This window comes from Setaria viridis, chromosome 6 (assembly GCF_005286985.2).
Source record: "Setaria viridis chromosome 6, Setaria_viridis_v4.0, whole genome shotgun sequence".
Classification (NCBI taxonomy): Eukaryota; Viridiplantae; Streptophyta; class Magnoliopsida; order Poales; family Poaceae; genus Setaria; species Setaria viridis.
In genome coordinates this window covers 15817188-15888884 of record NC_048268.2, presented here as the reverse complement: position 1 = coordinate 15888884, position 71697 = coordinate 15817188, and the positions used below count along the sequence as shown (strand labels likewise).

The 71697-nt window shown below is 47.9% G+C and overlaps 2 protein-coding genes and 1 pseudogene across 2 annotated transcripts; 2 read left to right on the top strand and 1 right to left on the bottom strand.

Annotated features, from left to right (window-relative positions):
- The first annotated feature begins 23895 nt into the window (after positions 1 to 23895).
- Positions 23896 to 27628, top strand: LOC117859664 (DNA damage-binding protein cmr1). The gene is made up of 4 exons (XM_034742826.2): positions 23896 to 24654; positions 25368 to 25771; positions 26915 to 27013; positions 27104 to 27628. The coding sequence occupies exons 1-4, from the start codon at positions 23995 to 23997 to the stop codon at positions 27333 to 27335; spliced, it is 1395 nt and encodes a 464-aa protein (XP_034598717.1). The 5' UTR covers positions 23896 to 23994; the 3' UTR covers positions 27336 to 27628.
- A 1815-nt stretch (positions 27629 to 29443) lies between these two features.
- Positions 29444 to 34802, bottom strand: LOC117861091 (alpha-soluble NSF attachment protein 2). Its single transcript, XM_034744576.2, has 9 exons — positions 34489 to 34802; positions 33694 to 33743; positions 33520 to 33592; positions 32318 to 32397; positions 31941 to 32092; positions 30848 to 31007; positions 30716 to 30763; positions 30461 to 30541; positions 29444 to 29705 (listed from the first exon to the last, which is right to left on the bottom strand). Exons 1-9 carry the CDS (start codon positions 34631 to 34633, stop codon positions 29625 to 29627), a joined length of 870 nt encoding a protein of 289 aa, XP_034600467.1. The 5' UTR covers positions 34634 to 34802; the 3' UTR covers positions 29444 to 29624.
- Positions 34803 to 36914: 2112 nt separating this feature from the next.
- LOC117860455 (auxin-responsive protein IAA16-like) lies at positions 36915 to 38582 on the top strand (annotated as a pseudogene).
- Positions 38583 to 71697: the final 33115 nt, after the last annotated feature.

Sequence of the window (71697 nt, the reverse complement as noted above, 5' to 3'; positions counted from 1 at the left end):
CAAGTTCAAGGAGTTGACTATGATGAAAACCTTCTCGCCCGTAGTGATGCTTAAGTCCATTCGGATTATTCTAGGTATAGCTGCATATTTCAATTATGAGATATGGCAGATGGATGTCAAGACAGCTTTCCTGAATCAAAACCTAACTGAGGACGTGTATATGATATAGACCGAGGGTTTTGTCGATCCGAAAAATGTTGGAAAAGTATGCAAGCTTCAGAGATCCATTTATGGATTGAAGCAAGCATCTAGGAGTTGGAATATTCGTTTTGATGAAGTGGTCAAAGGGTTTGGCTTCACCAAGAATGAAGAAGAGTCTTGTGTTTACAAGAAGGTTAGTGGGAGCTCTGTAGTATTTCTAATCTTATATGTGGATGACATATTGCTGATTAGAAATAACATTCTTATGCTTCAGTCCGTAAAGACTTCACTAAATAAAAGTTTTTTGATGAAGGACTTAGGGGAAACGGCATATATTCTGGGCATTAAGATCTATAGAGATAGATCGAGAAGGCTTATAGGATTAAGCCATGATACTTACATTGACAAAGTGTTGAAGCAGTTCAGCATGGAAGAGGCGAAGAAAGGGTTCTTGCCTATGTCACATGGCATACATCTCAGCAAGACTCAGTGTCCTTCGACTGTTGACGAGCGAGATCGCATGAGTAGAGTGCCATATGCCTCGGCTATTAGATCTATCATGTATGTAATGATAAGTACTCGCCCAGATGTTTCATATGCGCTAAGTATGACAAGCACACACCAGTCTGATCCGGGTGAGAGTCAAGGACAGCGGTGAAAAACATTCTTAAGTACTTAAGAAGGACTAAAGATATGTTCCTCATCTATGGAGGTAAGGAGGAGCTCGTTCTAACAGGTTACACCGATGCTAGTTTCCAAACCGACAGAGATGACTTAAAGTCACAATTAGGATTTGTGTTCACGCTAAATGGTGGTGTTGTTAGTTGGAAGAGTTTCAAGCAGGAGACGGTGGCCGATTCTACAATAGAAGCCGAGTACATCGCGGCTTCGGAAGCCGCGAAGGAGGGTGTTTCGATAACGAATTTCCTTATTGAGCTTGGTGTGTTCCCAAATGCGTCCAGCCCATTGAATCTCTACTGTGATAACAATGGGGCAATTGCGCAAGCAAAGGATCCAAGGAATCACCAGAAGAACAAACACGTTATGCGGCGATTTCATCTCATTAGAGACTTCGTTAATCGGGGTGAGATCAAGATATGCAAAATACAGACGGATTTGAATATTTCTGATTCGTTGACAAAGCCTCTCCCGCTGTCTAAGCATGATGCGCACATAAGAGCAATGGGTATTAGATATATTCTAGATTGACTCTAGTGCAAGTGGGAGACTGTTGGAGGTATGCCCTAGAGGCAATCATAGAGATGATGATATCAGATTGTATCCATGATTTGTATATTGTGTTCATTGAATATCCATTAAAGGCTACTTGAATTGATCTGCAATTATGTGAATTGTATGTGGAACTCTTTACTTGTATGGTTATTCTAAAAGTTGTCCCTAGTCGGAGTTCATGTGTGGACACACATGAATATTAGACAAGTACATGTAGTAGTTGATGACTATGTTTCACAAGTCATGGACATGGAGATGTCAAACTAATAATGTAGGCATATGTAGAGACATGTGCTAGGACTAACCCAACACGACTAGTAGTTCTCTCTTTAGACAACATGTACGCTTTGTCCTTAGACCTGAGATTGTCGCATGTACTCAAGATGTGGATCGACTTACTTCGGGGCAATCAAACGCTACACCGTAACGGGGTAGTTAAAAAGGTAGCTTTCAGGTTTGTCAGGAAGCATGCTGTGAGGCATGGTCAATCAAGATGGGATTTGCCCCTCTCTGATTGAGAGTTATATCTCTGGGCCCCTCGAGTGATCGAATCCGGAAATGCATGGTCATGCTACGTACGGTTAAGAGTTAACCTACAAAGGGATTCCAAATCATAGGATCGAGAAAGAGCGGTCGGCTTGAAGCTAGACCAAATATCATGAGGCAAAGGGAATAGCATGTACATGATGTTGTGACGGTTTGTCTGATATGATTTTCGTGTGCGTATTGGAGTTAGCACATCTTGCTAGAGGCCCGCTACCGAATATTGGGCTGGGTAGGAGTACTCGGGCTATGTCTATGCGTATCCGAACCCATAGGGTCACACACATAAGGGTTTAGAAGTACTAATGGGACGTGGACCCAGAGGCCCGTCAGGAACCTCTATAAATAGAAGGGTGGGGCGCCCTAGGGTTTCATCCCTTTGGCTGAAAACACATCTGTCGTGCCTCCCACGCCCTCGCCCGGTTGCAACTCGTGGACCTAGCAGTCCGGCTTGCAACGCTTCCTCCCTGCACGTGTGGATACCTTGGAGGTGTTGCACCTGCAGCACTTGGACGAGCCACGACGAGCCGCGGCACGAGGACGACCTTGCTGCACGTGGACGAGCTGCTGAGGAGCTGCTCGACGTTGATGTGATCGACTACGTGTTCGACTACACTGATTGACTTTGTTGCCCCGATGCGATTCTACATTTTCCGCACCAGTGTGTCGATTGGTAATCCAGTGATCCATATACGACAGTTTTCCTGGTTTACGCGGTAGAAAAATTTTATTTTGCGCTAGCGTAGCCTACCTCGTATCCCAATACAATGTGCACATGATTGAGTAGTTAGCAAATCAAATTGGTAAAAATGATTTTTGATTGCCAATGTGCACATGAATAAGTAGTAAGCACACTCAATCAAAGTGAGATTTGTTTGGTTTCCAATGTTAACATGTAGGTAAGCACATGCAACCAAAGGGAGGGTTGTTTGATTTCCAATGTGCACATGATTAAGTAGTAAACACATCCAATGGAAGGCATGGTACAAGGATTTCCAATGTTGTCGGGATGGTACAAGGATTTCCAATCGTGGTAAGCACACCAAATAGACGGGAGGTTTCATTGGTTTCCTAATGTAAAACTCAATATGTATACTAGTTCTCCATCCTAAATACACCCTTCGATCTTGTATATAAGATGTCATATGATATGACATTTCTCCCTTATTACACTTATGCGCATACGCCTTATAAAAGGAGGGAGTAGTACCTAACAACGTACTTCAATATAAGTGGAGCAGTACATAAACGGAGGGAGTGGTACCAAATAACGAAATATCCAGCTTTTTGAAGGTGTTCTCATGATATAACAAAGATTTTGAATGATAATTTGTTGAATTTAGGTCCAATTCTCTTGATTCTACCCATAAAGTTTTGGTGTAGGTTACCCTGATTGTACCAAGAATAAGAAACATCCATGAATAGACTACTAGACATCCCACTATTCGGATTTTTGTCCGGCATTTTCTACTAAGCTGAACATCCTTTGGTCACCATTACCTAGCGTAGACCAGCCCCAAAATCTTTCCAGCGCACTATTGAAATATTCGGACGCCCGGGCCAAGCCGTGTGATAGATGTGAAATATCAATTCCCCCTCCCCCTCCAAACACACCCCGTTTCATCCACCACCATAGTAGAAGGGTATATTGGTAATGTGATATGGCCATCCACCCAATTGGCCAAATACCCCATCCCTTAGTTGGAGGTATGCCCTAGAGGCAATCATAGAGATGATGATATTCCATTTGTATCCATGATTTATATTGTGTTCCTTGAATATCCATTAAAGGCTACTTGAATTGATTTGCAATTATGTGAATTGTGTCTGAAACTCTTTACTTGTATGGTTATTCTAAAGTTGTCCCTAGTCGGAGTTCATGTGAGGACACACATGAATATTACACTAGCACATGTATTAGTTGATGACTATGTTTCACAAGTCATGGACATGGAGATGTTGAACTAATAATGTGGGGACATGTGGGAGACATGTGCTAGGACTGACCCAACACGAGAAGTAGTTCTCTCTTTAAACAACATATACGCTTTGTCCTTAGACCTGAGATTGTCGCATGTATTCAAGATGTGGATCGACCTACTTAGGGGCTATCAAACGCTACGCCGTAACAGGTTAGTTATAAAGGTAGCTTTCGGGTTTGTCAAGAAGCATGCTATGAGACATGGTCAATCAAGATGGGATTTGCCCCTCTCTGATTGAGAGTGATATCTCTGGGCCCTCGAGTGATCGGATCCGAAAATGCATGGCCATGCTACGTACGGTTAAGAGTTAACCTACAAAGGGATTCCGAATCACAGGATCGAGAAAGAGCGGTTGGCTTGAAGCTAGACCAAATATCGTGAGTCAAAGAGAATAGCATGTATATAATGTTGTGATGGTTCGTCTGAAATGATCTTCGTGTGCATATAGGAGTTGGCACGTCTTGCTAGAGGTCGCAACCGACTATTGGGCCGAGTAGGAGTACTCGGGCCATGTCTATACATATCCGAACCCATAGGGTCACACACTTAAGGGGCTGAAAGCCCAATTCGGATGTGATCCGAGTTGGATTAGGTTTAGAAGTACTAATGGGCCTTGCACCCAGAGGCCCGTTAGGAACCTCTATAAATAGAGGGGTGGGGGTGCCCTAGGGTTGACACCTTTTAGGTGAAACACATCTGCCGCGCAAACCACGCCCTCACCTGTTGCAACTCACGGATCTAGCAGTCCGGCTTGCGACGCTTCCTGCCTGCACGTGTGGATACCTTGGAGGTGTTGCGCCTGCAGCACTTGGACGAGCCGCCGACGAGCTGCCGACGAGCCACGACAAGCCGACGACGAGCCGCGACACGAGGGCGATCTTGCTGCACGTGGACGAGCTGCTGAGGAGCTGCTGGATGTCGACGTGATCAACTACGTACGACTACGCTGATCGACTTCGCTTCATCGACGCAAATCTACATCTTCCGCACCAGTGCGTCGAGTGGTAATCCCGTGATCCTTATACGGCAGTTTTCCTTGTTTACGCGGTAGAAAATTTTGTTTTGCGCTAATGTAGCCTACCTCATATCCCAACAGTGGTATCAGAGCCGTAGCTGTTTAGTTTTGGATTTGGGATGTGTGCATATGGAGATATGCGAGTTTTCAATTTGATCTTTGTCCTGGTTTTGTGTTCTTGCTGCAATGGTAGTGTAACGACATACTCCTACCGGTCGGGTTTCCGCCATCGGAGTAAAGTGATACACGTAATTCTAGTTGCAGTGAGCGAAGATCAATGTGATTGGTCGAATCAAAATCCAGGTTCATACGCCAGGCGCATGAGATGTGCAATAGTAGATGGGATCTACTACCGGGGTCGGGATTTTGCCGTGTGCGTATGCTTCGGTAAATCCGCCGTAACTTTTTGGTACGATCTCGAATCGGAGTGAATTTTATATGAAAATTGATCTACAAAAAAAGTTACACATGAAATTCAATAGTTTTGCCATTTTTGGCAAAATTAGATTTCCCAAATTTAGCTTGGAAGATGGAGTTTCGGGCCTCCGAAGTTTGGAACGTTAGGACGCTTAACTCTGTTTTGCAGGATGTATGTATCTTGTGATCAGTATGGCCCCTTTATGTATGTGATGCATGTGTGTAACTCATTCGTGACCTGCGTGTCGCGCGTATGGAAACATGGTTGGAGCCATATGTGTTGTCACTTTAATGTATATAATGGTCTGCGTACCAATCTGTGATGATCCAAGCAACTATGTAATCTTCATTACTAGCTATTAGGTGCAATAGCATGTTCTAGTTCTTGGAGGACTCATCACTAGGAGGATGGCGCACATGGAACATGGAGATGGAGATCACCATGGTGAACAGGTTCTATGGAGATGGAGATCACCATAAGAAAATGGGCCATACTGTGTCACAACTGTGTGAATGCTATTATATTTATGTTTTACTTTCTGCATGCTGTGATGTTAGAAGTAGAACAATCCCTCACAAAGTTTAAGTTAGTATGCCCTCCCAACTAAAACTTGCACCATCCCATATCTTGTACAATTAGTGGTAGGTCTATGAAATTAGGGTGCCACTAGTTTTCCTTGATTAGACGGGTTTGTGTCGGACACTTACACGCATAAGGGTTGGTTTGCTTAACAAGGTTAACTTAACGGTTAAGGACCTTGGGGCATAAAGGTTGGGCGCCAAGACATGGAGATATCACCCAACAACAGGAGTCATATGTGATATGATTCGCAAAAGTTGCTTACCGATCTACCTTGTTTGCTAGCGATAATGCTAAAGCTCACTAGTAGACTTGTTAGTTGTGGATCCTGAATCACTAAGTATCAACAGAAGGATATTGATTTTAGTGGGAGTAGATTCTGTTAAAATAGTTTAATGTGATTTTCTCTATCATGGATACGTTTGTCTTAGTGTATTTTGCATTACTTTTGTTGTAGATTAAGTGGCACCTAGCAGCACTACACCATTTGCTTTGCGTTCGGTCCTTGAGAAGGACAAGTTGAATGGAACAAATTATTCGGATTGGATCCGTAACCTGAGAATTGTTCTCAGGGCTGAGAAAAAGGAAAATGTTCTAGACAACCCACTACCAGAAGAACCTGCTAATGATGCACCTGCTGCTGCTAAGAATGCTTACAAGAAAGCATGTGATGCTAACCTCGAAGTAAGTTGCCTTATACTTGCTTGCATGGAACTCGAGCTGCAGATGCAGTTCGAAACAAACCATGAGGCACACGATATGATCATGGCGCTTAGAGACATGTTCCAAACACAGGCTAGGACTGAAAGGTTCAATGTGTCTAGGGCCTTTGTGGAGAGCAAGCTAGCAGAAGGCGTAGCAGTAGGACCACACGTAATCAAGATGGTTGGTTACACTCAACGGTTGGAGAAGCTGGGCTTCCCACTGGGCCAAGAGTTGGCCACTGATTTCATTCTTTCGTCTCTTCCGCCTAGCTATGGGACCTTCATCTGGAACTACCATATGCATGGGACACAGAAGGGTCTGAATGAGTTGTGTGGCATGCTTAAAACAGCTGAGGCTGACATCAAGAAAAGCGCTAGTAGCAGCCATGTGATGGCTATACAGAACAAGCCTAGCTTTAAGAACAAGGGCAATTCTTGGAAGAAGAAGGGCAAGGCTGGAACGTCCAAGCCAAACCCAGCGCCCAAGGTTAAAGCTGGACCTGGACCTGCTCTAGACAAAGAGTGCTTTTACTGTCATGAACTTGGTCACTGGAAGAGAAATTGCAAGCAGTGCCTAGCTTCGTTGAAGAATGACGGAAGTAAGAGTACTTCCACCTCAGGTACGCTTGTTATTAATGTTATAGACAACATATTTCTCGCTGATACAATTATTAATTCTTGGGTATTTGATACCGGTTCGGTTGCTCATATTTGCAATTCGATGCAGGGAATGAAAAGAAGTAGAAGCGTGGAAAATGGAGAAGTTGATTTCCGCATGGGCAATAACGCAAGAGTTGCTGCGTTGACCGTCGCGACAATGCAACTCCACCTCCCGTCAGGATTTATTATGGAGTTCAATAATTGTTTTTTCATTTCTAGTTTAAGTCGAAACATTTTGTCTCCTTCATGCTTGATGAAGGATGGTTATTCATTTGCGAGTGAAAACAATGGTTGTGTGATCTCTAAGAATGATATGTTTATGGCTTTTGCACCCATTATGAATGGATTATTTGTTTTAAATCTTGATGGTTCACCTGTCTGTAACGTAAGTGCTAAAAGGCCTCGGCCTAATGATTTAAGTCCTACCTACTTGTGGCATTGTCGTTTGGGTCATATAAGTGAAAAGCGCATGAAGAAGCTCCATTCTGATGGACTTCTAACTTCGTTTGATTTTGAATCATACGAGACATGTGAGGCTTGTTTGCTAGGCAAGATGACCAAGACGCCTTTCACAGGATTTCCTGAGAGAGCAGTAGACTTGTTGGAACTCGTACATAGCGATGTATGCAGACCAATGCGCACAACGGCTAGAGGAGGATTCCAATACTTCATAATTTTCACTGATGATTTTAGTAGATATGGCTATGTCTACTTGATGAGGCACAAGTCTGAAACCTTTGAAAAGTTCAAGGAATTTCAGAATGAAGTTGAAAATCAGCGTGGTAAGAAAATTAAGGTCTTATGATCTGATCGTGGAGGAAAGTATTTGAGCCACGAGTTTAGCAATCATCTAAAGAGTTGCGGAATTTTTCCATAACTTACGCCGCCTGGAACACCTCAGAGAAACGGTGTATCCGAGCGATGTAATCGAACTTTGTTAGACATGGTTTGATCAATAATGAGCCAGTCAGACCTACCATTGTCATTTTGGGGATACGCTCTAGAAACAGCAGCTTCCACACTTAATAGGGTACCATCTAAATTCGTAGTTAAGACACCATATGAGATGTGGACTGGAAATGTTCCCAGTTTATCTTTTCTAAAGATTTTTGGATGTGAAGTGTTTGTCAAGCGACCTCAGTCGGACAAGATCACATCCAAGTCGGATAAGTTCATTTTTGTGGGATATCGAAAGGAAACTTTGGGATATTATTTCTACAACCGGTCAGAGGGCAAAGTGTTTGTCGCTCGGAACGGAGTTTTCCTAGAGAAAGAGTTTCTCAAAGGAGAAAAGAGTGGAAAGACTGCATTTTGAAGAGGTTCAAGATGAGCCGATTGGGCAAGAATCAATGAGTGATGCTAACGTAGCAGAACAAGTTGAGATACCCATGGCAAGAGAAGCACCGCCACAACCACGAAGGTCGGCAAGGCTCCGCGAAATGCGGGAAATATTATTGTTGGACAATGATGAGCCTGCGACATATACAGAAGAAATGATGGACCCAAACTCCAAAAAATGGCAGAGTGCCATGCAATCCGAAATAGAGTCCATGGGAGAAAATCAAGTTTGGAACTTGGTTGACCCGCCTAATGGTGTTAAAGCCATGGAGTGCAAGTGGATCTATAAGAAGAAAAAGGACATGGATGGAAATGTTCACATCTATAAAGCACGACTTCTCGCAAAAGGTTTTCGACAAGTTCAAGGAGTTGACTACGATGAGACTTTCTCGCCCGTAGTGATGCTTAAGTCCATTCGGATTATTCTAGCTATAGCTGCATATTTCGATTATGAGATATGGCAGATGGATGTCAAGACAGCTTTTTCCTGCATGGAAGCCTAGCTGAGGACATGTATATGATACAGCCGGAGGGTTTTGTTGATCCGAAAAATGCTGGAAAGGTATGCAAGCTTCAAAGATCCATTTATGGATTGAAGCAAGCATCTACGAGTTGGAACATTCGTTTTGATGAAGTGGTCAAAGGGTTTGACTTCACCAAGAACGAAGAAGAGTCTTGTGTTTACAAGAAGGTTAGTGGGAGCTCTGTAGTATTTCTAATCTTATATGTGGATGACATATTGCTGATTGGAATTAACATTCCTATGCTTGAGTCTGTAAAGACTTCACTGAAAAATAGTTTTTCGATGAAGGACTTAGGGGAAGCGGCATATATTCTGGGCATTAAGATCTATAGAGATAGATCAAGAAGGCTTATAGGATTAAGCAAAGATACTTACATTGACAAAGTGTTGAAACAGTTCAGCATGGAAGAGGCAAAGTAAGGGTTCTTGCCTATGTCACATGGCGTACATCTCAGCAAGACTCAGTGTCCTTCGACTGCTGATAATCAGGATCGCATGAGTAGAGTGCCATATGCCTCGGCTATTGGATCTATCATGTATGCAATGATAAGTACTCGCCCAGATGTTTCATATGCGCTAAGTATGACAAGCAGACACCAGTCTGATCCAGGTGAGAGTCACTGGACAGCGGTGAAAAACATTCTTAAGTACATGAGAAGGACTAGAGATATGTTCCTCGTCTATGGAGGTGAGGAGGAGCTCGTTGTAACAGGTTACACCGATGCTAGTTTCCAAACCGACAGAGATGATTCAAAGTCACAATCAGGATTTGTGTTCACGCTAAATGGTGGTGCTGTTAGTTGGAAGAGTTCCAAGCAGGAGACGGTGGCCGATTCTACGACAGAAGCCGAGTACATCGCGGCTTCGGAAGCCGTGAAGGAGGGTGTTTGGATAAGGAATTTCTTCATTGAGCTTGGTGTGTTCCCGAATGCGTCCAGCCCATTGAATCTCTACTGTGATAACAATGGGGCAATTGCGCAAGCAAAGGAGCCAAGGAACCACCAGAAGAACAAACACGTAATGCGGCGATTTCATCTCATTCGAGATTTCGTTAACCGGGGTGAGATCAAGATATGCAAAATACACACGAATCTAAACATTCCTATCTGTTAACAAAACCACTCCCGCAGGCTAAGCATGATGCGCATGTAAGAGCTATGGGTATTAGGTACCTTCTAGATTGACTCTAGTGCAAGTGGGAGACTATTGGAGGTATGCCCTAGAGGCAATCATAGAGATGATGATATTCCATTTGTATCCATGATTTATATTGTGTTCATTGAATATCCATTAAAGGCTACTTGAATTGATTTGCAATTATGTGAATTGTGTGAGAAACTCTTTACTTGTATGGTTATTCTAAAGTTGTCCTTAGTCGGAGTTCATGTGAGGACACACATGAATATTAGACTAGCACATGTATTAGTTGATGACTATGTTTCACAAGTCATGGACATGGAGATGTTGAACTAATAATGTGGGCACATGTGGAGACATGTGCTAGGACTAACCCAACACGAGAAGTAGTTCTCTCTTTAAACAACATATACGCTTTGTCCTTAGACCTGAGATTGTCGCATGTATTCAAGATGTGGATCGACTTACTTAGGGGCTATCAAACGCTACACCGTAACAGGGTAGTTATAAAGGTAGCTTTCGGGTTTGTCAAGAAGCATGCTATGAGACATGGTCAATCAAGATGGGATTTGCCCCTCTCTGATTGAGAGTGATATCTCTAGGCCCCTCGAGTGATCAGATCCGAAAATGCATGGCCATGCTACGTACGGTTAAGAGTTAACCTACAAAGGGATTCCGAATCACAGGATCGAGAAAGAGCGGTCGGCTTGAAGCTAGACTAAATATCGTGAGGCAAAGGAAATAGCATGTATATAATGCTGCGACTAGTAGTTCTCTCTTTAGACAACATGTACGCTTTGTCCTTAGACCTGAGATTGTCGCATGTACTCAAGATGTGGATCGACTTACTTAGGGGCTATCAAACACTACACTGTAATGGGGTAGTTAAAAAGGTAGCTTTCAGGTTCTTCAGGAAGCATGCTGTGAGGCATGGTCAATCAAGATGGGATTTGCCCCTCTCTGATTGAGAGTGATATCTCTGGGCCCCTCGAGTGATCGAATCCGGAAATGCATGGCCATGCTACGTATGGTTAAGAGTTAACCTACAAAGGCATTCCGAATCACAGGATCGAGAAAGAGCGGTCGGCTTGAAGCTAGACCAAATATCGTGAGGCAAAGGGAATAGCATGTACATGATGTTGTGACGGTTCGTCTGATATGATCTTCGAGTGCGTATAGGAGTTGGCACGTCTTGCTAGAGGCCCGCTACCGAATATTGGGCTGGGTAGGAGTACTTGGGCTATGTCTATGCATATCCGAACCCATGGGGTCACACACTTAAGGGGCTGGAAGCCCAATTCGGATGTGATCCGACTTGGATTAGGTTTAGAAGTACTAACGGGCCTCGGACCCAGAGGCCCATTAGGAACCTCTATAAATAGAGGGGTGGGGGCGCCCTAGGGTTGACATCTTTTAGGCGAAACACATCTGCCGCGCCTCCCACGCCCTCGCTTGTTGCAACTCACGGATCTAGCAGTCCGGCTTGCGACGCTTCCTCCCTGCACGTGTGGATACCTTGGAGGTGTTTCGCCTGCAGCACTTGGACGAGCCGCCAACGAGCCACAACGAGCCACGGCACGAGGGCGATCTTGCTGCACATGGACGAGCTGCTGAGGAGCTGCTGGACATTGACATGATCAACTACGTACGACTACGCTGATTGACTTCACTGCATCGACGTGAATCTACATCTTCCGCACCAGTGCGTCGAGTGGTAATCCCGTGATCCTTATACGGCAGTTTTCCTGGTTTACGCGGTAGAAAATTTGTTTTACGCTAGTGTAGCCTACCTCGTATCCCAACACCCTTCCCTCCCTCCACCTAAATCTTCCGCATCCAAAAACCTTCCGCCATCAGTTCCCCTTCTCCTCTTTGCCCCCATCCCAAATCTTCACCTCCTCCTCACTGCCATCCCAAATCTTCACTTGCTAACCGCCATCCACAATCTTCCCCTCATAGCTACCGCCCATTTCCCTTCTCCCTCCATAGGACCAGCGGCGACACAATACCACCAGGTGGGAAGGTCGTACGAAAGAAAAATCAACAACTAGGTACAATGTTTTCCTCCAGAGTTAAGCATCCCTGGTGTTGCGATTAAAGTGTTTCCTTGTTTGGTTTTGTTACTGCTTTTACTTTGTTGTTTGTTTGTAGATCTGACAATTCCCATGTATACACTAGTTTGTTTCTTTTACTAGTTTGTCCTTTGGGCTAGTACAAGGTCGGGTAGGAACATCCTATCTTGGATCTTGTTTTGGGGGTAGTACCTTTATGATTTTACATTAATTTATTTCTTTTACAGTAGTTTGCCCTCTCGGCTCGTATAAGGTTGGGTAGGAACATCCTTTCCTAGATCTTATTTTGACTAGGAACATCCTATATTGGATCTTGTTTTGGTGTGCTCTACCTTTAGATTTTGCAGCAGTTTATTTCTTGTACAATAGTTTGTTTCATTTAAAGTGGTTGGACAATTTTATAGAAGTTTCTTTCTTTTCCTAACATAAAGAACCAGAGCTCACTCCTTACGAGCAAAAGAGGGCTGCATGTATCTTTAGGAACTAGAAGGTAATGTCTTCCCTCGGCATTGGAAAAGTCGCAAGCATCCTTAAAGAGGCTACAAAAGGAAAAAAGAAAGGATACCAATGAAACAAGAAGTGAAAAAAGAAGTGAATATCCAAATCAGGAGTATGACCCATCTAAGGAACGGCCTGAATCTGACCAAGAGACATGCCAACACGAGGTATTTGTTATTGCCTAAAAAATTTATTGTATCAGTTATGCAGGATTGCTTCTCATTATTTTTGTTAATGCAATTTGTCAGATTAGATCAGTGATAGCATACCTATCAGCGGGTGAAGAGGGTTGTCCAAGAAAATTCGAGCACCTAATGCCTCTGATAGTATGCCTCCTAGAGTGACTAGGACCAAGGCAAAGGAATTAGCTTTAGCTTAGACAGGAGTTTCGGATGGACGACTCCTGATTCACAAGAATTGCCAACCGAAGGCCAAGCAACATCCACCCACACTGAGGACATCATCGACATGATGACTAGCGAAGGCAAGTCATTTGATCTCTTTTTTCCAAAGCCAAAAAATTGGAACATCTTCATTACCAACCAAATCATTATTAACACACACCACATGTATGACCATAACAACATTGTGAGGTGATGCACGCACTTCCAGAAGAGCACAAAGGCCATGAGATTCAAGAAGGTTGGGTAGAGATCTAGACAAAATAAGCAGAGGGTTGCACACCAAGCTTCCAATCCATGTTCGAGAAGGGCTCAAACAGCCAGAGGCACCATTGCAAGCTGCAAAGTTTGCATCAGAGGCTGGGATCATACTGCATGGGCATATACCGATCCTTACTCGCTGGAAGGACTACAAGACCGATGATGAAAAACATCTCAAGAACTACATTGGCAAACTAGCGGTGTGTATATATCGACTCATCTACTACCATAGTTCTTTGTATCATTTGTTTTCATCCATTTTTCTGACTACTCTTGTGTTGTGCTTAATGTAGGGACAATTTGACATTGACACCACTAGTCAACCTGTCATAGAGGCATGCACTGACATGCTCAAGTCACAATAGAGACAAGGGAGGTATCGGCTCAAGGAAAAGTTCTTCAATGATATTCCAGCAAATGAAGTCCCAAAGCTCCTGTGACCAATCTGAGTGACGATTGGTGGAAAGCTTTGGTTACGAAGTGGTCTAGTCCACCACACAGGGTATGATAGAACATCAACTTGCCACTAATACATTTGCCTGTTTTCACATCATATTAGAGGGAGAAGCATGTTGAAGGAGACCCAACTCCAATAGATCTTTTCAAGAACTTCCATTGCAGCAAAAATGGCTACACTGCTCCAACACAGGTAGCAATTGTAAGTACTTGTTTACTATGCATTCTTCTTTGCAACAACAACACTAGAAACATTTGTGAGTACTTTTGTGAGACCTTTCATTTTATTTCTTTTATTAGGCTCGAAGGGAACAAAATAGTCACCCAACCTAGAGATGACCAACCAAAGATTGTTGCTGAAACAGTGGCTAAAGTTGTCCAATCTAGGACATTTCGGGAGGTTGTTGGCATTCACCCACCCTCAAAGAAAAGGACTAGGGTTGGTACTGCATTGCAGGTAGAAGAAATACAAGCTGATCTTGACAGTGAGAAACAAGAGGGGCACAACTTTGGTAAAAGATTGCTAAACAGGAATCTGAGATGGGTGCACTGAGATTGAGGGCTGAAACACAAGAAACAACATTGAAGTTTTAGATAGAAGAGCTCAAGCTTTGAAGAACATCACAAAGGTGTTGCACTCTTTGATTTCTAGCCTAATAAACTTCAGCACCAGTAAGAGCCAAGTGAATCCTCCCCTCAACTGAAGTGTGTTGCTGGTGAAGTTGTTGTTTGTTGATGATGAACTTTTATTGAATGTTGCATTGTTGATGCTTAACTTGTTGTATATTGCACTATTGTAGCTGGTGAACTATTCATTGATTGTGATGTGAACAATATGGAACTTGGAATGAGCTATTTTTATGTATGTGATTGTGATGGTGATCAGCAGCCAAAATTGAATATATTATTATGAAATGCAATAATACCTCTTCATTAGATGGGCTAGGGCCCACAAGAAAAGACCCAATATGGCATTCAACAAACATTTTTTGGCCCATAAAATAGCGCGGAAACCTAAAATAGGCTAAAAATGGCCCAACAAAATTGGGCACATAAAGTTTCTTACATGGACCGAGCTTCAATTTGTGACAAACCAAACTTATCATAATACCCCTGCCACGTTGGAGCCACGTTGGATTCTTGTCCAACGTGGTGCAACCTTCGAAATAGTTTTATGATGACATGTGGGATGAATTTTCATTCATCATTATCTTAGTGACGCACCAAAATAAGGAACGTCACAAGTCGCGGTTTATGACGCTCGACTACTGACGAACGGTTTTCGTCACTGCTGCATCATAAATCACAGCTTATGATGCAAAAACACGTTTATGACACTTTTTGGTTCATCACTAGTTGGAATATTTCTTGTAGTGTCCCCTTGCTTCACCTTTCATTCGGGACACTGCTAGGTGGGTCGCCAAGTGGGTACAGGGTGTTTGGCGGTAAGTTTAGGCGGTTTAGCCCATCATGTGGGCCCTCTAATCCATGTGCTTGCTCCTAATTGGTTAAGAGTGTGTTTCCTTGCTTCTTGGGTGTGTTTCCTCTTCCTTTCTAAGGATAAGCAACCTACATACAAATATTCACCAACACTTGTCGAATTGGTTAGTAATAAACCCTAACCACTAAGTTGATGTTCATCTTTCTGGTATTCATGCAGGAGTTGATGGCCTAGAATTAGCACTTAAGAGCCGCCAACATCCATGAGGGTGAGCGCTAGAGTCACTCCTCCCGCACGCTGTTCGAGAAGGCCTTCCAGCAGGGTTTCTGCTGGCCCACAACCCTCGAGGACGTAGCCGAACTGGTTAAGTACTGCAAGGCGAGTTAGTTACACGCAAAGCAGGTCCATCAATCATCAGAGGCACTCAACACCATCCACCTATCATGGCCATTCGTGGGCTGGGGCTGGACATCCGTGGACCGTTCCCGAAAGCGATCGAAGAGTACAAATGGCTGTACATCGCGGTGGACAAGTTTACCAAGTGTCCGAAGGTGGTACCGGTACTCAAAGCAAACAAGGGTTCAGCCTTGAAGTTCATCAAAGATCTTGTGGCCCGTTTCAGTGTGCCCAACTGCATAATCACCGACAATGGGACACAGTTCACCAGTGTCCTCTTTGGTGATTATTGCAAGGACATGAACATCAAGCTATGCTTCACGTCCGTTGCTAACCCCAAGAGCAATGGACAGGCAGAAAGAGCCAACGCAGAGGTACTCAAGGGGCTGAAGACAATAACCTACAATGAGCTAAAGAAGCATGGGACCGAGTGAATTGATGAGCTGCTGGCGGTGGTATGGGCTAACCGAACTACCCCTAGCTGGGCCACGAGAGAACCTCCTTTCTTCCTGGTCTATGGGGTGGAAGCAGTCCTCCCCTCCGAACTAACCCTAGGGAGCCCAAGGGTACGTGCCTATGAGGAAGAAGATCAAGAACTCATACGCCAGCTAGATGTTCTATATTTAGAAGAAACAAGGTGTAGATCAGCCCTACGGGCATCCTGGTCCCAGCAAGCTCTACGCCGCTACCACCAGCGACATGTACGGCCATGGGAGCTTCAAGTTGGAGACCTGGTGTTGTGACGCTTCCAATCCCAAGAGGGCAAGAACAAGCTATCGCCCATGTGGGAGGGGCCCTTCCGGGTGACGGAGGTACAATGGCCAAGCACAGTCAAGTTGATCGACGGAGACGGCATACTGGTGCCTAACGTATGGAACATCGAACACCTTCAGAAGTTTTACCCGAAGATAGCGTGGGAGGGTCATTGCTCAGGCATCAATGACAACTACCCCGGGACAGTTTCCTTGGGGCCCACCTATGTACTAGTTTATCTATGTAGCAATTTAATATTAATTCCAGCCATATGACAGCATATGCACTTGTCAAGACTCCTAGTCACAAATACACTCATATCGAAAGAAATAATCCCCAGGACAGGCGCTCTTAGGGTACGTGTTTGTGTCTAAGATGATAGTCGCTGAGTTATAGGCAGGTCCCAATGGTCAGCGCCTAGCTCCCGGCCTGGTCCCCGACCCCGGATATGGCCAACACCTAGCGGCTCCCAATCTCCACTATCATGTCTGCCAGTGCAAACACAAGTACAAGAAGTGACACCATCCTGTGAAGGGAAAAACAAAGTGACACCAACCTTTATTCAGTTCTCCTACATGGCAACCTTTCATAGCATGAAAGGGGAGCCAAGTACTCTGAAAAAGAAGTTTCTTTTGAAGAAGTATACAGGAGAGTACACGGCTATTACGACCTAAAGGAAAAATTTCTACAAGCATGAAGGGAGCTCTGTGGCACGCGAACATGAGTTTTCGTGCCATGGAGAAGGGAAGTCCATGAGCATGGAGCAACACACGAGGACAGAAGCACTCCACCATAGCTGAAGATGAGAAAGAGGGTGAAGGAGACACCCTCGATCAGCAACAACAGCGGCAGCAGATGAGGCCTCAGCCTCAGAAGGAAGGCGACTGGCGAGGAGCAGCCATGTCAGGCACTTGCGAGGAGCGCACCGGGTATCTTTGTTGGGATACGAGGTAGGCTACACTAGCGCAAAACAAAATTTTCTACCGCGTAAACCAGGAAAACTGCCGTATAAGGATCACGGGATTACCACTCGACGCACTACTCGTGCGGAAGATGTAGATTCGCGTCGATGCAGCGAAGTCGATCAACGTAGTCGTACATAGTCGATCACGTCGACGTTCCAGCAGCTCCTCAGCAGCTCGTCAACATGCAGCACGATCACCCTCGTGCCGCGGCTCGTCGTGGCTCGTCGTCGGCTCGTCGTGGCTCGTCGGCGGCTCATCGTGGCTCGTCGGCAGCTCGTCCAAGTGCTGCAGGCGCAACACCTCCAAGGTATCCACATGCGCAACACCTACTGCCACCGCTTTCCATGTTGGGCCTCCCTCCACGTCTGTCTGTCACCGGTGTCTCGGTCACCCTAGCGCCGCCATCCTCTCTAGACTCGCCCAGTCATCGATTGCTGCTTCTCCCTCACCAGGCGTCTCCTTATGTCATGCGTGTCAGTTAGGCAAACATTTTCGCCTACCTTTTGCTATGCCCACTTCTCGAGCGTCGCATAACTTTGACATTATACATTGTGATTTATAAACATCTCCTGTTCTTAGTGTCTCTGGTTACAAGTACTATCTTGTCATCCTCGATAATTGCTCACACTACTTGTGGAATTTTCCTTTCCGTCTTAAGTCTCACACGTTCTCCACGTTGTCTAACTTTTTCACTTTTGTCTTCACCTAGTTCGGCACTACCATCAAGGCTGTTCAGTGTGACAACAGCCATGAGTTCGACAACTCCAGCACGCACACGTTCTTCCTCTCCCACGAAGTTCACCTTCGCATGTCGTGCCCCTACACCTCCTCCCAGAACGACCATGTTGAGCGTATGATCTGCTCGATCAACAACGTCATCCGGACCCTCCTATTCTAGGCTAGTGCCCCCTCCATCCTATTGGGTTGAGGCCCTCCACACCGTCACCCACCTCCTCAACATTCTACCCACTTCGACTCTTCAGTTTCATACACCACACCTTGAACTTTTCGGTTCCAAACCCACGTACAATCACCTTAGAGTCTTCAGGTCAGCCTACTACCCCAACCTATCAGCCACAGCCACGCACAAGCTCGCACCTCGCTCCACACTGTGTCTTCCTCGGCTATTCAGTGCATCACAAGGGATACCGCTGCCTTGACTCTCTTCTAATCGTCTCATCATCTCTCGGCACGTCGTCTTCGATGAGTCCATCTTTTTGTTCACCTCCACGACCTCTCCACTTTCACCTGCGGTGTTCGACTTCCTCAATGATTCTACTGACCCAGTGCCGACTTCTGCTAGTCTGTCACCATTTTCTTCATGTGCAAGTTATACCTGTGGCCACCTCCTCATCAGGCGCACCGCCGGCCCCTGGCGCCGCCGCGCCGGCTTCTGGTGCTGTCGCGCCGGCCCCTGCCGCTCCCTGGGTGCTACCTGCACAAGCCCATGTGCCAGTCCCCCACCATGCGCCGGCCTTTTGTGTCGCGCTAGGCACCTCCCCCACACACACACGCCGCCAGCCATCGCGACGGCACCCTTGACAACGCCCACACCCACAGCTGAAGTCTAGGCCCTGACCGCTCTGACCCCGACCGCGCCTGGCGCCCATGGGCCGTCAACGCGTGGGGGGAAGCTGGACGCCGCCCCGACTACCCCAACCCTGACTGCGCCTAGCGCCCCGACCCCGACCGCTCCTGGCGCCCATAGGCTGTCGACGCATGGGGGGGAGCTGGACGCCGCCCCGACCGCCCCGACCCCGACCATGCCTGGCGCCCATGGGCCGTCAACTGCTCTAGTACCTCCTCCCGTCGACCCACCCACCCCTTTGCCCAAGGGTGTTGTCCCGTGCCCTCTAGTGGTAAATCAGCACCCTATGCTGACTCAGTCCAAGCTCGGTCATCGCTTCCCGGCTCTGCTTCACACCACCACATTGTTATCGGTGCCCACCTCCTTTCGGAGCGCTCTCACTGATCCTCATTGGCAGTCAGCTATGCAGGAGGAGCCTGATGCTTTGCTTCGGAATCACACTTGGGACTTGGTGCCTCATCCTCCTGGAGCTAACATTGTCACAGGTAAATGGGTGTTCAAAAACAAATTCCATGCGGATGGTTCACTGGAAAGGTACAAGGCACGTTGGGTACTTCGGGGGTTCACACAGCATCCTAGCATTGACTACGACGAGACTTTCAGCCCGGTTGTGAAGCCAGCCACAGTTCGCACGGTGCTATCTCTGGCTCTCTCATGACAGTGGCCAATTCATCAGTTGGATGTCAAGAATGCTTTCCTGCATGGGACTTTGTCTAAAACTGTGTATTGCACTCAGCCCTCTTGTTTTGAGGATCCAACTCGTCCAGGTTTTGTTTGCAAGCTCAACAAGTCCCTCTATGGCCTCAAGTAGGCTCCACGTGCTTGGAACAGCAGGTTCGTTTCCTACTTATTGTCATTTGGATTTCATGAGGCCAAGTCAAATACTTTGTTGTTCATCTATTGCCGTGACGCTGACATCGTCTATCTCCTGCTCTATGTTGATGATATTGTTCTCACTGCATCTACTCCCAATCTTCTTCAGCGCACTATTGCAGCCTTGCAGCAAGAGTTTTCTATGTCAGATTTAGGTAATCTTCATCACTTCCTGGGAGTTCATGTTCGGCGTACCGCCTGCGGCCTGTTCTTGTCGCAGCATCAGTATACTCTTGACATTTTGAAGCGCGCCAATATGTCTAATTGCAAGATCTGTGCCACGCCAGTCGACACCTGTGCCAAGCTCTCTGCTGATGCCGGCCCACCTGTCAAGGATGCCACATCTTATCACAGTCTTGCTGGTGCGCTGCAGTACTTGACTTTCACCAGACCGGATATCGCTTGTGCCGTTCAACAGATCTGTTTGTATATGCATGATCCCCGGGAACATCACTTGGTCACTCTCAAGCGCATCCTCCGCTACCTCCGTGGCACTGCTACTCTAGGTCTTCAAATTCGGCCATCGTCGTTCTCCGAGCTTGTGGTCTACTCCGACGCCGCCTGGGCAGGCTGTCCAGACACCTGATGTTCCACCTCTGGCTACGCAGTCTTCCTCGGCAATAATATAGTATCCTAGTCCTCCAAACGCCAGCACACTGTTTCTCGCTACAGTGTTGAGGCTGAGTACCATGCTATCGCCAACTCTGTGCTGAGGCTACATGGCTTCGTGAGCTCTTTTTCGAGTTGGGTGCCCCGCCGTCTCGTGCCACTCTGGACTATTGTGACAACATCAGCTCCATTTACATGGCGTCCAATCCGGTCCATCATCAGCGCATCAAGCATGTGGAGATTGATCTTCATTTTGTTCGGGAGCGCGTGTCCCTTGGCAACATCAGATTTCTTCATGTCCCGACAACCTCGCAGTTCACCGACATATTCACCAAAGGACTGCCATCTTCAATGTTCACTGAGTTCCGTTCCAGTCTGAACGTTCGCTGCGCCGATGTTCCGATTGCGGGGGGGGTGTTAGATTGTAATTATTTATGGTCCCACGGGCCCTGTTATGTGTATGGGCTGGTTAGCAGCCCGCCTATGGGCGCCGCCGACCCTAGCGAGTCACAGGTGGCGGCTAGGGTTCCTAACCATAGCCGCCCCCCTGCGCCTGGTCTCCCAGGCCTATAAATGGTTGTAGCCTGTGCTCCTGTATAATGAATCTAATCTTTCCTTGCCTCAATATCTCTTTCAATTACAGTTGATGAGACACGCCTGGGCGCCTCAGGGACTGACGACCTCACCCGTCCTGTCCAACAGGCGGCGAGTGCCATCCTCATGTCAAGGGCGCCTGCCTTGCTCCCGGTCGCTCTCTGCCAAGGATGGGACCCACGCCACGACCCCGGGGAGCAGCGAGGGCCTCCCGGGAAGGAACCCGGAAGCTAGGTTCAACGCACCCCGTCTCGGGATGGAGGGCTCGGGCCCATAGGTGCAAGTGCTCAACAGGATAAAATGGTAAAAAGAGGAGATTAACGTGCAAAGGACCTGGTTAGGTGCTGTGAAGCCGTGCGCGTCAAGGCGAGGGGCGTCACGGCAAGTGGATGGCGCGTCAGGAGAACTGTAGCAAGAAGGGTGGCCATTGGGCTACCGCATTCACACACAAAAGAGTAGAAGGGATGATTGGGGCGAAAGGCTTCCCCGATCAACCCAGCCATGGGCCTGGCCTATAAAAGGCCAACCCTTGTACTAAGAAAGACAAGCAATTCTCAGGCAATACTAAGCAACACAACACACAGGACATAGGGTATTATGCTTCTGAGTGGCCTGAGCCTGTCTAAAAACCCCTCTGAGTGCAACTACTAAACAAACTCCCCTCACTGTCTCTCGAATTTCTTCACACGAACTAACCCCCCGGCTGGATCTCTAAAAGGGGCCCCCATCGGATCCCTGCTCACGGTGATCAACCACCATCAACGCCTGTTGGTTTTAGATCAAATGAACTTGTCAAACAATTTATTCAAATCTCCATAGAATTCTGGAAAGAACACCATTATGGTCAAATACCTCACAAATTAAGAAATGATCATCATGAAGATGAATTCCTAAAACTATAAAGTGCGCACAGTATTTTGTGTTGGCATAAAAGATTGACTATATCATAGTCTTATCCTGAAGATATGGGAGAAAAAGAATGAATGTCGACAACATTACTTCTATCATTGCAAATATTTCTCTAACGAGAATATGAATCCATAAATAAAGTCCATGGCAGAGTTGTATGAAGCACTCATATCGGGTCAATGAAAGAATGCAATTGAGGTCAAACCATGAAGAAAGTATTTGAATCTAAAATTTCAAATTGGATGAATCATTATGAAATAATGGTATGGTGAAATGCAAGGGTTCATAAGTCTTTCCAAAGACTAGTAAGCTTCCATTATATATAAATGAATATTCTGCTACATATCTGGCATATGAAAAGAATGAATGAAATATACATTATACAGTTAATAGATGGATTATGAAAATCCATGAGAGATGATCCTTGAAGCACTCATCATTCCTCGAAGAATAAAAATCACAACAAATAGAAGCTAAATTTCATACTAAGTATTGAATGTCTAAGGTTGATAATATTCCTGAATGAATATATATTAATAGTCTCTATAAGAGTAATTTCTCAAAGGAAATAATGTCATAAAAGTGACTTATTGTGAATAACACGTTCCAAATAAAAGAGTTCATTGAAGATCTCAAATTAAAAGGATCGGGTAAATCACTTCTCTCTTGCATGAGGGAATTTCTCACGGAAGTAAAATACTATTCTCAAAGAATTAGAAAATCTTTAAAGGATATAGTCAATGAATAACTTATCAGTCAATTCCTAAATGAACACCAATAATCCCGAAGATATGGATGAAAATTCATACGGACCCAAGTGATTGAATTAAGAATGTAGTGAGGAATCATATGGTCTTGAATGTACATACAAGCACATGTAGCATTGATAACATGTATCCTCACATACCATAAAAGGTATATTGGTGACTGGCAAGTTGAACTATCCCCTCAAATGCTAACTGAAGACTGATTATCTATAGTGGAAGTGTGGAACAAGCCAATTCCTGGAGATCTATAGAATAGATATTTGGTTATAACTTAGAATCCACTAAGATAGAGTTGCTATTATTTTTTTAAGTTCAAATATTGAAGTTTGAAATGTTATCCGGAAGATATGCAAATTTGCAACTTATTATCCCATGTTTCTCCGAAAGGATAAAATTTTATTTTGTGTTGCACAGTTAAATAAAGTGGTTACAAGTGCAATGCATTACTCCTAATATAATCTAAAAGAATGCACATTTATGAAGAATGTGACTAAGACATTTTGAACACTGAAGTTCAAAGGATGTCGTTAGCTCTATTATGGAGAACAAATGAACCTTCTTCCAATAGTGACTAGAGCAAAGAAATAGAGCTAACCAAAATAAAAAAAAAAAGGGGTTGGAGGAGACAAGACAATGTAGCAGTTGGACTCACCATCATGCATGTACATGAGCTATATCCCATCTTCGTTGTTCAAAAAGGTCAAGAGGCAAACTTTTTGAAAGATTATCAAGAGGCAAACTAGAATACGATGGTGAGATCAAATAATAACTAGAATAAGGATGGAAATGTTGAAATTCTTTTAAAAATACTATTTCTAATAACAGAGAAATTTAAGTTGAAAATTGTAGTTTGACGGCGTCGATGCTACTGTGGACTGTCGTTGGACCTTGGATTGCACCATCTTCGAGGCTGTCTGATCCCTGCTTCTCTGTTTTGTGGGCCCTATCGTGCGCCTCAGTTTCCCGCCACTCTCCTCCCCGCGCCGCAAAACTTCCCGCCATCACTTGCCGCGCCCACCGCCTTCGCCTTCAAACAACTTCCCTCGACCGCCGCCTTCCGACCACGCGTCCCTCCACTCATCCCTCCCCATTCCCTGCCACGACCCCCTTCCAGAAAGAATCCATCCACTCCACCGACATGGCGTCGCCGCTGCCGGAGGCCGGGCTCACCGACTACGAGCGCCGGCGCGAGGAGAACATCCGCCGCAACGAGACCATCCTCGCCTCCCTCCGCCGCAAGGCCGCCGAGCTCTCCGCTTCCATCCGCCCCTCCTCCCCCAAGCGCCCCAAGAAGCAGCATCCCCGCGCGAGCCCGGCCGGCCCCATCGTCCTCCGCCGCTCCCTCCGCACCCGCGGCATTCCTCCCGGCGAGTCGTCCGCCTCCCCCGGCGCCAACTCCTCCCCGCCCACGCCGCCGTCCCCGACGAAGCCCCGCACCACCCGGTTCTCCTCCTCCCTCGCCTCCTCCCTGCGAGACGCCACCGCCACCGAGTCCACGCCGCGTCCGGAGGGCGGGATCTGCGCGGCGGACGGGTTCGATGCCGGGAGGGAGCTGGTGCTGCGTCCCGCGAACGTGAGGAGGGTGGTGCCGGGGAGGATACTCTCGGTGCGGGTCCTGCCGCTGGCCGACCGGACCGTGGTGGTCGCCGGGAACAAGGTCGGACATATCGGGTTCTGGGATGTGGATGGTCTCGTGGAAGATGATGAGGATGACGATGGTGCAGACGGGTTGTTCGAATATTTTCCCCACAGGGGAGCCGTGGGGGGCATTGTGGTGCACCCCACCGATCCGCGGAAGGTGATTGTTTCTCCTTCTTTTGCTAATTTGCTCTTTCTGGATAATGTGCAAATTATTGTTATTGTGCTATTTCAATTGTTGTTCATGTGAATCATCAGTTTTACCACTGTTGCTTAATTATTTGAACATTTGGTATTTTGGCTGTACAAGATTGTACTTGTAGGACTAAGTAATACGCCAAATTAGATTGCCTGAGACAGCTTATAATTAATTGGAGTTTTATGGTAGAATGCGTATCAAGTTCTGAAAGGGGTAAGTGGGCTTGGGAAGGGAAACATGCTGTGGGATACAGACTCTTGAAATGTTCTAAACCATGGAGTGAGGGAGACAGGAAAGAGGTTTGAGACAAGGGGTCCTTTTTATATTGTAATAGTGCTATGACTCATGAAGGTTTAATAGCCCTTGGCAGTCAGTCATCCCCTGCATTAGACATGTGGCCAAATTACTAAAGTAAAACTCAATTTTCCTTGAAATGTCCGATATGGATGTTGTGCTATCGGTAAACATGTGGCCATCCATTTCTGGCTTGTGTAATTTTGATTGTTGGCCATCATATGTGGCTTCTCACAAGACAGATGATAAGTTGGGCAAATAATAGTGGCATGTTTGTAGGACAATACAGTTTTGCCAGATTATAACTTTTTATTATTTTTAATATTTCCGTGTTCATTTGTGGTTCTGATTCTGTTATCTATGATAAATGGGACTTGCAGATTTACAGCTCTAGCTATCACGGTGAAATTTGTCTCATGGATGTTGAGAAGGAGAGCTTTAATACTATCCACTTGTGTGACTCCCCCATTTTCTCGCTTTGTCAAGCACCAGATAGTCACAGCTCCCTATATTTTGCCGAGGGAAATGATTTGAAACATTTCGATGAAAGGGCAGGTAAGGTGTCAACTACATGGAATTTACATGACAATAGAATCAATTCAATAGATTTTCGTCCGGAGAACCCATATCTGTTTGCCACAAGCTCAACGGATCGCACAGTTCGCATTTGGGATATGAGAAGTATGAAAAATAAAGGTCCGGGGTGCTTGAAAGTTTGGGAGTACAGCAGAGCCATTCAGTCAGCTTATTTCTCACCCAGTGGCAATATGCTTGCAACAACCAGGTGCTCATTTTTCCTAACCATTTTGCTACTTTTGCTGGCAACATTATGATTCACGTATGTCCTGTTTAAAGGACCTACCTATTTGCAATAATAATGAACGTGTATCTTAAATTGAGCCACCATTATATCATGGCTAAATGCATATTCTGCATATCAGCATATCATTGTCACGTGAAACCTGATTGTGCCAATCACCATTACCCAGACACTTGAGTACATAAAACATTGGCTTTGCCAAGTCAAACACCTGCTTCTGAGTACATTCATGTCAGATTTTTAGTGACATTTCCTATGTCAGAACTCCTACACGCATTCCATTACCATGTAACACCAATGCTGACATACTGCATGTTTTAAATTGTTAACTCACTGACTTTATTTTGTTAGCATTTGTGAGATTTGAGCTGCTTTTATGACTTCTAGCCTATACGGTATCCTGGGAGGCGGATGGGTAACCTTGGGCTGGATCTCTTAGAACTAGCTTGGGGGCAGCGGTACGTGGCATGAGTCTTAGACATTTGTCCCTTTGCTATGCTACTATAGATATCTTCTTAGCACATTCACTGGCAAGGCACTGTTTCTTGGAGCTAAATATTATGAACAACATTTTATTTTTCTAACTCTCAAGCTCCCTTATTCCAGTTTCATCAATGGACTCCCTCTTCAATAGTGATGGCAATCAAATTCCTCCCTTCTACAATCAGTTCAAATAAAAAGTAGCACTATATCAATACCCTTCTCAAAATTAAACTGCATGGGTTCTGAAGCAAGCAACTGGAATTGTATATGGTTGCACATCAGAGCTTTAGCGTGTTTATATTTATATGCCTTTTGATTGTTTGCAGAGCATAGAAACACCACTCATGAGTTCTAAAGAATCACCTCTCATCAATTAACATAGTGAAATTACAATGAAGATTGTCTTTCTGAAGTTGCTAAAGAAGTGGGAGTTACAAAAAGAATGTGTCTTATGCCTGTTTGTTAATCTGATTCAGCATAGTTTCTATGTTGTTAGTACCACAACTTAGTGTCTCATGTAATAATAAAGATACTTATGTTCTACCATTCGCAGGTTTATATTGATACAGATCACAGGTTTAAATGTTACAAATGATCTTATTCTTAGTTTCTTACTATCTGCAGCCTTGATGACACTGTCCGGATTTTTAATGTGGACAACTTTGATGACTCGTGTGTTCTCGACCATAACAACAGGACAGGCAGATGGCTGTCCACATTCAAGTATGGCGAGCTCTTGTCACCTTAGTTTCGCAATCTTTAGTTAATATCATGTCACTGTTTTCATGGTGAAACTCAATTCGTGCTTTGCAGGGCAATCTGGAGCTGGAGCGACAGCAACCTATTTGTTGGGAATATGAAAAGAGTAATAGATGTTATCTCAGTTGATCGCAGTGAGAAGAGCCTCTCGGCTTCATACACAGCATCTCTTGAGAGTGAACACATGACAGCCATCCCATGCCGGTTTTCGCTGCACCCCTACAAAGTTGGCCACCTGGCTGGTGCAAGCTCCAGTGGTAAGGTGTTTCTCTGGACCAGAGTTTAAAGGCTCCGGTGGTAAGGTGTTTCTCTGGACCAGAGCATGAAGCAACAAGATCTTCACCGACTCACCTGTGAAATCCTGCTATGCCCAAGTTCCTAACCGGGAAGATCCTCATCTCGTGGTTGAGTACAACACCTGGTGCTTGCTTAGCATCATACTGCTATCAAAATGTATAATAGTTAGCACCGCAGAACCATTTGGTATTGTAATATATGCGATGGAACTGATGCCTTGTCTAATTATTAACTGGACAATTTACCCATGCAAATGCATTGGCTACCATCTTAATCTGTTTATCTTTGATTCTTTAGAGTTTCTTGTTGAGGATGATACCGATTTACTTATGTAAATAAAACTGGCCAGTCTACTGCACCATGCCATGTCCGGGTTATTCATGGCCATTGGATAGAAGGAGATTAGGAGGAGAATCGTTCGATGATGAGTCGATGAGCAGCTGCATGCACGGTGCCACAGTCCCATGGAACTCCGTTCGCATATAAACGCTCTCATAAAGCTGGAAACCGTAATCGATGTTGCTACACAGCTGATCCGGCACCACCACCACCGCATTAGCTCTGCATAAACCGCCACCACTCACATGGAGCGCGGGGCCTGGTTAGTGGTTGATGGAAGCGACGCTCGCCGAGTCGCCGCCGTCTAGCTCCTCTGCTACCTGACCAGCCTCAGCCGCCGCCACCGCTCGTGCCGCGGCAGATGGCCGCCTCCCGGCCCGAGACGGCTCCCGAATCATCGGCAGCGCGGTGGACCTGCGCGGGCAACCTCCAACAGGCCCTCGTGCCTCGCGCGCGCCCAAAGCGACGCCATGCGCTGCGCCTCCAGCTCGGGCCGAGCAGCGCGGCCGTGTGGCCATGTGCCTTATTTGACACCACCCCCTCAAATCTTTGAAGTTACCTATTTGGCACCAACTTTAAATTCCATTACTAAAATAACATTCCGTTAGCCCCGTGAAACTGCTGCTGACATTTCCTAAAGTGTCATTTTAGGGATGCAATTTAAAGTTGGTGTCAAATAGGGAACTTCAAAAGTTTGAGGGTCAATTCAAAAGTTTGAGGGTCAAGAAAGGAATGCTTCATTTTAGTGGTGTCAAATAAGAAATTTTCTTTATTTTTTCCCGGGACTACTACTTGGCTTGTGGGTCGTGGCGAGCTCAGGGGTGTTTATTAACTTCTGTTTGCTTTTTCTTGTGCTGATGCTTCGCTGATTGGGTACTGGGAAGCTAGTGTGGCTTTCTGTGTATGTTGCTGTGAAGTTACTGCAGCTCTGTAAATTGTACTGTTTTTTCCGGGTAAAAAGAGAGGTGTATTAACTGGACAGAATGGGTGTTACAATCGTTTGCAATTGGACTAAAGACACGCTGCACGCAGACGCCTGTCCCACCCACATCGCGAAATGAGGGGCGGATTTAAACCTTTAAAGAAAGTTGAGGGAGGAAATTGCTATTTCGCCTCTTTTTTTTCAACGTATAAATGGATGTGGAAACCACCTCATAGCGATGTGATGGGAGACCGCGTTGATAGGGGTCCAATAGTTTTCACACAAGCCTCTCGGTAGTTCGAATTTTCGAAGGGGTTTAAGGCCACCTCGTTTGGCCAACAAGCAAGGTGGAAATTTCAAAATATATAAAACAAAATGTGTTAAAATGTAGGAAATGGAGATTGGAAAGATCAGCAACTTGCAACTGGGTTTTAGGGTTGACTGTTAACATGCCAAGTATGGAGATTCTCGAGTACAGAAAGTAACACGGAGAAGGTTCACCATATGCACGCACGCTAGACCCTCTTCCGGACTTTGATGAATGTGACATTCCCTTATTCTTAAGATACGAAAATAACGATTTAAAACAGTGAAATAGACTACAAATGCGCTCAGGAGTCAGGACAGAGTAACATCATAACTTTAAGACAACTGCAAAATCCACCAGTTGCATGAACTTCATAAAGCTGGTAAATGTTTACAACAGTAACACAATAAGGTCGGAAAAAAACTGTATAAAGTAGGACCGCCAATATAAATAAATAAGAGGTGTATAGGACTACCATAGCAAATAAGATCGTCACAAATACGAAAACAACCAAGTAACAGGAACCCCAGAAACAAGCATACGGTACCATTTTCATTTTGACAGCAAATCAACAGGATAACCCAAATCGAAGTACTGTACAACCGGACTAGTGATTAATCTCATGATGTTCATTTATAAGAAACACCAAAGCCTCAACGCTGAAACGCAGGCACAAACCAAACCATATCATAGGAATTTTACAATAATGCTTAAGTTAGGTCGTCCTCATCGTCCTCCTTTTTCTTCAACTCGTTCTTTGCCCTGAGGAGCAGGGTGGTTTTCCAAGGATCCTGAGACCAACATATTATATATTAGATACAGGGGAGAAAAGGATCAAATATAGTGAATGTGTGCAATAATCCCTTTTGGAGCAGTTTCTAAGTTAACAATGTTATCTCAGAGAATGCTCTGTGGCATCCTGTGTTGTAGAAGCAACACATGATTTATCTGCAGCTTTTGAGCTTTTTTGGAAAGCTGCTGCTAGCATAAACTAGCTTTTAGAAGATCTGTTTAGCTTTCTGAGCTCAAAGCTAAAAAAGCTCATAAAACTGACTCAGCTTTTCTAGGTTTCCAGCTTTCTGGAAGCTGCACGAGAAGTTGTTGTTTGTTTGAGCTTGTGGCTTTTCACGCTAAGAAGCTGCCAGAAAGCTCAAACAAACAGGCCCATAGCAAGTTATATAAAAGGTTGAAAATCATACTAAACTCTGGCCCCTAAAATTGCACTCTGCTGAGCTAGGGTGACGACCAGTGCAAAAGTATCACAACACATTGTGTGAGGTTAGTGACCAGGAGAAACAGTAGAATTACCATGTAGTATAGACATTTGCATGTTTGCTGATATTTTTTCCACCCAAATCCAGATGCAATTTCAGGCTAAAATTGTATATTTTATGCCTAAGTCAAACTAATATAACCGTTACCAAACATAAGTACAATTAAAAAGCATGAAGTTACAGATAGATAGGTTACCCAACAGAGACTGGAAAAGCACCCATTAGCGACTTGAAGTTTCAAAATAAAACATAGCGGTTGCAACAAAACATACCAAACGTGTCATGCTATCAAATTCTTTGATGGCATCAGTGAATTTGGCAATATCTCCTTCATCCATCGATGCAGCAAGATCCTGAAACAAAAATACTTCACTGTATAAGCTCCTTTGGAAACATCTTAGGATTGGATGATCAATTTAGAGTAAAAGTTTAAATTATATTTCATTAATAGCACTAGAGATAATGTTATTCGAATCAGGCATGCAATGAACAAGAATCAAGAAAAAAGGGCAAATAAACATCCATACAGCTAAAAGCTTGTATTCACGTGTCCCAGAGAAAGTCGGGTCAATTTCCTGCAAAATAGCAACAGAACATCTTTATAAAGATGAAAACAGCACATGTTTAACTTGTTTGGATCTGAACAGAACAATACACACCTGGTATCGCTCCAATGAATTTGTGATAGCAACAGGATCACCTCTACATAGTTGGCAAATGCCAGCGTTAAGGAGAATGCCTCTGACACTATATTTAAGAAGATTATTGTTGATTGACTGGCGAGCAATCCCTTCAAAAATCTCAGTTGCTTTTGGGTACCTAAAATAATAAAACATGCATGAGAAATACCACTCAAGGTATCCTGCAATTATACTATGATAAAGTATGCATCACCAACAGAAGTCAACAATGATGGAAATATCCAGATAGCTACTATGCTACCACCTTGGACAAAGATAAAACATATTTGATGGCATAAGTATGCCAGTTTGAATATACAATAGATAGAAAAATAGAGAACAAAAAAAGGCAACCCGATCAAAGCACGATAATTGGCAAATCAATAGGCCTAATAACTTCTGAAGCATATAGCTGATGCTGATCAGCAGCAACCCACTAGCAACGGCACTTGATTCAGGATTTGAGATTTTTGTATACTGAATAAATAAACAAGTCAAAGTATGTCATTGATGCAAACAAATTTTTTCAGGCAAATGAATTTGACCTCTAAAACTACTGAGATAATCTTAAAAGGAATTCTTGTAGCTCAGATGTCAGAACACATTGTGCTTCTACCAATCATCTAATCCAATTACTGAATATAACATGCACATTCTCCAGTAAGAACAATATTCATATTCTGAGTCACCAACAAAAAAGGAATAACCCCTATAAAGAAAAGGCATAATAACAGTACTATTACTGGGGGAGGGGATCACCTAGTTCATGCTCAGGGACATGGATTGTTGATGACATGGATTGCTGTTGACATGGATTCTAGTTTGTCAACCATTTTTAACTTGACCCATCAATTTATATAAGCGTTACATAGATTGACAGCACATGGTTGATGCTACTAGATTCATCATGGAAAATACTGCGATAGTATATAGCTTTCTCTATTTGAAACTATAATACCATCACAAAATTGCAAGTCAAAGTGTCATATTGGAGACCGGGTCAATGACCTAACCGACTATCCGGTATCAGAGTAGGAGATAATTACTATAAGTCAAATGAAGTTAATCTTACTGTTCCAACTGAGCAGCAATTTCTGCTACTTTCTGCTTGATGGTGTTTGCTTGAGATGACTGTCCCTCACTGTCAAAAAGGTCAGCCGCTCTTTCCAGGTAATCTGTAGCCTTCTCTAAATCTTGTTCTTGCTGATATATCTCACCAATGTCCTGAAAACACATCAAATTTGCACCAGTGTGAGTGATATATCCTTTTCAAACAAATCATCCTTCTTTTTGAAACAGGTCATCTTTCAAAGATACTCATAAGTTGCATTGAAACAAAAGACAAAGGAAAATGATGCTGGTTATCTTAGTTCATTAATCGAATTGCCTGAGGTAAAAACAAAGATAGTAGCATATAATAACATCTCTGCAAAAAGAAACTTTATTCACCTTGCTGTATCTTGCGGCCATGTTCAATCTACCAATTTCCAAGAAAAGATTAACAGCCTGATTTAGTGCCTGTGCAGCTTCTGCATTAAAGGATACACAATGAGTTAGCTACTTAGCTAAGCATGTTCAGAAAAGAAATTAAAAACAAAATCATAGAGAAGAGTGAGAGACTACACATGGTCAAGGATATGTTATGATAATCAAGTTTATGATGAATGCACATGTAACAATTTAAATCATAAGTCCCTAACATTTGAGATTTCAATACAAATTCCTGGTTTTTTTACAATTACAGCAGTAACAATTGTGCAAGAAGATTATTGATCACAGATATAGGGTATGTAGCCCTAATACATTTGATTCCCAGCTGCAAATGAATCAAATTTTTGGACGAGGTCATATGGGCCAGTAATAAAGCATCTAAAGTAGATATAAAAAGGAAGGTCAGCAATGCAGAAAAATAAATTTTGGGAAGACAATCGGTAAGGAATTCGAGTTTAGCTATTATGTTATGGGACCTATATGTGAATTGTCAATAAACGACATGCTGCAATAACGATTTGTTGTATAGTGTGAATTTAAAGTGTAAATTTAGTAGATGCATGAATCCTTCATTCACATCTATGCGGTTATTGATGGAAATATGCCAGATAGCTCAGAAAACTTATTTTTCTGATCTTTCATTCACATTTATGCGGTTATTGATGGAAATGTGCCAGATAGCTCAGAAAACTTATTTTTCTGATGATCAGGACTGCTTAGTTTGGCAATACAGGTTTGTTTGGTATTTACAGTTCTCAGCCGCATATTTAATCACGCAGGGGCTATTCCCTCCTCCAATTTACATACACATATTCTGCTGGGGATTCACATTTTTCTATACCAGGATGTTGTTTCTGTGTTTGAAAAAATTAAGTAATATAAAGGAATTACAGCAATGTTTATGCTACTACTTCTAAAGCACAAAAATAACAAGTTGCTAGAGAAATTTTAGAAACAAGAATTCGAGCACATTTCCAAGCTAATCAGGATGGTTCACATTAAACAAAACTGAGCCAGCAGCAGTGCAGCACAAAATGACAGAATGACAAAAGAAAGCTCATGAAACCCGTGCGCATTACACAAATTATAGCGAGATAAAGACTACAAATTCATAGAAAATTAACGTTCGAGTATGCATGATGCTCAGAAAGTGGAGATACCCTGAGGTGAGAACTTTTTGTAGCAATTTGCAGCCTCAACGTATGCCGAGGCAGCCTCATGCTTGCTATCTCCCTGTTCAGCAAAGTGTTCAGCACAATAATCATCATATCTTAAAACAGTATGATTTTTCAAGATGACAAACTGATAATTCAAAATATAAGCAAAGAACCAACCTTTAAATGACAGTTAGCAATCTTGATGTACACTGATGCAGCTCTGCTCCCTGAACAATAAATTGATTTTAGTCACTGAAAATAATAAAGTATGGCACTGAATAATCCAGGTAGATTTATTATCAATCTCTTGAACAAAACTTTATTCTATCATGCTGATGAAATCCTTAGACAATAACAAAATACATCCAACAAACTAAAGAAAACCCAAAGATATGACAGTCCATGGATTCCCGATAGTCCATGCATATCAATGCAATCGGGCCTCAATCCCACCAGCACTGCACAATAAGACGACCAAACTTGAACATGTATTATGTGCCAGACAGTCTCTCCCAGTGAACCATATGGATCAGCAAAACTCTAAGCAAATAAGATAATTGGAACGAATACACAGGATAGGTAAATGAAACAATATGATTTGATGTTTTGAACTAGAAAGAGGGGGCTGGATACAACAGGCGTCACCCTCTTTTTCAGACCAATCTGCGTACTCATGGAATCAATTCATGCAGCACTAATTAGCATCCTCAGACGAAACGATCACGACGAGGCGCGGCCGTAGATCCGCGGCCCAAGATCCCACTCCCGTTCTAACCACTTCGCTACTGCGCCGGACCAACCACCGCGGTAGCGATTCCGGCCCCCGATCGGGCGGCAGATCTAGCGGCTGGGGCCACCAGAGACAATCGAAATAAACAGATTGGGGGGAGGGGGGGGGGGGGTGGGCGGCGCGAAAGTAAACGGGGAGAAGCGAGGCGGAGAGGGGGGATCTGGGAAGCAAGGGGCGCTCACAGTTCTTGGCGAGCTTGAAGGAGTTGGCGGCCTTGTCGAAGAGGTCGGCGGCGTCCTCATACTTGGAGCCGAAGATGGCCCAACCCGAGAGCTTCTTCTCCGCCTTCTTCTCGAAGTCGTCCCCGCGCGCCTCGTGGTCGCCCATCGCTTCCACCGCCGCGATCGGTTTGTCTGTTCCGCCTGCTCCTTCGCGGCGGTCGCCGGCGAGGGGAGAGGCCGGAGGGAAAGGAGGGGGATGGGGAGGGGGAAGGGGAACGGCGCACACCACGCGGAGAGGTGGGATGTCTGTTGGGTCGGGTGTCTGTTTGCTTCGTCGTGCGGTCTGTTGACGGGGCCGGGTCGGGGTTGCGCGGCCGTGCGGGCGGGTGTGGCTGGATGGGCCCCGCCGCGCTGTTGAGTTTGTGCATGTGACACTGTGACAGCGAGGTGGTGGGGAAATCCACAAAATAGCACTGGTGTTCAAAACATCCGAATTCAGAAAACGGCACTGGTTTTAGCCACTGAATCTGTAAAGCACACTATCATCTACATTTTCAATTCTTCCATTTGATTCTGCTCATCTTTCCTTTTACAAATAGACTAAATTATCCATGATGCATTTCATGTATGCTGCCTCTTTTTTTACCCCTACCATCCAATTGGAACAAAGAAACCACAAATATCACCACATATCATATTGCATGTTATATGGATGCGAAGTCATAAAGTTTATGACATGTCACATCGGATGTTTAGATACTGATTAGAAGTATTAAATATAATTTAATTACAAAACTAATTACACAGATGGAGTCTAATTTGCGAGACGAATCTATTAAGCCTAATTAGTCCATGATTTGACAATGTGGTGCTACAGTAACCATTTGCTAATGATGGATTAATTAGGCTTAATAGATTCGTCTCGCGAATTAGTATAGGGGTTCTGCAGTTAGTTTTATAATTAGTTCATGTTTAGTCCTCCTAATTAGCGTCCGAACATCCGATGTGACCCCTCCTAAAGTTTAGTACCTCATATCCAAACACCGATTGCATGTTATATACATTAGAGGTCCATTATATCTTACACTATAATAAAGGTTGGCATTCAGACATCTTAAAATTACTACTATAAGTTGCATGGATCAAACAAATATCACACAATTCCTATGCATCAATATTACCAATTTGGCTGTTTTGGCATCTAGACATTTTAAAAGAGCTAATAGTATGGATCACAAAATATCACACAAATTCCATGCATCATTACTAAGTCATCATTCTGTCCTATTTGATGATGCAACCCCTCCTTCCTGAGGTAGCACAAAGAGGCGCTTCACTGGGTTAGTGGTAGTAGATGGCCCTTGAGCATACTCTTGCCTCCAGTAATAAAAATATCCTTCTTCGGGTAATACTTTCAGGAGACATATTGTTGACGCTCCCGACGCCGAAGGAGCCATCGCCCATCCTGCTCGATCCACGTAGGTCACCACTCCCTCCCAATCTCGTTTTAGGGGCTGCAGTGGTTAGCCATCGGCGCCAGCCATGCCATTTAGGGTTTGGGTAGGCTTGAAGGTCGAAGCGGAAGGAGTCCACGAGTTGGGGAACTGGTCAAGAAGGCGAAGGGCAAGTCGGTCTTTTGGTTTTCTATCTATCCATCTATATTATAAGGATCCAAAAACAATTGAAAACGTACGTGTCGCACCCGCACCTTACTAGTGTTATAAAATGACTCTGCTGTTTGAGCGTTACTTTTTCATCGAGAAAACTTCTACCTGCCAGGTGACCCACCCCCCTCTCTGCTCAGCGATTTTCATGTCACCCACGTAAATCATGCTCTCACCTTCAAAAATTCCAAATCCTTCCTTGTGCATCTTTCCTTCTAATTCCTGCCATTTCCTTCATTATATTAGCATCCCATCCACAGTGCCCTGCGTCACGCTCAATATGATCACATGTCAAGGTCTTCGGCAACGCGACGTCATTGCCTTTGCCAACGCCGCCCAGACCAGTAAGTCCTTCTTCCTGTCGTTGGCATGTTGCTTTCACAACACCCTGCACCTGACGCGATGACAAAGAATGGCACGCGAGGTCTTCGACGGCACCACCTCCGCACCCTAGCCTTAGCCAGTCGCCACACAGACTAGTGACGTCATCACCCTTCGCTCTCTCGGTACTGACTTGATCCGTACACATTACCTTATATCTAGGATCCCTCCGTCAACTCTCTTTACAAGGCTAGCTTGCACGTGCAATTTTTCCATGCGGGATATCGATCAGCCCTCTAACAGCCACAAAATAGATTATTCTATAGCCGGACCATCCAACCGTCTAAATCGAGATCATCCTCTCCATAGTTGATCGAGCCGGCGAGCCTAGCGACGGAGTCGAGCGTGAGCCGGAAGTAACGAGTCTTTAGGCTCATCCAGCTCGTCATGGGACCGCTTGTCGGCTCCATCCTCAATCTTATCCGCTTCCGCCGCTGCCGCCCAAAATCCATCGGCTCCCCGTCAGCCATCCCGCCCGCCCCCACGCACGCAGTCGCCGCCCAAAATCTCGCTCCCAACTCCGGGCAGGTCCCCCTCCCTCGCCCATGCCGATCTGGAGTCGGGCCCACCTCCGCCCTCCCGCCCCCTCCTGCCGCCACGGGATATGGTGAGCGGCGGCAGCCCCCGCCGGCCCCTCCGCCCGGTGGTGGGGTGGCCGCCGGTGCGGTCGATCAGGAGGAACCTGGCGTCCACCAGGCAGTCGCCGCAGTCGTCGTCGGCTCATCATCAGGACGGCGGAGTTAAGGGAGGCCGCGGCGCCAAGGGAGGCGGCGCCGGCGAGGGCGGGCACAACCGCACAAGGGCGGCGGCCTGTTCGTGAAGATCAACATGGACGGAGTGCCCATCGGGCAGAAGGTGGACCTCACGGCGTACGGCGGCTACGCCGAGCTCTCCACCGCCGTCGGCAAGCTCTTCCGCGGCCTGCTCGCCGGTACGTACTCCATCGCCGCCTCGTTTGTTCCAAGAACCGTGTATGCGTGCTCGCGTTGTCTGATCATGCGAGAAAAAAAATCCCTCGATTGCGCAGCCCAGAGGGACCCGGCCGCCGCCGCGGTGGGCCGGTGCTGCGGCGAGGAGGCGGCGGGGGAGGAGGCCGAGGAGCCCGTGATCAGCGGCGAGTACACACTGGTGTACGAGGACGAGGAGGGCGACCGGGTGCTGGTCGGCGACGTCCCTTGGGAGTAAGTCTGAACGGGATCAAAATCAGCTAGCATGTCTGTCCGCATCAGTCACGATGTCGATTTCATGGAATTCTAGGCTGATGGTCATAGTCAAAGTAATATGACAGTATCTTAGTTGCCATCATTTTCGTTGTGTTTTACTCATTACTCCCAGAGATAAAAGGATGAGTGTTCTGTGCAACAAATCAGTCTGTACCCAACACATTTTTTGAAGGCAATGTTTATTGTTTTCAGTCACACCAATACAATTACGGTGACTGCATATCAATTTGTATTGTCAAATCAAGCCTGTCATTATCCTGAATCCTTCGCACTTGATAAATCACCTGCCACAGTTTGGGCACTAGACATTTAATTATGGTAAATAGCCGTTGTCCTGATGCCTGGTTGTAGTAAATCACTTCATAACTATCGTCCATATACTGTTGAATTATGTAAAATTCTACCATTTTGCATTGCTAAATCGTGTCTTCAAGCATCATTTTGCTTGCTTGTGGTAAATCATCTGTCACATTATCATTGCTAGATGTTTATTTATAGTAATCACAATTATCGTAAATCGGTTCCTCAATGCTATAATTTGTGTAAATTGGGCACTTCACTGTAGTAAGTATGAAACAACACGTGCTATCGCTTGCATTCTCGTAAATAACCCTCTGTCCATTTTTTTTAACTGTGTCCAGAATATACAAGAAAACATATAGCACATGCTAGTTTAGTTTCTCGTAAGTGAATCACTGATTGCAGATTAGTAGCGTGAGGAATTGGGAGTTACGATTGCAGATAGGCACTGGAGCACAAATAACAGTGACAGGGAGACAACCTCATAAGGCAGAGGCACAGGAGCAGATTTATTAGGCAAATGAGCTTGTGATCAACAACAGCATCAAAGTGGTACCTGCCAGTTGCCATGCTCTAGATGATTTTGTAAGGTTGGTAAAAAATCGACTTGTATGGTCATTATTCTTGTTTTCCTTTTTTTATCCAAAGCCGTAGTTAGTAAATTTGATTATATAACTGAACTACAAAGCACTAGTATAGGGTGAACATTTAGTGAGTTTTGTGCAAAATGATTTCTTGTTTCCATGTCTTAGCAGCTAGTATATCACATAGATATGTGTTCATGGATATGTTATCTAGTCTTTATCCTGCAGTAATCATGTGGGACAAGATGCACTGGAAGTGTTGATTTTTTTCCCCTAGCCTAGCAGTTCTGCAGTTTACTATTTTCAGTACCCTTTCATATGTTTATAGGACTATTTTGATAACTGTTCAGGCACCATGCCCTGTTATGATGGCGAACCTGTTCAGATTGTATCATTTTCAGTACTAAATCTAATACTGTCATTGGGAATTCTATGCATCATGATCAAATTGAAACTGTTTCAATTTGAACAGTGACAGTTGGAATAGTAATTGATATACTTCCATATTTAACATATGTTTCTGCCATTGTAGTAAATTCCACTGTAGTAACTTGATGCCATTGTGGTGACTGAGATGATGGTTGTCTTTTCATATTTTTGTCTGAACAATTATGTTGATATGATAAACATTGTACGATTTTTGAGTAGGGAACTCTGATCATAGTGTTCAGTAGGCAAAACGATGTTTATTAGTATCTGATCATCATGTGATTACCATACTTGGTTCAATCCTGCTTGCTCTCATTCATGTAGTTCATTCGTTCTAATTTTAAATCACTACATATGCAGGAAAAGGAGCCCAATTTAGGTTTGTGCTGCTCTTTTAATATTTACCGCTCACTGAACACCAGCCAACAAGCTTCCAGCCATAACTTGTGATACAATTTAATCTATATGTCATGGTATACCATACTTTTGTATTACATCTTTTTAATCATTGTCTATTTGTCTTACATCATACTCCCATGGTCGAGCATATTGGATTATAGTAAATGCAGTTGTGCTAACTTGACAGTTGACACCACCGTAGTAGTTACGAATTAGTTCCTGGTAAATGGGTCATGCTGTTATGGTAATTGGTCCATTTTTTTTAGAAATATAGTATAGTAACTAGATTGCGCCATTGTGGTAAATTGATTATAGCATGCCATTGTGGTAATTTTGACCATGTAAGTATCAATTTTCATAGTTCTGGTACAAGGGATTTTAATAAACTCGATATTATTTTATAGTAACTTGATTATTCCAATTGTGGTAAATGACTTTGTGGTGAATTGATGATGCCATTCTCATAAAAATTGGTGGTAAATTGGTTTATGCCTAATCTGCATGCATATATGCTATTAGGCATCTAAACACTTGTTACAGATGTGAAATGAACTTACTTTTTAACTATTCTCCTTGTTATTATGAAGTTTTCTGGTGATGAGGTCTTCTGGCAAGTCCTGGGCAAGATGCGCTCACTAACGAGCAGCTAATAGGTACGGTTGAAATCTGATTTCAATATCTCTGGCCAACTAGCTGCAACAAAACGAGAGAAGCTCCAAATAAATGATTTTCTCAAATTCTGGGTGTAGACATATGTATCTATGAGCCTTCTAAATTATTGGACAGTGTTTAAGCCAAGTCGTTCTTCAATGAAGTATGTCCCACCAAAATAGCTGTGTTCAAATTTAAACCTTCCCTCTATGTTAATGTATCATCGTAATCCACCAAATAGATTCCAGTACACAAGCCATGCATTATCGTAATTCATACCGCTAAAATAGTAGATATATTCAAATTAAATCATCTTTCCTAACTAATTATAGTAAACCATCAGATAACTTCTGGTAACTAGTATTGTCGTAAAAATTGAATCATAATAATCTAGTACCGTGATCCACGCATTCTTGTAAAAGAATTCTTTATTTCTTTACAGAAAACAGCCAACCCAAGTATTCTCGTAAGTTTTTGAACGTGTAGACAAAACCAAGCCCAAGTATTCTCGTAACCAGTGTATGATACGCTTGCATGATGCAGTTCTGATAAGGAGAATTTTTTTTGAACGTCAATGTAGCTTTGATTACGTAGTAATGGCTAATAACTGTCGTTTCTTCTAGCGTTGATTACACAATGACCGGCTCCGTCGCTCAGGCGCCTCAGCTCGCTTGTCCCGTAGGAGCCCGGATCAGCAGGGAGGTGGACCCTCGTAGTAATTCCAATCATGGACTCTGCCAAGTGCCCTGGCTATAGAATAATTATTTTATGGTTGGCTTTAGAGTATACTCACCCTACACACACACTTCTCCGTTTCAAATTGTATGCTTTTTTAGGTTCATAGATATTATTATGCATCTAGATACGTCTAGATGCATAATAATATCTATTAACCTAGAAAAGCCAAAACGATCTATAATGTGGAACGGAGGGAGTATCATTTTATTCTGAATGGGTCTTAACCTTTATTCACACTCAGGTTCAATGCAGTGCAGATGGCAACACAAACGGCAACGCTGGGTGCAACCCGAATGGCAGCACGACAACATCCAAATGGTTCAATGCATACACATGCTCTTGCAATCCAATTAGATTCATCAATTAGCCTCCAGATTTGAATCTTTGATCTTCATGAATATGCATTGATTGCAATAGCTCGAGGCAAATGAAAGGAGCTTGAACGTGGAATAGAGCATTTAAAAAATATAAAACTTGAGAGCAGTACATCATATCCTAATTTACCAACCATTTATTTTAGACTTGGTGTTTCTTTAAGACAAACTTTGAGCTGTTCTACCTACTTTCTGCAGTTAGAATTGAAATGGGATCCTGGAGTCATGGCAGAGGAACACCTCTTGTTGCAGAATGCACATCAGAAAATGACTATTTTAACAGTAGTAAGTTGTTTGCCTATATTATCCCGTGCAGGCCTTGTAAATGGGATGTATGATCAGCCAGTGAAACGTCCAACTGGCTCTACTTGACGCCCTTTTGCTCTACATTGAGAATTCAATTTGTGAATTGTGTTGCAGTAACATGGACTACATATGAAAGAACATGCTACCATTTGTTTGCCATTTACTTTGTTTTATTTGGTGCTGTTTTAGCAAACGCTAGCTTATCTTTCTATTTTTGTATAAATAGTAAATACTTGTGTTGTTTGAGCTGTTCCCGTGATGCAATATGTTTACCCCGAATGGATTGCGTTCGTGAATAGACTTGCGTGGTTTCCGTATCATATTGGGCAGATTTAATTATTTTTTTGGGTTAAAAACGTGCATATACTGTGCAATATGTAATTGATATACTGTGCAATATGTACTTGATTGGTTCTATATTTAGAAAATAAATAAAAATAAGAAATAAGTTAATTGATAACTGATTAATTGAGCATCCGTATGTTTATGGGCTTATCGATTGAGGTTTGCTGTATGAGTCATGTTTGAGATGGGATCATTTCCATATGAGTCAACATCGATTATAGGATTTTTAAAATTTAATTATTAATTGATTAGCTCTGCACTTTTACTGGAGTTTCTTAAAATAAGTACTTGCCATATGTACATCGTTGCTATAAATATAAAATTATTGATATAAATTCTTGTTTAGTGATTTTTTTTACCCGTGCGGCACTCTGCTAGTAGGCGGAAAGGAGGAGAAACAATTAAAACAAAGGGGAAAAAAAAAGAGAGTGCTGTTTGCTGACTCTTGCTTTACGATGCTATTCTCTGAATATACGAAGACCGGGACAGACCGGATTCTGTTTCCTAAACACCAGGACAGACTGGTGCTATTTTGTGGATTCTCCCGAGGTGGTACACGCGGTGGGTGATCAAGGACAAGTCTTGGTTTGGTTCAGCTTCGGTCGATGAATGGAGTACGTCATGTAAGTATGGTTGCTAAACTGCTGATGATGGAGAGAACGATGTCATGTAAGTATGGTTGCTAAACTGCTGATGATGGAGAGAACGATGAGCTAACTTTGACGCTCGAGAATTCCCAGGACCTAGGATATTGCCAAGGCTTCGGGGTGGTTTCGTGGAAGTTTGCCTGGAAGAGAAGAAAGGAACAACAAGAGGAGAGGTGGCGGCGCATGTTAGAAGTTAAAGTGCATGAACAAGACGTAAGAATGCAGGAAGAAATTAATCGGCGAGTGGCCCTAACAGTTACTGAGATGACCCAATCTGAAGCTCTGCCGGATCCCAACGTCGTCGTGAGCCTTTCTCAACGCCGAAGCAGTTGTGCTTCCACAGGGATCCCCAATGAGAACATGCCAAGCTTACCCATGGTTGCGCAGGACAACTAACGGTACCATGTGGATGACACCACTTAGCGCACCTCATGTGAGCTGTACAGACCATTTGACAACCTCACTATTAAGGTATACATATGTATATAATTTATACAATTATCTCAATTGATCCACACCTTGGGAGTTTGATAACTTCTTTATTTCTCCTATATGTACAGGTGGCGTACGGAAGTGCTTTACCAATCCTGTCAGGGCAGACAAGCCATGGCATGGAGATTCCACCTGGCTATTCCAGTGTTGGGGTAGAGCACATTTGTGATAGTCAATATGAAGGCCTAGAGCTCGATCTCCCGAGAGGTGATGGGGAAATAATAATAGGAGATGCATTTCACGGTATCATTCTATGGTGCAAAGGCTTCATCATCATCCCTGGCAAGGAGGCATCACTACTTCCCATAGATCCTCTGCAGCTACCATTTTCTCAGAAACTCAAGACCGTCATCTCCAGCACATCCACCTCCAGGACCATCGTCACCACCGAGACTGTTGCATCCTGCTCGATCACCGTCTCTAGCACCATCGAATCCTAGAGGTGCAAGCGATGATGACCAAAACACCCCTCCTCGATCATCGTCTGCAGCACCAGATTAAAGTTTGGTGCGAGCAAGGAACCTGCAGCACCTCTCAAGAAGTCGCGACCATCGAGGAAGAAAACAAAGAAGTCTGAACCTATTAAGGAGCTAGCAGGCGATGTGACTCTTGAGGAATTGGGGGAGGCATCGCAAGCATATGTAAGGGAGTGATTTGAAAAAAGCTGCAGAAAGAAAAGCGAAGGAGATGGAACCTAAGCCAGTAGATCCAGCCAAATTAAAGTTTTTTATTGGCATGAAAAAAGAAGTCAAGAAGACGTTACTATCGAACTAATATCATTCGTTAGTTAAGTCTTATCAGAAGAAAAAACAAGGAGAGTTGTCGTCTAGTCGTACTGTCCCCCAGCTCGGACAGCAAGAGATAAAGACACTCTAGGTATAGCAGCTTTTCCTTTAAAATAACAAATCCAGGTCATTAAGTTTATGGAAGACACCTTGCTTACTGAAGTTCTAGGGCAAGCTGAACCGCCACCTCCAGAAAATACTGTACCTAAATGGCCCTTTGATTTAAGCAAGCCTCTAGTCAGGCCTGAATTGGTACGGAAGCTTTTAACTAAGATGTATGAATTCCATCAGTAGTACATGGAGCAGTTGGCCAAGGAAAGGGTCATGTTTGCTCTTCGTGTTAAACTGATTGATTTTTTCGGTGAAGGTGAGAAACTGTTGTGGTTGGAATTCAAGGATATTTATGAAGTGTACCATCAAGATGCCCTTGATGTCTTTCTCATCAGCGTCTGGGTTTTGTAAGTGTGTATTTATTAGATCAGATACAGGATCAACCAAGATCCATCGCTTGTTAACCAAGATCAGATACGGGATCAACCAAAGTTTACATTGGATACAATATACAAATTCTTGGAGCAACAGAATTACAAGCAATACATACTATTGCCTTATAACTTTAAGTAAGTGTGGGTACCATCTATTTTCGTTTTCGTTTTCCTTACCTAATTATTGTTAGTTAGTTCTAATATGAATATTTATGTACGCAATTTTTACTGGATTCTCCTTGTAATTATGATTGATAAAAGCAGCGTTATTATGTTTGATTCGTTGAGGAAATCAAAGGTCGAGTACCAAGACATTTAACACATACTAAACTTGTAATAATTCTAGACCTTTATCTCTATACAAAAGTTTGTTTCCTAAATTTTCACTTAACACTGTATCATTCATTATTTATTCGCAGCGTATGTAAACGATTCTGTAAGACTCACCGTGGTGAATTCAAAGAAAAACTTACATTCAGTACAACGTTCCCGGTCCGTATGAAGTTTGCACATTTTGTACATTAACATGAATATTTCATAATTTATTTTTTCCCATTAAAGTGCTTGAGCCAGGAATAAGGGAATAATTTATATGGATACTACGTCTGTGAGCACCTGTACCATTTTGTGAGGGATAAGGTGATATCGGACAATATAACTATATGTAAAATAAACCTATTAATAATTAATTTTTTTCTAGCTTCTTATATTTAATTATTGGTGTAACATTCACATATTTCCAAATTAAAGATGTTGCGGATTAGAGAACTCTTGGAGAAGGAGAGGATTTTAGCAATCCAAGAAGCTCTCATGGGATTTCTGGTGGACGAGGTGATAAATTCCAAAGGAGAATTTTATTACGATGGACATTTAGTAGCCGAACGGAGCAACACCACAACGGGAGGATCCTAAGGATGAAGAAGACATGTATATATAGTAATTGTATATATACTAGTTTGATGTGTATAATATACTAAGAATTGTATATATAATAGTTATAATTAATATTATGCATATATTATCATGAAATATATATACTACATGCATACAATATGAGCATATACTTGTAAGAGTAGTGTACGCTAAGGATTACATATATTGTGAGAAACAACAATTAGCATTAATATGGAAAAAAATTAGGGTAAAAAGAAAAAAAAGTCTTTAGTCCTGGTTGGTAATACCAACCGTGACTAAAGGGGCCACATGTATGCGCCTGCATGCGCATGCATGGCGACCCATTTAGTCCTGGTTGGTAATGGCGCTTGCATGTGGCCCCTTTAGTTCTGGTTGGTATTACCAACTGGGATTAAAGGAGGTCTTTAGTCCCGGGTGAATGATCCGGGACTTAGGAGGGGACCTTTAGTCCTGAATGATTAGTCCTGGTTGGTTTTTGGAAAGATACGAGACTTACTAACCGGGACTAATGCTCGATTTTCCACCGGTGATTCTCTCATATTTCATATTAGTGTGAGACAAAATTTTCTTATGGTCAGCTCTACATGCAATATATATATATTCGAGGATGGTTTGCCAGAGGTGGAGGGGTTCTTCTGGGATGATTTATTCCGTTAACATATTTCTTCACCATGAGACACTGGATGAGTGCACCAGGACTGGAACTATGGCTGCCCTAAGGTTTGTTTCATTCACTATCTAATTCATTGTTGGACTTCCTAGTCTCTAAATGGAAAATATTATTTTGTTATTTTGAACTGAATTTCAGGCTCATTTATCCAGCATGGAGGATTGTGGTTGAACTGCAAGCTCAACATAAATTGTTTTGATATAATAACAAGAACATGATTACAAAGGCATGGAGGTTCTTGTCGACAGCTTGTTTGTTGAATTGGTTGGGACTGAAAGAATATATACAATCACACAGTTATTCGTTGTAGGAATTCTTAAGAAATTATATTACTAATTGGTGGTGTCTCACTAGTAGAGAATTGACCTTCCATCCAACCTTTTTTTATCCCGGTTGACTTTAGTCCCGGTCAAAAAAGTGGCATCAAAAGGACACGATGGGAGGGACTTTAGTCCCGGTTGTAAAGATCTGGCACCGACACCCCCTTTTGTCCCGGTTGGAATTTCAATTCCAACCGGGACAAAAGGGAATTCCAACCGGGACAAAAGGGGAGGCACGCGGTCCTCCAGGCAGCGCTCTCCACCTTATCCTCCCTCCTAGGCAGCGCTCTCCTCTCCACACTTGTCTTCTTCACCCTCCCTCTTCTCTTCTCTCCACAGGTGTTTCCTCTCCTCTTCTCCACCGGCGCTTCCCTCCTCCCCTCTCTGCGCCGCCGCCACCCCCTCCCCCTGTTGCACCTCCCCTTCCCCCTCTGCTCGCCCCTCACTGGTAGTGAGGAGCGACAGCGGGGTGCGGGCGGGCGGGCCGGTGGCGTGGAGCGGAGGCAGGTGGGCGCGGGCGCGGGCGGAGGCGGAGGCCGGCGCGGGCGTGGGTGAGCGGCGGCCGGGTGGCGCGCGCGGGCGGCGCAGTCGGCTGGCCAGCATGGGGCTTTTTTATTTTTTTTGGAAACTTTTTAGTCGTGGTTGGTAACACCAATCGGGACAAAAAGGGTGACCCGGGACTAAAGGACCCCCTTTTATCTCAAAAAATTAATCCCGATTGGGCATTGGAGAGATATGACGCTTACCAACCGGGACTAATGCTCACTTTTTCACCAATGTCTGTGTTTGCGGCCAACCATCAACGGCATCACGTGCAGGTATTCGTTCGATCCAATTGCCCACCAATTATTTGTTCAGTTGACCCAAAGATGTAACTTCTTTTTTTACTATATGAAGTAGTTATTTAGTTTTGTAGATATTCTTGAGAAGCTACCATTGAGTATTGTGACATATGTGAAGGCATTGGTTAGAAGTCCAGATATATTATTTCCTCTTATTTATGTGTGTAAATCTGTCAGAGGTTAGTCCTGAATGATTAGATGGAGTGGCTTTAAAAAATAGAGCTGTAAGTCCTCTATCATGGTCTGCATCTGAAATCATAGCTGTAGTTTTCCATTCTCGACATGCTTCCTACAAAGAGTTATTCTAATGTAGTTGATTACTCAGCTAGAGATTTCTCATAGGTCAAATGCAAATATAGCTACTTGTGATTGTGAGGGAGATGGTGATCTTATTGGTCTGTTTTCAGGGTCTAAGAGCAACTCCAAGAGTTTTCCAAAAAGTTCTTCTCCAAAACTATGTATCGAGGGCTCTTCCAAAATTTTTTTCCCTCAAAAACATATCAACCCACAGCAAATCGCTAATAACTAACCCCCAATATTTTAAAATAGGCCACATCATCGTAATTGGGCCCAAGCTGGTGCCTCCCTGCTCTCTTCCCGTCTCATTCTTTCTTTTTCTTCCTCCAGTCGAAGAAGAACTGAAACAGAGCAAGGAAGAATTGAAACAGAGCGAGGAACGACTTGATGACTCTCTCGTGGTTTCTCTCCTGGTTTCTCTCTCATTTCTCTGACTCTCTCGTGGTCTTCCTCGGCATCACGCGGCTGATGCAGCTCGTCTACTGGTTCGTTGGCTCCTTGTTGTGCGCAGCATCCAGCTCGCGCAGGGGCTCAACTTCGCCATGGTGGTGGTCAAGTACATCCGCTACGAGCAAAGCCTTAGCAAGGTCAAGTCTTCCGACCACCGCCCCTGGACCGGCCTCGACGGCCTCATCCTGGCCATCGCAGCCATCTGCTTCATCCTCCTCGTCAACGGCACAGGATCCGAGAGCAGCCGCCACTGCAGCAGCAATAGCGGCACCGTCCAAGATCAAGGCCATGGCCAAGGAGGAGACAAAGACACACATCGCCAAAGCCAAGAAGAAGGAGAACGCCAAGAAGAAGAGAGGGACGAATCAGGTGCGCGTGCCAGGCATTGGGGAAGGATAGGACCCCCGCATATAGGCGGGGCAACAAAGGTGTTTTTAGCATTCGCGCATTTTTACGGGAAGGATTGGGGAGCTATTGGAGGTAAGTTTTGTTTGTTTTTCCCCTAAATCAAGTTTTGGAGCAATTTTAAGGGAGCTTTTGGAGTTGCTCTAAAGCATCTTGAGTGAGTTGATGGGCACCGTTAGGAGGGTAGGGAGCATGTGATCTCCAAGGGGAACAACAAGGCCTCCGCTAGGACCCGGTGCGACAAGTCCAAGGTATTGCTAGCTTCATCTTCCTATTCCCCTCAGTGCGAAATACTCCCTCTGTACCAAATTACCATTCACTGTTTAATTTTGCTCACAACATTTGACCATTTGTCTTATTCAAAAATTTAGTGCAAATATACGAAATGATATGACATGCTTAAAGTACCTTTGACGATAAAGCTAAGTCACAAACAAAATTATATGATGCTTACATAATTTTTTTGAATAAGCATGAAGTATCTGCTAATATGAATGCTAGATCTGGGAGAGGATTACTTGACCTTTGCTTGATTTGTACAAAGATTTGACTAATATTTGTTGATAAGTTTATTTGGTTGTTCTCTTTGTTGACAAGAAAAGGTGGTAATGCTGAAAACCAGTGGGATTTGGCTGCGGGAATCTAGAAGAAAATTGATGGCTAGCGGTGGTAGGGAAGCTCATATTTCTCCTTGTTGGCGGCGTCCTTCAGAACAAGGTCAAGGTGCATTTGATCTGGTTTCTCCCTCCTGGTTTCCTTTTCTTTCAAGGCACAAATATGAAACAAAATTGACCTGAAATGCATTTGTATATATTTTGCTTCTTTGAGAGAGATCTGTTTTGATGATGATCAAAACATTAATTGCTACTGCTTGCGTAACATTTCTTACCAAAATGAACTCTCCTGCATAGCAATGTTGTTGCAAGGAATTTACCCAGCATGAGTTTTTATTTTCCTTGTTTGTCAGTAAAAATGTGCTGTGGTGGTTCTTTAGGCTGATTCAGAAGCAACAGGGAAGTGCTTTGGTGGGCTAAATACTGTCTGTTATATTGGCTGTTAAATGAAGATTTATTGCACTGCAATTTTTTTTTTGGTAAATACTTGATGCGCAGCCTGCAATAGTTTGTTTCCATCTGTGATGAGGTTAGATAAACTTCTTAGTTGTTTCGTAGTTGCTTCCATTTATGTTGCCTGCATTTAGAGATACTCATCCCCGGTTAAAGTAGTCAATTTTTAATATGGCCATGTTCATGCTAGCTTCGACTGTGAACCTGCGCAATTGTATATCTTGATAGAACTAACCAATTGTAGATCTTAATAGAATTAACCAGTCGGTGCTTTATTGACAGAACTCACCTGTTTGAACTTATATGTTTGATAAATATGAATTAAACTGAGTTAGTAATAGGGAGTGTGTAGTGTGTTTTGATGGATTTCTGAAGTGCTTGTGATTGACTTAGCTTGGTTGGGTTGAATCAGACTACCTGCACGGGCGTGCCAAGGGGCAGCACTATGTATGGATTCAAGGGAGGTCCAGCTGGGATCATGAAGTGCAAGTACGTGGAGCTCAATTCTTACTTTGTGTACCCCTACTACAGAAACCAGGTAACCCAATATCCTCATACATTCACATCTGCGTAAACCATGTTAGTTTGGCTGATAGTATTAACTAAAAAATTTAGGAGTAGACAAGATGATAGGTTTCTCCGCGGTGCAGTCTTAGGGATTTTTAGTTTGTTCCTTGTCCAATTGTTGTAACATTACCATCAACAGCAGGACACATGCGCCGTTGTTTTGATGATGCATTTAAATTGTTTCTTTTTGATAGGGAGGATTTGATATGATCTGCAGTGGAAGGGACAAAATTGAAACATCAGAGCAGGTATGTCTCTGAGCATGTTTTTGTACAAATGGTTTTTTTTTTTGCTATGTGGCAGTTGTGCCTGATCACTAATTGATACTTCACTGTCAATATCTTTTTCTCAACTCCTTCTGTTGCTGGTGCTGTTCAAGCTAGCTGAAGACACAGCCAACAAGCTTGAGTTGCAGATTCAATTAGCTAGGAAATTTTTGTATCAAACTAGGGTGAGGTTGGTTGTTGCCTGGAGGAGTGCCAGTCACTCACGAGGTCCAGCTCTTTCGTCCAAATGAAGTCTATAATATGATTCGGCAGCTGATTTGACATAGGTTCGTTTTATAATATAAATTGGTAAAATTGGCACATGGACCACAACTCCAATAAGAAAAATAAGTTGAAATAAATAGTCTAATTATCCTATTCTCTATCTGTTTGATCTCACCAATTGGTAATTTCTTCTTTTCCCAGTTAACAAATATATTTTGATGTAGTTTGGAAGGTTGCAATCCGGAAAGAGATGATGTGGTCAGGAAGTTTTTGGTTGCTGTCTATGGATAAATGGCCATAAAGGTGCATGACTATGCTTCACAAATTCAATTGCAAAATACCTTGAATAGTTAGTATTGGAAATACCTTGAGTTTACTGTTGAGAGGGAGGGCGTCACATCCGCGCTGCTGGGTGCACGGGACCCGAGGGTGTGTGGGGCCCGAGGACAGGCCGCTCTTTCCTTTGCTCCGGTCGGCACAGGTCATGAGTACCCCGCGGCGAATGGGAGCCGGCCGCCGACACTGTAGCCTGCACAGGGCGGTCGTGCGCGGGTACTTGCGCCGGGTTGCATGAGGGGCGCGGTCGCCCTGCCCTCTGCCAGATCTGCGGCGCATTTATGGCGAGGCCGACGGGGGGACCCTACAGGATTTGTCTGTCTTGCCCATGTGGACCGCATCCGAGGGGGATCCTGGCCCCATGGGCCCCAGTGCGCCCGACCCCTCCACTTGGGGTCGGACGAGGCGGAAACTCCGTGGCGAGAGGTCTTGCGCCCCCGACCCTGGGATCGCGGTCGGGCGAGGCGGAAACCTTGCGGAGGGGGGTCGGGCGCTCCCGATCCTGGCGCCTGGGTCGGGCGAAGCGGAGCTTTGATCATGCTTAGGTGGGCTTGGGCTTTCATGTTTGCTTCTTTAAGCGGTGTTTTAGGGGATCGTTAATATTTCCCCCCAACAGTAGCCCCCGAGCCTGCGGTGGAGCAGGAGTGCTCCTCCGGAGGTTTCTTTCGCTGTTTGCCGCGGGTTCTGTGTTATGGCGCGCTTGTTTTATTTCGACCTGGCTGGGGGAACCTGCAGTTTGTGACCACACGCGTGGTAGTTGGTTGCGAGACTAGCCCCCGAGCTCCTGCTCGTTGCAGGAAACCGATCGGGAGGCTAGGTTGACTTTTTGTTCGTTGCCCCTCAAGCGTCCGTTCGCTAGGACGGAGGGGTTGAGCCGGGCCACGTTATCCGCGTTGGACGAACCGTGGTGCTCGTTTGAGCTGCAAACGGGTAAGTTCGAGTGGAGTCCCGGTCCCCGTTCGGGGGGGTCCGGCTCGGGCCAAGCTGGTGGCGTACTCCAATTTTCCGCCGGCTAGTTCATATAGTTCCCGGACCCGTTCGACCGGATCTGAGGGCTCGTTGCCTTTCCCCGTGGAAAAACCATGAACTTTATACCGAGCGGGACTCGAACGTGAGGTTGGGGCGCCCTTGGCGTTCGTCCGCCTGGGTATTGGCCGCTAGCGGACCCGTCCCTTCTCACCCCTTGCTCGGGGGATGTCCTGAGGCAGCTGTCGAACCCGTGTTGGGCCAGCTTTCAAACCTCTGGACCGTAATGGGCCGTAGGGGCGTTTTCAGCCCCGTATCCCTTTCTTACCTCCCTGTGGGCCTTGGACCGGAGCGGAGCTGTTGGTGTGCCTGGGCCGAACGTGGGGGGCGTCGTGGGCGCGGTACCCGGGAAGTGGAGTTATGGAAGCGCCGTCCCGCGAATCGAGGAAGATAGGATGTTTTTGCGGCCGATCGTGCGCGCGGTTTTCGAAAAGGAAACGGGCGTGGCAGGGGCATACCTGGCGCCGCATTTATGGCGGCCGGGGCGTCGATTTGGCTTCCTCGGTACTTTTCCTATAAAAGCAGGAGCTCACCGTGCCGGTTCCTCTCTCCTTTCGCACTCGAGCCTCCTTGCCTTCCTCTTAGTTCACCTGCGCTCGCCTCGTTCCTCTCGCTCCACGCCGCGCGCTTTCGTCTTCCACCTCCATCGATCTCCTCCTTCTCCCGGCTATGGCCTCCTGGGGAGTTTCCCACTTCACCTCCAATCGCGTCGAGGGCCTGGTGCGGAAGGGGCTCCTCTGCGAGAGGACGGAGGCGGACGAGTGGATGCTGCCGGGGCCGGAGCAGGTTCTATCGCCTCCCGCCGGCTACATCGTCTCCTTCGCCCACTTCCACGAGCGGGGATTCGCCTCCCCCCCAAGCCGCTTCTTCCGCGGGCTCCTCCACCACTACGGGCTCGAGCTCCAGCACCTCAACCCCAACGGGATCCAGCACATCGCGGCGTTCGTCGCGCTGTGCAAGGGATTCCTGGGTATTGAGCCCCACTTCGAGCTGTGGAAGTACTTCTTCACAGTGAGCCTGTACCAGAAGGCGGGGAAGGCCGGGAGCCAGCAGCGGTCGCCTCCGGTGCCAATCGGGTGCGCTGGGATCCATCTCCGTCACACTCGCTCCAAGGAGTACATGACGGTGAAGACCTCGGTGTCCCACAAGGGGTGGCACAATCAGTGGTTCTACGTGAAGAACTACCCAGATTCCCCCCTTCCGGTCTTCTCCGGCCGCACCATTGACATGGCGCCTGAGGTATGGGTGTACGGGCCGGTGGAGAAGGAGAAGAAGAAGATCTCCGACCTGCTGCAGGCCATTGAGCAGCTGAAGCGGAGTGGGCTCACCGGCGCCGGGGTCATCGGCGCGTACCACGCCCGGCGGGTGGCGCCGCTGATGCTCCGGGCCCGGCCGCTTGGCGCCATGACCCCCGACGTGCCGCCTGAGGGCACCGCCCTGGCGACGGGTGCACTCGCCACCTCCGAGATCCGGCAACGGCTCCGAGAGGCGCTGGAGGACAGGGACGTCGACTACCCGATTCACCGGCATCCGCCGATGCGCCCGGAGCCGGGCTTCGTAGACCTGGTAAGGAGTTGGGACACCGTTTCTCTTTCCTTGCGTCCCGCTGTTTTGTTGTTCTGACGCGGATCTGCTTTATGTTTACAGGGCATGTTGACCCGGGTCGCGGACTCCCTTCCGCCGGTGCCGGAAGATGCCGAGCGGAGGGCTCGCAACCGTCTCCGGGCCGAGGAGCAGAAGCGCCGCAAGGACAAGGAGACGGCGAGGCGGCGGAAGAAGGCCGCCAAGGAGCTCCAGCGGCGGCGGAGGGGGGCGGTCGTGTCTGACGACGACGATGATGAAGAAGAAGAAGAAGATGAAGATGAGGAAGAGGAAGAGGAGGAAGAGCTGGTTGCCCCCCGATCGGGGGCTTTGGTGATCCGCGATGCGCCCCCGCAGACGGCTGCGGGGGGTGAAGCGGCGGAGGCGTCCGCCCGGGCTCCAGCTCCCCCAGGCCCTAGGGTTGTGCCTCAGGGGCCAACACAGCGCGCGCCCCAGGAGCCGGCGCGGACCGCCCCTCAGGGGTCGTCGCAGCTCGCGCCCCAGGAGCCGGCGCGGACCGCCCCTCAGGGGTCGGCGCAGGGCGTCCCCCGGGAGCAGGTGCGGGGCAACCCAGGGGTCGGCGTAGGGCCTTCCCCAGGAACGGGCGCGGGGCGCCCCCTCGGGGTCGGCTCAGGGCGTCCCCCAGGAGCGGGCGCGGGCTGCTCCGCCGGGGTCAGCACAGGGCGTCCCCCAGGAGCGGGCGCGGGGCGCTCCCCTGGGGTCAGCAAGGGATGCCCCCCCGGCGGCGATACGGAGTGCCCCTTGGGGGTCCTCAGAGCCTGCCCTCGCCGCCGCCTCGGGTCCGGCGCGGGGCGTTCCCCAGGAGTCCGCTCGGGGCGCTCCTCGGGGGTCCGTGGAGCCTGCCTCCGCCGCCATGCCTGCCGGTGGAGGGCAGCGAGGCGGCGACAAGTGGCCACTGCCAGATGCCCCGGGGTCGGCGTCCGGTTCCGAGTCGAAGCGCGCGCGCCGCCCCTGCGCTTCGAGGGCGTAAGTTGGCATTTCCTATGTGTTATTCTTTTCCTCGTTTTCCGTTTGTTTCTGCTGACGCCTGGCCGTCGATGTGCAGCACTTCTCCCCGTGGCGTCACTCTGCAGCTGGCGCCCAAGAAGGCGCTGCGGACGTCGTCCTCCTCCGGGGGGCGGGCCGTGGCCCCGCCAGCGGCGATCGGCGGGGTTCCTGGTGTGGCCGCAGGTCCCCCCACGGAGGTGGCCCCTGCGGGGGTGGCTGCCGGAGCGGCGGTGGCGTTGGCCGCAGGAGGGGGAGCGGACTCCACTCCACCTTCGGCCCCTCCGATCGCCCCTTCAGCTCAGGGCGTGATCCCCCCGGGCCCACAGGTCGGGGAGGTGATCGACCTCGACACCGACGAGGCGGAGGAGGCGGTGACGACAGGAGGCAGGGCGGATGCCCCCGCTGCCATGGCGGGATCAGAGGCGGAGGGGGCGCTCGCTCCCGGAGACGCGGCGGCGGCAGAGGCAGTGGTGACAGAGGCAGGGGCCTCCGCCCCGGTCACTCCCGCGGGGGTAACTCTGGCGGCTGAGGCGGAGGTGCCCAAAGGGGTACCGTTGGCGGCCCCGGCGGCGATGAGCGTGCAGGCACCGGGGCCGTCGGCGGATCCGGCGCCCTCTAGCATCATGGTGCCGTCCTCGACGGTGGCGTCGGGGTCGGCCCCTGTCCCGACCTCGGCTTCCTCCGTCCCGAGGGCGTGGAGAGGGTCCATCCTCCGCTGGTCATCCCTCGATGACCCGCCGAGGCACCTCTATGCGCTGGATGACGCCGCCGAGTGGCACAGGTGGCATGCGATGCACGGTGGCGTTGCCCAGGTTCAGGTGGCGCTGACTTCGGCGCTGGGGGTTCTGGCCAACACCGTGGTCCCTGGTGGCCAGGTATGTTATTCCTACCGCTTGGTGATGAATACCTTCTCCTTGCTTTTTGCTTTAACGACATGTTGCTTTGCAGGCTCTCCAGGAGGGCAGTCTGGAGAAATCTGATTTCCTCAGGCGGCAGCAGAGTCTCTGGGAGCACTACAACACCGAGAGGGAGCGCACCAGGGATCTATCCCTTCAGCTTGGCGCCGCCCAGGGGGCCGTCCGTGACCTGGAGGGTCGTGAGCGGGCGGCGTTAGAGGAGGCGCGGCGTGCGGAGGCCAGGCTCCAGGCCGTCGCCGAGAAGGCCCGCCTCGACCTCGAGGAGTTCCAGGCCGCCGTGGACAGGGCCCGCCGCGACGCCGAGGGGCTCAAAGCCGCTGCTGCTGAGAGGGCCCGCCGTGACGCCGAGGAGCTGGCGCGGCTGAGGGGGGAGGGTGGAGCCCTCCACGCGGAGAACGATCAACTCCGTTTGCAAGTGCAGGGGCTCCAGTCCGCCTTGTCCCGCAGCGCCGACCGGGAGCGCGAGCTGAAGGCCCAGGCCGACGGTGAGGCTCTTTCCGCTCCTGCGTTTTTGTGTCGTTTGTGTTTTGCTTCTTCTGACTTGGTGGGATTTCTTGAGTGGCTCCTGCAGGTGAGATCGCCAAGTTGCGGGCTCTGCTCGACGAGGAGCGCGGCGAGCATGGCGCCCTGCGGGATGCGGTCCGCGTCATCTGCGAGGACCTTGGTGTAGCTCCGGGGGAAGGATCGAGCTCTCTGCCGGCTCGTGTCCTCGAGGTGCGCCATCGCCGTCGCGAGATCGCCGTGGACGCGCTTCGCCTTGGCGTGCGGCGCGCCTTCGGGGTCTTCGGCTCTCACTATTCCGACATTAACTTTGCCGGGATGAGTGAGGGGTACTGTGCCGGCTATACCGAGGCCGAGCTAGACGAGATCGACGCTGGGGTGACGGCGCCGGTGGAGGCCCTCGCGAAGCTCCTGGAGGACGAAGCCGTCCCTCCTGCCGACCCCCAGGCCGCTGCTACTGCCGACCCTGAAGCCGCCGCTCCTGCCGACCCCGAAGCCGCCGCTCCTGCCGACCCCGAAGCCACTGCTCCAGCCAACCCTCCTGCGAATTAGTTGTACCGGGCTCGCGCCCGAAAAAGTTTGTACTTATGTCAGTCCTTTTGAACTCGTTTGCGTTGGCCATACGGGCCTGTTCTTATGACTCTTTATCTACGCAAAAGAAACCGATTCCCTTTGTTATTCCTTTGGTCTTGAAAGCTTTAGGATGCGTTGCCGGGTGCGTCAGTAAGTTTTTGATGAGCGAAGGTACCGTAGCCGCTGGGGCGTAGGCTTTTTCGCAGTCCGATCGCAACTTGCCTGAGTACCGTTCACGCATCCTTATCTTTTTTGCATCCAAAGGTTTTCGAAAGGGAGTGTTCGGTTTTGAAAAAAAAAAGAAAAGGCGTTTTCTTTTTAGACGGCGCCCAGCGGCTGGGGTCGGGACCCCTGATAGCCCCCGAGGGGTATGCGGTCCTGGAGCAAGGCCAGGGTCGGATACCCCTGAGCTTAAAGGAAAAGGCCTTCTTTTTTCGCAGAAGAACAAAACTGGTAGCCCCCGAGGGGTGTGCGACCCTGGAATGAGGCCAGGGTCGGATGCCCCTGAGCTTAAAGGAAAAGACCTGAGCCAAGGTGGCTCAGGGTTTCTTTTTTCGCAGAAGAACAAAACTGGTAGCCCCCGAGGGGTATGCGACCCTGGAACGAGGCCAGGGTCGGATGCCCCTGAGCTTAAAGGAAAAGACCTGAGCCAAGGTGGCTCAGGGTTTCTTTTTTCGCAGAAGAACAAAACTGGTAGCCCCCGAGGGGTATGCGACCCTGGAACGAGGCCAGGGTCGGATGCCCCTGAGCTTAAACGAAAGCAAGGAAGAGACGACAAGACTATGCATAACTTGGAAATGAAAGCTATGGGTAGAAGCGCCTTAGCTGTTCTATGTTCCAGGCGTTGCTGAAGATTTGCCCGTCGGGAGTTGCTAGCTTGTAGGTGCCCGGCCGTAGCACTTGTGCGACGATGAACGGGCCTTCCCACGGGGGAGTCAACTTGTGCCGACCCCTGTTATCTTGGACGAGGCGGAGCACTAAATCTTCGACGTTGAAGGCGCGACCTTGTATCCTGCGGCTGTGGTAACACCGTAGTGCCTGCTGGTACTTAGCTGAGTGTAGTAGGGCTACATCTCGCGCCTCGTCGAGTTGATCTTGTGCGTCCTCAAGTGACGCCCGGTTTCCCTGTTCGTCGTAAGCTTTGACCCTTGGCGACCCGTACTCTAGGTCGGTGGGCAAGATGGCTTCTGACCCGTAGACCATGAAGAACGGGGTGAACCCCGTCGCCCGACTGGGGGTCATCCTCAAGCTCCAGAGGACCGTCGGGAGCTCCGCAACCCACCGTCCGCCGAACTTTTTAAGGCGGTCGAAGATCCGTGGCTTGAGACCCTGGAGTATCATGCCGTTGGCTCGCTCGACTTGCCCGTTCGTGCGGGGGTGCGCCACTGCCGCCCAATCCACTCGAATGTGGTGGTCGTCGCAGAACTGAAGGAATCTCTTCCCGGTGAACTGCGTGCCGTTGTCGGTGATGATGGAGTTTGGGATCCCGAAGCGGTGGATGATGTCGGTGAAGAACTATACCGCTTGCTCCGACCTGATTTGCGCCACTGGCCTCGCTTCGATCCATTTGGAAAACTTGTCGACAGTGACGAGCAGATGGGTGAAGCCCCCGGGCGCCCTTTTGAAGGGTCCGACGAGATCCAGCCCCCAGACTGCGAACGGCCACGTGATGGGGATGGTTTGCAACGCCTGCGCGGGCAGGTGAGTTTGGTGGGCAAAGAACTGGCAGCCTTCGCAGGTGCGGACTACCTGGGTAGCATCCGCGACCGCGGTTGGCCAGTAGAAACCTTGTCAGAAGGCGTTGCCCACAAGTGTCCTTGGCGCAGCGTGGTGACCACAAGCCCCGGCGTGGATATCCTGGATCAGCGCCTTTCCCTGCTCGATCGGGATGCAGCGCTGGAGGATCCCAGTGTGACTTCTTTTGTAGAGCTCCTGGTCGATGATGGTGAAGGTTTTCGCATGGCGCGCGATCCTGCGGGCTTCGGTTTTGTCTGCTGGGAGCGCGTCATGGACAAGGTAGTCGAGGTACGGGGCTCTCCAGTCGGTCGTGGGGTCAGCCCCCACCACGGGGCCCGCCTCGATTTCCATAACCACGGGGTCGGATGGCTTGGCTTCCAGGGCCGGGTCGGGTAGGGCAGCGTTGATCCCCTCGGGATCGGCGCTCGGGCCCGGGACAGGTGGCGCGCTGCCGACCTCCCCCGGCTCGGGTCCCGACCCCAGGGATGGGCATGCCTCGCCGACCCCTGCTGGCTCCTGATAACGGATCGAAGGCTTCAGCTGGTCGCTAACGAAAACGCCGTCGGGGACGGGCATCCGGCCGGACGCCGCCTTCGCCAGCTCGTCGGCGGCCTCGTTGAAGCGCCTTGCGACGTGGTTGAGCTCCAACCCGTCGAACTTGTCCTCGAGCTTACGGACCTCGTTGCAGTAGGCGGCCATTTTAGGGTCATGGCAGCTCCATTCCTTCATGACTTGCTCCACGACCAACTAGGAATCGCCTCGGACGTCTAGCCGACGGATGCCAAGCTCGATGGCGATGCGGAGCCCATTGAGCAGGGCTTCATACTCAGCGACATTATTGGATGCAGGAAAATGGAGGTGGATCATGTACCTGATGCGTACACCCAACGGAGAGACGAAGACGAGGCCTGCTCCGGCGCGAGCCCTCATCAGTGACCCGTCGAAGTACATAGTCCAGTACTCCTACTCCTCTGTCGCCGATGGTGCTTGTACCTCTGTCCATTCGGCCACGAAATCGGCAAGTACCTGGGACTTGATGGCGGTGCGGGGGACGTAGGTGATACCCTGATCCATGAGCTCAAGCGCCCACTTCGCGATCCTTCCTGTTGCATTTGGGTTCCGGATTACTTCACCAAGCGGGAATGAAGAGACGACCGTTACCGGGTGGGAGGTGAAGTAGTGACGCAATTTCCTCTTCATGATGAGGACGGCGTAGACGAGCTTCTGGATCTGCGGATACCGTGTCTTGGACTCGGACAATACTTCGCTGATGAAGTACACCGGGCGTTGAACCTTAAGAGCGTGCCCCTCCTCCTCCCGCTCCACTACTAGGGCCGCGCTAACCACCTAGGTGGTCGCCGCGACGTAGAGCGGAAGGGTCTCGCCGTCGGCCGGCGGAACTAAAATTGGGGCCTTCGTTAGGAGGTCCTTGAGTCGGTCAAGTGCCTCCTGTGCCTCGCTGGTCCACTCAAAGCGGTCGGATTTCTTCAGGAGCCGATAGAGAGGAAGTCCTCGCTCGCCGAGGCGCGAGATGAAGCGGCTTAGGGATGCTAAGCACCCCATGACGCGCTGTACTCCCTTTATGTTCCGGATCGGCCCTATGTCGCTGATGGCCGCTATCTTCTCTGGGTTCGCCTCGATGCCGCGCACGGAGACGATGAAGCCTAACAGCATGCCCCTTGGGACACCGAACACACATTTCTCGGGGTTAAGCTTAATACGCTTATCCCTCAGCCTTTCGAAGGCTAGCTCCAGGTCGGGAACGAGCTGGTCGCCCTTCCTGGATTTTACAATGATGTCGTCGACGTAGGCCTCAACGGTCCGCCCGATGAGATCTCCGAAGCACTTCAGCATGCATCGCTGGAAGGTAGCCCCCGCGTTTTTGAGGCCGAACGGCTTCTTAACGTAGCAGTAGGGACCAAAGGGGGTGATGAAGGAGGTAGCGAGCTAGTCGGCCCCTTTCATCGCGATCTGGTGGTAGCCGGAATAGGCGTCGAGGAAGCTGAGGGTTTCGCACCCGGCGGTTGAGTCGACTATTTGATCTATGCGTGGCAAAGGAAACGGATCCTTTGGACATGCTTTGTTGAGACCGGTATAATCGATACACATCCTCCATTTCCCGTTCTTTTTCGGTACAAGAACAGGATTGGCCAGCCACTCGGGGTGGCGCACTTCCTTGATGAACCCGGTCGCCAGGAGCTTCTGGAGCTCTTCACCAATGGCCCTGCGCCTCTCTTCGTCGAAATGGCGCAAGCCTTGCTTCACTGGTTTGGAGCCGGCCCTGATGTTCAAGGAATGCTCGGCGACTTCTCTCGGGATGCCTGGCATGTCCGAGGGCTTCCACGTGAAGACGTCGCTGTTCGCGCGAAGGAAGTCGACAAGCGCGCTTTCCTATTTGGGAGATAGGGCCGCGCTGATCCGCACGACCCCACCACTGGAATTGCCGGGATCGAGAGGGACTTCCTTGATACCTTCGGTGGGGTCAAAGGAGGTACCTGACTGCTTGGCGTCGGGCTAGTCCTCGATCGCCTCCGCAAGCTGGACCGCCATGTCGCCCGAGACGGTGATGGCCGCGGCGTACTCGCAGCACTCCACGTCGCACTCGTATGCCTTCTGGAAGGTTGTGCCGACGGTGATGACCCCGTTGGGCCCTGACAGCTTGAGCTTGAGGTAGGTGTAGTTGGGGATGGCCATGAACTTCGCGTAGCACGGCCGTCCCAAGATGGCATGGTAGGTACCGCGAAACCCTACCACCTCGAAGGTGAGGACCTCCTTCCTATAGTTGGAAGGGGTCCCGAACGTGACGGGCAGGTCGATCTGCCCGAGAGGCGTCACCTGCTTCCCTAGCACGACGCCATGGAAGGGTGCCTTGCTAGGACGGAGACGGGAGCGATCGATCCCCATGGCGTCGAGGGTCTCGGCGTAGAGGAGGTTGAGGCCGCTGCCCCCATCCATGAGCACCTTGGTGAGACGCGTCGTGCCGACGATGGGGTCGACGACGAGAGGGTAGCGCCCTGGATGCTAGACGCGTCCAGGGTGGTCGGACCTATCGAAGGTGATGGCCGGTCCGGACCAATCGAGGAAGGTCGGAGTCGCAGGCTCGGCCGCGTAGACCTCCCGGCGCTCCAGCTTTTGCTGGCGCTTGGTGTCGTACACTGCGGAGCCCCCGAAGATCATGAAGCAGCCGTCAACTTTAGGGAAGCGTCTTCCTTCTCTTCGTCGCCCTTCTTTTCCTCGTCGGGCTTCCGCTTCCGGTCACCTTTCACCGGATTGCCCACAAAAAACCTCTTCATGAGGTTACAGTCTTTGTAGGCGTGCTTGACGGGGAACTCGTGGTTCGGGCACGGCCCCTCGAGCAGCTTGTCGAAGAAGCCGGGAGCGCCTTCGGGGGGTGGCTACCCCCGCTTGCGTTCGACCGCGGCCACGAGGGGGCCTCACGCCGCTGCTTGCCCTTCTTCTTCTGCTGGCGGTTGGAGGTGCCTTCGTCGGCGTCCTCTTCCCGTTTCGCCTTGCTCTTTGAGCGATCGAAGATCGCTCCGACAGCCTCTTCGCCAGAAGCGTAGCTAGTGGCGATGTTGAGGAGCTCTTCCGTGGTTCGCGGGCCTCGGCGCCCTAGCTCGTGGACGAGGGGCCGGCAAGAGGTCCCTGCTAGGAAGGCTCCTATGACGTCGGCGTCGGCAACGTTGGAGAGCTCGGTGCGCTTTCTGGAGAAGCGCCGGATGTAATCCCGGAGGGACTCGTCCGCCCCCTGGCGGCAGCTCCGGAGATCCCAGGAGTTGCCAGGGCGTGTGTACGTCCCTTGGAAGTTTCCTACGAAAACCTCCTTCAGGTCGTTCCAGTTGCGAATGCGTCCTGAAGGGATATGTTCCAGCCAGGCTCGCGTGGAGTCTGCCAGAAAAAGGGGTAGATTGCGGATGATAAACAGGTCATCGTCTGCCCCGCCGGCTTGACATGCAAGCCGGTAATCGCTGAGCCATACTCCAGGATTTGTCTCCCCCGAGTATTTGGCTACACTCGTGGGTTGCCTGAAGCGTGGCGGAAAAGTCGCATTTAGGATGCGCGCGGAGAAGGCCCGAGGCCCTGTCGCTCCGGGGCTCAGGCTGCGGTCTTCCCCACTGTCGTAGCGCCCACCACGGTGGACGTGGTAGCCTCGATCTGCTCCGTCCCCCCTGTCCGCGCGGGAGCGTCTCCGCGCGTTCAGGGTGTCGCGGGCATCGCGGGCGAGACCGACGCGCTGGTGGACGGACCGAGCCTCGCCTACCGTGGGTGGCGGGGCTCGTCGGGCGGATGCAGCCGGATTCGCCCCGGAGGGGGTTGATGGACAGATTCCCCCCGCCGTTCCGGGGGCGCGCCCTGCGTCGCCCGACTGGCGTTCTGGCCGTGTCGCCAAGACGCTGAACTTTCTGCCTGCTGGACGGCGGCGCACTCGAGCAAGTTGCGCATCTCTTGGCGTGCCCATCGCTCCTCGGGCGTTGCTGGCTCGGGGAGCTATCGGAGCAACACCGCCGCGGCGGCGACGTTCTGGCTAGCGCGAGCAAAGAGCGGCGGACGCTCTTCGTCCGCACATATGCGTTCCTGGACGTCGCGCGCCCGTTGTCGCGCTCCCCCGTCGTGGTGGGGGTGTTCTACCTCTTGGCGAGCGCTTGCGCGCGCTTCTGGTTGCTGAGAGCACTCTGGGGCCCTGGGTAAGGCCCCAGTTGTAGCTGCGGCGCGCGAGGGGGGAGCCCGTTGCCTCCCCTCAGCACCATCGCCGTTGTACCCCTCGGAGTGCGCGTCAACCATAAGGCACTCGCGTGAGGGGCGGGGACTCCCGTTACTGGAGCCAGTGTCGGAGATTGTCCTTGCCACGCCCACGAGCTCGTTGCTCGCGGGCGACGTGGTCAAGGACCGCGCTAGGAGGCGACCGTAAGTCTCCGTGGCGTTGCGCAGCCCGAAGGGCTGTCCCTCTGGTGAGGTCCTTCTGGTAGGCGACCGGCCGCTCGCCGTCATCCTGGCGGCGGGGCCGAGGGCAGTGGGACGAGCGGGCAAGACGAGGACAGGGATCAGCTCGATCCCTTCCCCGGTGGCCAGGAAGTCCAGGCTCCCGAAACGGATCAGGGAGCCCGAAGCAAAGCCGCTATCGCGATTGGCCATCTGAGGCTGGAGATTTACGCGCAAAGGTCCCCTACCTGGCGCGCCAACTGTCGTTGTCAAGATCAGCGGATCAAGACTTAGACTAGTAAATTTCTTTTATGCGCGTAAGCCTCAGGTGGTTGCGCGGGAGACACAGGTTTAGACTGGTTCGGGCAAAGGAAGCCCTACGTCCAGTATCGAGGATGCTCGTGTTGCCCGTGCGGGGGTTCTGTAGTAGGGGGTTACAGATTGACGAGAGAGGGACTGGTCCCAAGTCTTCTTGGTGTTTACGCTCTTAGGGAGAGTTGTAGTGTACTATGGCGTGTGGGAGAAGAAGCTGATCGATCGATCCCCCTTCTCCGGCCCTGAGTTCCACCTTTTATATTGCAAGGGGATGGCCGGAGTTACATTTGGGATCGGGTAAAAAGAACTGTAAAGAGTAGAGTGTAGAATGGTAAAAAGGTACGGCAGGAAGGAGGAGCAAGATCCTAGGCGTCCGATGCCTCTGCCGGCCCTTGACGAGTGTTGGCGTGCATGCCGGAGGAGGAGGTCGCCGTGTGCCAAGTGTTGTTCCTCCCTTCAGGTAGCTCCTTCGATGTTCGTAGGTATCAGATCATGATGAGGGTGCTCCGTCGTTACCCCAGCATCTGTTAGGGAGGATGTGGATGCCGCTGCTCAGGCGACAGCTGCTGAGAGGGAGGGCGTCACATCCGCGCTGCTGGGTGCACGGGACCCGAGGGTGTGTGGGGCCCGAGGACAGGCCGCTCTTTCCTTTGCTCCGGTCGGCACAGGTCATGAGTACCCCGCGGCGAATGGGAGCCGGCCGCCGACACTGTAGCCTGCACAGGGCGGTCGTGTGGGGTACTTGCGCCGGGTTGCGTGAGGGGCGCGGTCGCCCTACCCTCTGCCAGATCTGTGGCGCATTTATGGCGAGGCCGACGGGGGGACCTACAGGATTTGTCTGTCTTGCCCATGTGGACCGCATCCGAGGGGGATCCCGGCCCCGTGGGCCCCAGTGCGCCCGACCCCTCCACTTGGGGTCGGACGAGGCGGAAACTCCGTGGCGAGAGGTCGGGCGCCCCGACCCTGGGATCGCGGTCGGGCGAGGCGGAAACCTTGCGGAGGGGGGTCGGGCGCTCCCGATCCTGGCGCCTGGGTCGGGCGAAGCGGAGCTTTGATCATGCTTAGGTGGGCTTGGGCTTTCATGTTTGCTTCTTTAAGCGGTGTTTTAGGGGATCGTTAATATTTCCCCCCAACACATAGTTAAATTATGAATATATAAATTGTTATGTTCAACGTTTTCTAAAAGCTAGATGAATATATATAAAATTATTGAGATATGGGTTAGGTTTTTTGTTATTAAATATATTTATTTTATAAATATAAAATTTTAATTGCGGTTTGTTAGACACATGCGTGCCGCACTAGTTATTTATACGGAGAGAGTTTGCCTTATTAGCTGGAAAAAAAATTGAGAAGAAAAATTACCCCGCAGGACTGAGCCTCCATCTCTCCTCTCTTTTCCCCTAAACCCTTCTTCACAGCTCATGGAGCCGCCGCCCAAAAGCAGCTTGTACTGGCCGCACCTCCGCGGTCTATGCGCAGAACCTCGAACGGTGCTTTGGAACTCCGAACCCTAACCCCGGGTTCATTTTTTCTATTTTGATTGTAGCCGCAGGTGGCCGTCAAGAGCTTCCCTGCTGAGCCCATACGCGCGCTTCTTGCACACCAGGAGGGGAGCTATCTCATCGGCGGTGGCAGCAATGGCAACTTGTTCCTTTGGGAGGTGAGGGCATTGTGATTTCTTCCTGATGGGTGAAAGAGTTGGTATTGTGGTTGCTAGCTGTGCTTTTGTTTGAGATTGATGTGAAATGTATGCTGTGTGCTTGGTTAGTGTCAGTGATGTAAAGGGTGGTGTCAAATGGATGTCCCTGGGTGGCGGATAATCAAAATTGAACCAGGGGCTTCTTGTGTTCCAGTTGGTTCCTGAAAATCGGCGGGGGTTCTTCAGCTTAGGAATCTGTCTCCAATAAAATTAGTTTTGTTGGGTTTCACCCAGAGCAAACATCACCTCCGAAGCCGGCGAGAACTAATTTACTGACTTCGGTGCACCTAGTCTAATCCGAAGCTGTTGGACCTTCGGACGAAACTGACACTCGTAACAACCAAGGTCTCCTTTTCATCTTTCTGTGTGCAGGACGGTTTCGCTAAGAGGACTGGGAAGGCTTCACGTCCGACACCTTGATGGGAGAACCGCGAAGCCGGGTCATGACCCGCCTGAGGCTACGGACCCTTGCCAAAAGGAAAATGATGGTTGAAAGAGGAATATTCTGCGAATGTAGCAGTTGAACGTGGGTATAATTGTAATCGTGCCGATTCGACATGGCATGTGTAAATATCAAATTCCCTTTTTTTTACACAATATGCCCCGAATGTAGTGGTTGAGTAAGGGTACATACGGTATGATGTAATGTAACTTTATGCCCCTATATAAGGAGGCGATACGTTCACTGTAACGGGGACTGTTGAATGAAAAAATGTTTCCTATTCACTCTCACGTGCGTCATCTCCTTCTGAGTTCGTTGCTTTAGTTACAACGTGTTGTCCCCAACATTTGGCGCCCACTGTGCTTAAGCCAGAGAACAACCCAAGATGCTTCCACAACGGAAGAAGAGAGCTGCTACAGCACCCGAAGTCGAAGAAGAGGGCGCACAACTTGCCATACCCGAAGCTGAAGATCAAACCCAATCTGACAGGGAAGAGCGTTTTGCAAGAGTTGAGCAGGCCTTGCGGATAAGGGCAATGAAGAAAAGAGCTGCACCCGAGACTGATCAGCAGAGCCAACCGCCCGAAGATCCCGAAGCCATGGATCACTCTGAACCGGAAGATGAGTTGACCTCAGTCCTCCGAGAGCTAGAAGAAGTCAAAAGAAGAAAAGAACAACTAGCATAGCAAATGCAGGCACAAAGAGAAGCATCAAACAGGGTGGCAATGATACACGAGGCCAGACGACAACTAGAGCAACTACAAAGGGAAATAGCAGAGCTAGAATTCCCACAACACAACGCACAACAGCCTGCAAACCAGCAAGAACAAGATTTCAATGTCAACCCCACACGAGCCACCCACCCATTACCGACCTTCAGTCAGAACAATCAACAACAAATCGCAAACATGTTTCTAAACATCGATGAAAGCTCGCCAGTGTCCATCGGTCTGCAAACTGCCCCCTGGCCGGCAACATACAAAACGGTCACCTTACCAAAGTTTAACGGGCAAAAAGACCCACAACAGTTCATAATGAGTTACGAAGCTGCTGTAGCTTCGACTGGAGGGGACGACGTTGTCCTAGCAAAATCATTCATCATCGCATGCGAAGGGGCAGCACTCAACTGGTACTCGCTACTCCCACCACACTCAGTTTGCAGCTGGCTAGATCTCAAAGCGAAGCTCACACAGAATTTTCAAGGCTTTCATCACCCCGTGACAAGCGAGGCAGATCTTTTTCTTTGCAAACAGAAAGATAAAGAACCGCTTACCAATTATGTCAAGAGATTCATCCAGCTTTGCTCACAAGCACTGCAAGTACTTGACTCCGTAGCAATTTCAGCATGCATTGCGGGTCTCAGCCCCGGGCCAACAGCCTCCAAACTATCCAGAAAGCCACCAAAAAATATGAACGCACTGTTCCTAGAGCTCGACAAATACATACGGTCGGACGAGGACCATCGAAGAAGGGTAGCAGAGCGAAATAGTCAAAGACAGGCAGAAAAAAACAGAAACTGGCAACCTTCGCCTTACAACCAGACACAAAGCAAGAACACGCAACTCCATCGGGTTAGCGCAATTGAAGAAAGCCACCAACAAAACCAAATGACAAATGCAACCCAAAACCAACCTCACACCCACAACAACCACACCCAAAGAGGGGGGCATTCAGGCAGAGGCCGAGGTCGGGACAATGGCTCACCGAGGTCAAGCAGCCAGAGCAAGCAACAAAGATCATTCTATTGCATCTATCATGTCAACCAAAATCATCATAACACAGAGTGGTGCCCCAAAAAGAAGGAAGAAGAAAGAAAGGCTGCGGAAGAGGCAGCAAGCAGCCGTACAAGCACCCAAGACAATACATCACACAACATTTTACCCACACCCAGCTTATTACCCAAACCAACCCAGCTTCGCCAACTTCCAACAACCAATAAATTGGCCTCACCCACAACAAATACAACCCCAACAACACCCAGCCTCGCAGCCACACTACCCAACTCAAGCGCAGCATGCACAAGAATTGCCACCTCCACCGCCAGGGCTACCTACCCAAATACCAAAGCTAGAGCCAAACATGCCAAACAACAACCAAAACGCCTTACCTACCTTTGGCATGATAATGCCAATAGCCGTCGGCTTCGCTCTAGAGTTTGACAACAAGAGGCAAAGGCGAAATTATTTCAGAGAAGTCAATGTAATCATCCCAGATGGGCCACTGGCAAAACAGATTGGGCGCACATACCGATAACGTTCACAAGTGAAGACTTTAAGCTCAAAATAGCTTCGCACAACAACGCAATGGTCATCGAAGCATTAATTGCAAACTGGACGGTTGGCAAAGTCCTCGTTGACACAGGCAGCTCCGCGGATATCTTATTCGCTAACGCATTCAGGGAAATGAAAATCGACGAGAACGTGCTAGAACTAGCAGAGGTTCCGTTGTTTGGCTTCGGCGGGAAGCTAGTGAAAGCCCTCGGAAAAATTGCTCTGCCAGTTTCATTTGGAAATTGTGACAATGCAAGGACAGAGCACATCACCTTCGATGTAGTGGAGATGCACTATTCGTACAACGCAATCCTTGGGCGTGGATTCATTAACAAGATGGATGCAACCATCAGACAGCTATTCCTATGCATGAAAATTCCCGCACTCAAGGGCGTGATCACAGTGTATGGCGACCAGCAAATGGCAAGAAACATTGAGAGGGGTTCAACCCCGGGTCAGAAGAATGTTCACCATCTAACACCCTCAGAGAAAATAGAAAACAATGAAAATAAAATGCCCTATGCTGAGCCTAAGAGGGACAAGGATGAAATCAAAATCAGCACCGATGGCAAAACTAAACGAGTACTCCTAGATGGGTATGTTACCGATAGATTCATCACTATCGGAGCCAACCTTGAGCCCGAAGAAGAGTGAAAGCTGATTGAATGCCTCAAGAACAACAAAGACATCTTCGCCTGGTCACCAAATGACCTAAAAGGAGTAGATAGAGAAATCATCGAGCATGGCCTTGACATCAAACCGGGGGTGAAGCCAAAAAAGCAAAAGTTAAGGAAAATGTCAGATGAAAAGGTTCGCGCGGTAAAAGGTGAAGTTGATAGACTACTGGAAGCCAACATAATCAGACCCATCTAGTACCCGAATGGCTCGCCAATACTGTACCAGTACAAAAAAAGAACGGCAAGTGGAGAATGTGTATCGACTTCATTGACCTAAACAAGGCTTGTCCGAAAGATGATTACCTCTTAGAAAGAATAGACAAAGTAGTAGATGATGCTGCCAACAGTGAGATGCTTTCGCTACTGGATCTTTTCTCAGGGTACCATCAGATCAGGATAAAGAAAGAAGATGAAGGCAAAACTAGCTTCGTAACACCATTTGGCACTTTCTGCTTCGTCCGCATGCCAGAGGGGCTCAAAAATGCAGGGCAAATCTTCTCAAGAATGACTGCAACAGTCCTAGATGATCACCTTTGGTGGAACATACTGGCTTATGCAGATGATATTATCGTCAAAAGCGTGAAATGAAGCGATCATGTTCTAGACCTCGCAGAAACATTCGCCAACCTGAGATTAGCAAACTTAAAGTTGAACCCCGACAACAAACCCAGACAAAGAGGCAAAGTACTAGGCTGCCTAGTGACAACAAAGGGAATCCAAGCAAACCCAGACAAGATACAAGCCCAGTCAATAAGGCAGAGCCAACCTCGGTAAAGCAAGTTCAGCGGCTAACCAGCAGAATAGCCGCGCTAAACCGATTCATTCCCAGAGCTGCAGAGTGAAGTGTAACAACTCTACCTAAATTAAGTGCTTTTAACTATAAACCAGTGGTTAATCCCTAATTAAAGAGGTGAAATGACCATTATAACCCTAAGAAGCTCTTTTTGGAGTTTGAAATAAAACTTGGAATTTTATATACAAACATAAGTTTCTGCTCAAATAAGAGTTGTAACACTTTTTAATTCAAACAACTTTTGTTAAAGGCACTTTGACTAATTCGGAGTGGAAGGAAGTTAAAAACAGCAATCAAAACCGGAATACTAAAGGACTCTAAAAACCTCTTAGAGTCCTGGAATTCGAGTTTTCCTCCAACTTTGCAAGCTTTCATCTCACGAATTCCTATCTAAACTCGAGTCAGGCCCTTAATGAAAGTTGTAGTACCTCGAGTGTGTTCCATCTTTGTTACACTGACCCAGGTCCAAATCGTGCCAGAACCTGTTGAAAATCTCGGTCAAAGTAAGGTAAAACAGTCAACTCACCCCTGATGCCTTAAAATCCTAAGTCTGGAAAACTAAGCAGAGTACACCTCTTGGCGAGGGTGTTCCTCCAATTTTCTGAACTAAGCTCAAGAAATACCCTAAATAAAAGTTGAAGTCCTCCGTTTGTAGAGCAACTCTTTCAATAACACCTTGGTCTAATTCGACTTGGAAGCTGCCCAAAAATCGACTCAAACATGGCTAAGTCCCTAAAATCATCCTACCTCTCCGGCCAAATTTGGCTAAGTCTGGAATTCCAGATTTTTAGCAAACTTTGGCACAAGATACCTTCAAATCCTTTCACAATCTAAACCGACACATTAACAAAGTTTGAAGCACGTCCCGAGTTGAGCAAGTTTGTTTAAAAGAGTTTTGGAAGTTGTGTTGAAAAATCTGGAGAAAGATCTCCCCAAAGCTGGTCGGGCTTGCTGCCCGATGGGAGCCTCGACACCCGCGCGCCAGAGCACGTTCGCTCGCGCGCCGCGCGCCGTGTGGCCGCCGGCCACTGGCAGCTCGCCAGCGCCCTATCACCGGCACGACAGCGACAAGACGAGGGCCACGGCGCCCAACCCGCACCTGCGATAGGACGGGGCGAACGCCGGGCTAGCCAACCGCCGGCTGCGCGCGTGTCGTCTTCCTCCTGCCACGGCTCTGCTCCGCCAACCCCGTTCCGCCCGTCCGCCGGAGAAGCTGCCACGCCCATGGCGTCCCGCACCTCCGCCTGCTCGCCCAACCCCCACGGTAGCCCTCCGCCTCGCCCGCCCGACAGACCGGAAGCCCCAGACGCGCGTCGCCCAAGGCCAATCGCCGCCGGAGACCACCCGGACCTCCGCCTCCTCTGCCGAATGGCGCCGCTGGCCAATGGCCGCCTTGCCCACGCACCCGCTGCTCCCGGCCTTATCCCTCCCCCACTGGAGCCCCGCCTCGACGCTCCGCTCCACCATGGCCCTATAAAAGGGCCCCCCTCACCGGCAACGCCACCCCTTTGCCACCGCCCGCACATGCGCCACCGCTTTCTCATCTGCGCCGCTGCTAAGCTCCCGTGGAGCTCACCCCTTCGCGCCACCCCGCACTCCGGCGACTTCGCCGCCCGCTTCGTCACCTCTCCACGCTCGTCTCCGAGCAGTCCGTCGCTTTCCCGACGTCGCCGGTGCGCCGGAACGCCGCCCGCACCGCCGCCAGCCAAGCTCTGCCGCCGCCGCCGCGTTCCGCTTCCCGCCGGCCATCTCCGTCGCCCCAACCCTGCCAAACCGAGCTCAGGTGAGCCCCCGCGGTCTCCCGGCCACTTGTTGTCCCATCATCGCCGGCGAACCGCCGGGAATTTTCCCACCGCCGCCGCGCGCGCCCCGGGGGACTGCATTGCTTCGTCCCCATTCTTTCCAGGTGCCTGGCGCAAAACTCAGGGACTCCTGCGTAGTTTAACCTTAAACCTAGGGGCTAGCTTGCAAGTCTGCCACGGCTTTTCTTTTAATAATAGGCAGAAAAAGGATTTAACTTTGGAAATGCCCAGTAAATCCTAGAAAAATCACAAAAATACCAAACCACTTTTGTTGGAATCCTTGATCTGTCTAGTTTCTAATAAAAATAAATTTCCTCGTGTTACTGTGGTAAATAATATCCATGCTTTTAATCATGGTTTAGGCCTTTTAAATCCTAATAAATAGAAGAAAAGTGGGAAAAATATGAAACCAACTCTGTGATGCTTGTTTATATGTGTAGAAGCTCAGAAAAATGGTTAGGGCTCTGGTCTAACACTTTAAGTCACTGTTTTGACTTTAAATTGGTAATCTAAGTACAAATCTTCCTGTTTGCATAATAATTGTTCCAAAGCTCAGAAAAAGGTGAAACTAGTTGGGTTAATTTTGTTTTGCTGAGAAGTTTGCAAGAAAAATGTAAATTGTTATGCAAATCAGAAAGAAGAGCACCTTCGTCATTAAGCATGTGTAATTACAAAGGAAATAGAATAAATAGTTAATCTTCTCCAAAAATTTTGAAAAATTCACCAATGCTCCTGTAATCCAACCTTAATACACTGGTTAAGTTTCACCCCCTGTTGCACAGTAACTTTAAGGATAGCAAAAGT

Coding starts and splice junctions, on each gene's coding strand:
- LOC117861091 (XM_034744576.2), bottom strand. CDS start 34,633: ATGGGCGACCACGAGGCGCGCGGGGACGACTTCGAGAAGAAGGCGGAG. Junction 33,593..33,693: donor TTGCTAACTGTCATTTAAAG/GTTGGTTCTTTG, acceptor TTTGCTGAACAG/GGAGATAGCAAGCATGAGGC. Junction 30,542..30,715: donor GTGAATACAAGCTTTTAGCT/GTATGGATGTTT, acceptor TTTTTGTTTCAG/GATCTTGCTGCATCGATGGA.
- LOC117859664 (XM_034742826.2), top strand. CDS start 23,995: ATGGCGTCGCCGCTGCCGGAGGCCGGGCTCACCGACTACGAGCGCCGG. Junction 24,655..25,367: donor ACCCCACCGATCCGCGGAAG/GTGATTGTTTCT, acceptor TGGGACTTGCAG/ATTTACAGCTCTAGCTATCA. Junction 25,772..26,914: donor AATATGCTTGCAACAACCAG/GTGCTCATTTTT, acceptor TACTATCTGCAG/CCTTGATGACACTGTCCGGA.